General features: G+C 39.9%; 1 long non-coding RNA gene across 1 annotated transcript; it reads right to left on the bottom strand.

Moving 5' to 3' along the window:
* Positions 1–36,025: 36,025 nt before the first annotated feature.
* Positions 36,026–44,916, bottom strand: LOC107314386. Its single transcript, XR_004307482.1, has 4 exons — positions 44,801–44,916; positions 42,528–42,654; positions 38,534–38,778; positions 36,026–36,974 (listed from the first exon to the last, which is right to left on the bottom strand). It is a non-coding gene; the product is annotated as an uncharacterized LOC107314386 (long non-coding RNA).
* Between the last annotated feature and the right edge of the window lie 27,173 nt (positions 44,917–72,089).

The following is a 72,089-nucleotide window of genomic DNA, read 5'->3' as shown; positions in this document are numbered from 1 at the left end:
AGAAGATCCTTGTTTGGCATGCACATGTTCTTCTACCATTCTGCAGAATTACAGCAAGAGGCAGTCACTGCAGGAGACTGTCAGCTGTGGCTTTTTTTTTTTTTTTTTTAATTATTAGTATTTTATTTTATTTTATTTTATTTTATTTTATTTTATTTTATTTTATTTTATTTTATTTTATTTTTTGGAGCAACAAAATCTGCTAATTACATTGTTTGCACTGGACCACCAAAGCGAAAAAAAAAAAAAAAGAAAGAAAGAAAGAAAGAAAGAAAAAGAAAAAAGAAAAAGCAAAGAAAAAAAGCCAACACAAAGCTGAGCTCCTTCTCAAAAGGAGCATTAAGAGGCCGAAAAAAAAAAAGGAGTTTATTAAAGGAAAGTAATATCCTAAATAAAGCTAATGCACTCTCCCCTGTTCCAATGAGCTTCATGAATAATGGATAAACAAAGCTTCATCTGCTTTAATTAATCTGGTTTCAAAATTAATTTGACCCAACACAGAATTAGCAGTCAATTTAAAGCTTTGGTTGCTCAACAGGTTCAAGATATACAAAGAGACTGGGTTAGCAGAAAGTGCTGCAAACAGCAAAGGGCAATATTTTATTCCCTAAAGTAAAAGGCTTGGTTAATTAACACATAGCTAATGTGCAGGATGCATTTTCCTTGCCAAAGACTAACTTTACTCTGATGTTTTATCTGTAAATTTAGTCTCTTTGGAGCAGATCCTCTTGCTCATTTCAGAAAATTCCTGAATTATTATTTTAATAGAAAGTTGTCCTCTTCTTAAGACTACTGCATTGATGCAGAATTGATATTTCTGCCCTTTTTTAATTTTTTTTTTTTGCCACAGTTTTTTTTCCTGAACCACAGAGGTGGCTCAGGGGGGCTGCACAAAGAAACAAAGGTGGCACAGGATGCCCAGGGAGGTGGTGCAGTCACAGACCTTGTAGGTGTTCCAGAACTGTGTGGATGTGGCACTGAGGGATGTGGTTAGTGGGCATGGTGGGGATGGGCTGCTGGTTGGACTTAGATGACCTTAGAGATCTTTTCCAACCTTAATGTTCCTGTGATCCTATGACTCGTGTGGCTGATGCCCTCACTTGGTGTAGGTTGTCCCTGTTAATGAGACTCTTGATGACACACAGCATCTGAAGCCAGGCTTTTTTTTTAACTTTTTAAACTTTTTAAAAACTTTTAAAAATGATATGATAAAATCTTTGTGATACATTATTTCTCTGTTCCTGGGAAATGAAAATGAAGATCACTACTGTGGGTTTGATTAGCTTTGGATCTCACTTCAGTATTTATCTTGCTTAGATAAACTCTAACTACCTAATGCATATAGGGAACTATTTTAGTGCTGGAAGTTCCACACATTTGTAAAGTTTGTATCATAACTAGTTTCTCAGCCAGTATAAATTGGTGCACTTCCCCTAACTTCATTGGCCTTGGTGTTGATATGTAAGGTTACTCTTTAGTAGTTGGAAAAAAATCACTTCTGTTTGTGCCATGCTCCAGTTATCAGGTATGCAGCTTTGTATGGGTTTTACCTTGTTATTGTATTGTATATGGAGAAACTGTTGTTATCTGGGCTATTGCAATATAGTGTCCTTGAAGAAAAGAGACTGATTGCATCCTTCATGCAGTCAATCTCAATCTTTGGTGATAAAGTCTAGAGAAAAGCTGAATTTCACAGAAAGAAATTGCTTTAGATTATATTTGTCGTAGTAAATGCACAGGAATGATGTGCTTTTGAGGGTCTAGAAGAAATACTTGATGCTGGCGAACCCTTTCTTACTTTGTTGCTTTGGGGAGAGGGTTTAAACAAGTGAAATCTGTATAAGGATATTATACTAAAACTGGTGGACTGCAATACATTTTCTTCAAAATCATTTTCCTAAAAGATCATGAGATCATCTCGCAAGAACATAAATATGATATTTTTCAATTTTTCAGAGTAATTGTCACAGAGAGTTAAGGTCCTCAAAGAACTTATATATATATTTGAATTACAGTAAACACATAAACTGTTTCTGACTATTTTCTCCCAAGTAATTTCATCAAGGAATACTGTGAAAGAGGCTTGAAAGAAGTTAAAATTGCTTTGAAGCAGTCTGAATTTAAACCCCTTCTAAGTCTGTTGAACTTTAGAATGGCCATCTTAAAGCTGTTAGAGCAACTGTTCTAAACATGTCTCATAAATGGTGAAAAATGAGACCATTTGAATCTGCCTTTTAAAGCTGTATCAACTGATTCCTAATTCCAGGAGGGAGCCTATTGCTGTAGTTGCTGTTGAATCAGACCTTGGAATCCCTACTGAGCTCCAAGTTCCCATTTAAATAGGTTCCTTACAGAGGGATCCCAGGACATTACTATTCATTCCCTCTGGTATAGCTGAGAAGAACCTTGAACTGACTAAAGAACCCTTCTTAGTTATTGTGGAAGCTTTTAGGCCAGAACAAAGGGATCTCTGGGAAGACAGATCTGTTTTGCTTTAATCTTTAGGGGACTATGACTTTGCATTGTTTTTCTTGCATGCAAGCCTTCTTATCTCAAAAGGATCAGGAGACAGCAGTTCAGAACAAATCAATAGCATTGCAGTCTGAAGAGTACTTAAGCCCAGTGGTCCTCAAAACTCCCCGTGGAATGATCAGGGCTGTAAGTCTCACTATCTTTGTAGTTGGCTGAACGGGCTTGAAACTGTCTCATAGATGAGACACCTGTAACAAGACAGGTGATAACCAATGTGGAGAAAAATCAACCACCTGACAGAGTCCTTGCCCTGAAGGAAAATTTCCAAACTATATTTGAAGCAGCAGCTAAGTCCTGGGTTGGCTTATTGGCTGAAGCAGCAAAAGACTGGTGGAAAGTCATTAAATTGTGCAAAAAGACAACGTTTAGGAGTTCCATTTCCTTAGTGATTCATTGTTACCATTAAAAATAAAAATAAAAATAAAAATAAAAATAAAAATAAAAATAAAAATAAAAATAAAAATAAAAATAAAAATAAAATAAAAATAAAAATAAATGGAGTTGCTAGGGAAGGGAAGATTTACGTCATCTCCTCTGTGGATTTATGAAGTAGAAGATGATGTCCATTCTAGATGTGTTCGTCTTGGCACATACACACAGCTCGCAAGTAGAAATTATGGAGTAGGAATGGTACTTCAGTGTGTTATGCTTGCTTATTGATGGATGTGCCTACTGTCTGACCTTGCAGATCCCCACCTGAAGAGAGGGACCCTGTCTTCATAAGTATGGAACAGAATGAAAAGGAAGGAGGAAAAGGCAAGAAAGATCTCTTCTTGTCATTATGTAGCAATCAGAAGTTAATTATGATAGTGATTGACAGCGCACAGGGAAGCTGTATAACACACACCTTGTATCAAATAGTGATCAGCTGCATACTTGCTATCCTAGCTCTGTCCCACTAAAATATCCCACTTCACTGAGTTCAAACTAGCTTTGCAAGTAAAGCATCATGATCAAGTACCTAGAGGAGCTATTCTACAATGATGACCTTATGCAAATTATCCTGTAGCCTTGCCTAGGAGATTTACAACATATTCAGCATACCAGTCAGGGAGGATTGAATCCTACTTGTCAGAGTATCATCTGTGTGCCTTCCGTAGAAGGAGAAGGTAATGGTATATCCTAAAGACTCAGCTGGTGGTTGTTAATGGTCTCACTAGGCAGAGTTTAAAGCAATCTTCATGGTGTGATCAGTCTATCACTGTTTAATGATGCAAGGTCATTAGCCCGTAACACAGATGTGGGACTATTGCCTCATCCTGCCCTGGACTCACGAGGAGCTCATAAAATTCAGAAAATATTCACAGGTAGCTTTTTAAAAATCTCTGCCTTTTCTTAATATGACTGTCAAGGAGACAGGAGACTGTGATGATCTATTATTTGGGAGGTTTGGAGCCTGCTGGAAAAATCAAGCAGCTTTTTTCAAAGTCCAAAGTGTTTTCCAATCTGAGAATTGACAATGAGTTGCATAAATTCACTGTAAAGATGTCACTTGCAAACACATCATTTTGATCCATTTCAGATAATCCATCTTAATCCATGACTCACTTAAGACTTTACTGCCGTGACTCCTAATTTCTCTTTCTTCTCATCATTATTCCTATTGACTATTGACAGTTGTCAGCCTTCTCCTATTTTTAAGTGCCTGGGTGTAAGAATCGATTTCATGAACAAAGAAATGGCATCTGATGATTCCTTGCCATGTTGCATGTATTACTATGCTCCAGCAAATGGAAAGGCAAGTTGATCCACATCTAAGCTCACGAAGGCTGAGTTCTCACAGTAACTCACACTTGCTACAGGGCAGGAATATACGTGAACAGTTACCATTTCTCAGGAAATGAGCAGCCCATGCAACTTTTAAAATACTAGAAGACAGAGCATGCTGAAAACAATGTTCCTGTCAACTCAACTTCAGATGGATTCATTTCTCTTGTTTTCAGTCCTTGTACACATATAATTAACCTAAATGTTTGTTGATTGGTTACCAAATCCTAGCTTCCAACTTGGTGTCTAAATTCATTTGGATTTTGTCATTATTTCATTCTTTTAAAGTTAACCTTTCTGAACTCTCGTAAATTAGTTATAAACTATCTTTAGAATTAGTTATGAACTGACTTTAGTCTCTTTTTCCACGGTAGTCCTTGTCCTAATGCCAAGTGGAAAATCTGCAATGCTCATCAAAGTTTTTTGTTTGTTTTGAGGATGTATTGCATGTATGTGCAGCACAGAAGACACCCCCAGCTGAACAATCTGGAACCTTGTCCTTGACTGGAGTGGACAAGATTTCAAAAGTAGTTTGTTCTTGGACTCATGCCACCTGACTCAGATTCCTCCTGGGAAGCCAAAAGAAAGTGAATGACAAGGTCAGTAAGACTTTGATGTTAGAGTCTTGCAATTTCCAGCTTTTCCTGCCACTATGGTGGGTTTGCTCTCATGCACAGCTTAGAGGCCTTTTACTTTTCCCACTCTGTCCTCTGCAATTAGGTGTGGTGGACAATTAATTAGGAGGAGACATAGGTGGGACATCTGACACAATCTAGAATCTGAGTGATTCTATGATTCTATGATCTACCGAAGGGCTATTCCATAACATATAACACTGTACTCAGAAATAAAAGCCCAAGAAAAGGAGAAGGAACAGGAGAAAGTTTTGTATGGCATTTGTTCTCCCAAGCAGCCAGTAAAATGACGAGGGCCTGACTTCCATGGAGTAGCCTACGGACAGGTACACAGCAGTGAGTACACTCCTCCTTTGCTTCACTTTCATGTGCAGCTTTTTCTTCACCTATTAACTTGTCTTTGTCTTCTCACCTTCCTTCTATTTTCTCCATGTTTCAAGACCTGTTTCAAGAGCAAGCTGGAAGAATCATCCCTTGATCTACCTTTTATGTCTTAACACCTAAGTAGGATTTTGTTTCACATTTATATTTACATGTCTTCCCAAGTACATGAATGCATAGCTGATGGACACAGGAAGGAGTTCAAGCTTCCAGAATTACTTCAGAGGATCTCATTCAGTTATACTAAACCAGCTGCGTTCTGATTTTCATGAATCTGATGCTACAATTAGGTATTTCTCATGCTTTTATGAAATCAACCATGTTGAGCATTTTCAGTACCCACTATCAAGATATTTCACAGCTATTTGATGTGAATTAGTTGATGTAAAATATGACATTTCTTGGTTTGGATCTTTGGACAGTTTGAAAAATGGTTATGCTAATCCGATGTTCTTAATTTATTGTTCTAGGAGTTACTGAGCAGGGTCAACTCATCAGCAAAATTCTAATGAGATAATTTTGTTCACTCCAAATTGGCAATCCTCAACCTCAAATTCAAGCTTGGCAGTGAATAAAAATCAAAAGCTTAGGAGAGAAAGCTACCCTTTTTAATATCCAAACTAGAGTTTAGCAAGATGCTTGCATGTTTCTATAAATTCTCAGTTTTTAGTACATGCCAACTAAGGACATTTTCTTGGAGAACCCAGGAGATGAGACACTGATTAATTCTTTGTCTATGTTCACGAACATCTCTTCTGGGATCATTGTCTTGACTGGACTTTTTGGTCAGCAACAGACCTTTCAGGTCACTACAACATTTGCTACCTCGATTAATCCAAGAAAGCTTGTTTGTTGTGTATCCATGAAAATAATTGCATTGAGATAGAGGAAACAGTAATTTGCCTTGATCTAGTCATGTCCTCTGACATGGAAAACTCCTCCAAATATTGTCCTACAGTAACGAAGATCCATTCTTGTCCTTCAAGAGGCATTTCAGCCTTTTAAGGTATATAAGGATATCCCAGGTTAAGTGCTTCAAAATTCTATTCCCAATTCAGAAGGGTCATGAACATTTTTTTAATGGTTATCTTGGTGCTAATAAATGTTGAAGGGGTTTTTGTTTTTGTTTTTGTTTTTCTTACCACTCCCTCCTACATACTTGCTTGGAGCTAAATGTAAGAGAGCTTGTTGTTATTCTTCCATTCACTTCAGAACAACTTGTCGAGGGTAAGAGTAGCTCTTCTTATGGTATCTAGCACATTGTACATGCATAACTCCATGAGTGCTTCTGGCTGTCTGCCTTTGATGTATTTAGCACTTCAAACCACTGGGTGGGAAAGACTGGTATTTGTTTCAAAGTGCCTGGCACTGACTTCATAGGGCCAGGCTCCAGCTGGCTCTTGCAGTTACCTCCTCTCTGTGTTTTGGAACATGAGAGGATCCCACACACACTAATTACATCTAAGACAAATAGCCAGAGGCAATGCTTTACTTACATGATCCTTGCAGGCTAGATATAATAGGTTATTAACTGACAGTCTCTCTAGCAATGGCCTGAGAGGGATTTACTTACTCCTGCAGTGGTATTCACAGCTCTTGAGTATGGGACTATTCATCCACTTCAGATTTTCTCAGGAATTGTAATATGCCATTAGGTACAGGTGGATGAATCTACAGGAGGCTAAACAAGAGCCTTTACCCTACAGCTCCCTTTAGAAAAAGTAAGTACCAGTGAAACAGCAATACTTTGAATCTTGATTCAGTACTGTAAATGACTGGGAGAAGGCGTTCTGGATGGTTCACTTTTTTTCCAGACCACATTAAAGAATTTCTGTTAATATAGCCTACTTGGTGTTATGTGATTTCTCATAAGAGATCCAGAGAGCCACTAGGGAAAAACTTCGGATAATATCTCTAAAAGGCATAACTGTGACAGGACTCTTATGCAGGCAGGCACATGTATGCTGAGTTCTCTTCCTTGTAGGAAGCCATCCAAAGAAGATCGAAAAGCTCTTAAACTGAATTAAGCTGGATTTTATTAGTCTGTTAAATAAAATGATTAACTTGTTAACTCAATGACTAGGTAAAATAGTACAGAAATTATGCACATGCACAGCTGCATCCATGACCACTGCGGTTTTGCAGTCAGGCACTTGCACTGATGCTTAATTTCAATCACACAGTAACTTCTTGATTTGTAGCTGATTCTGCAGTCTTTCCTGGGGCCAAGCAAGTGCTTCTTTCCACCATGTCCAAGGCCTGGCCATGGGTCTTTCCCATGTTCCATGTTCCACTGCGTCATCTCACCGTCTCTCCGTGGACTCTTTCCTATAATTATATATTTTATATATATAATATATAATATAATATATTATATTTTGCCAGCTAGCTGACAGTAATTAGGAAAATTACAAATATTAACCAAGACTGTATTCCAAAGCCATATTCAAGCATCCATTCTCTACTTGAGGTTAAACGTATTAACAAGTATAAATCCATGTAGAAACTGAGAACTCATACCTGTCATGACAGTGCCAGATCCAAGCAACAGGGGTTTTGACTGCCAAGAAACAGAAAAACCTTCAGTGTTTTCTGCAAATCTTCCTTCTGCCCAAGAATGTTTTCAACTCATTTCTTGAGAGAAACACCACAGCTCTGGACCATTATATAAAACATTTTCTCAGGACAAGACTGGTGTAAGACTATTTTATACAACCCCACTTTAATTTTTAACCTTGTCCTTCAGCAGAGCATTTTTTAAATCATTATTATTTTAACTCAAAATCTTGTTATATGATCCTCCCCAGAAAAACCTTGTAGTCCGAGGCTTGTGCTCCCACTCTGGTCCCTTGGGACTGTGTTTCCTAGTAACCAATATCCCTGTACTGGGAACTCTTGCACATTTTTCACTGTATCTTGAGAAGGAAAAAAATCAGTTTTATTCAATAAATAGATTCTGACAGGAAAAGTGACCTAGGCATTAAAGAAGCAAGGTAAGAAAAAAAAAAAAAAAAGAGCATGAAAGAGTTGATTGCAAAAGATCTAATAGAAATGTCTGTAAATATTTAACACAGTAGTTTTCCAAAAGGATTGGAATACTAGGATCCCGAAGGACAGATGGAGTTCTAAGGTATTAGTAGAAATGTGGGTCTAAATTTTAATGGAAATACGAGTATTTGAAATGTCCTTTAGATTTAGGAGGAAACTTTTTACCAAATCTGAGAGTTAAGATGGATGTTCCAACTGCATTTGTCTTTTCTTCCATCTACTTACTGAACAACTCAGGAGGATCAGGCATGCAAATTTCAAAAGCAGTTTTCTAACTAAATCTGATTACTTTGTTGTTTCACCCCTCTAATATTGTTCCTTTTTCAGTAAGTAGGTAGGCCTTCTAATAAGTATAGGTCACCTCCCTGCTTTTCCTATAAGAAAAAGAAGGAGTCTGATCTAGGAGTTCCAGTTGGAAAAGATCTATGAGAGATATAGGGCTACTTAATCTAGCTTAAGAGACCAACCATCTCATTTTAAAGCGCCTCAAATCACTAATTAGGCACTCTATCAGAGAAATCCCCAAAAATATATATTTCAGAAAGAGATCGTCTCCACTGTTAGTTTCATTAGTTGATTTTGTTTTCCTTCCTTCCTTCCTTCCTTCCTTCCTTCCTTCCTTCCTTCCTTCCTTCCTTCCTTCCTTCCTTCCTTCCTTCCTCTTCCTTCCTTCCTTCCTTCCTTTTCCTTCCTTCCTTCCTTCCTTCCTTCCTTTCCTTCCTTCCTTCCTTCCTTCCTTCCTTTCCTTCCTTCCTTCCTTCCTTCCACCCTTCCTTCCTTCCACCCTTCCTTTCCTTCCTTCCTTCCTTCCACCCTTCCTTCCTTTCCACCCTTTCCTTTCCTTCCACCCTTCCTTCCTTCCACCCTTCCTTCCTTCCACCCTTCCTTCCTTCCACCCTTCCTTTTTTCCTTTCTCCATATCTGGAACAAGATTATAGGAACAACTTAAGTTTCTACATACTATTGTTACTTAAACACCCTGGTAATAGCAACATTACAGCTGACAGTAATTCTTCTGATAATCTACTTATAAACGTGGGCCAATGAGCTTTGTTAGGAAAGCTGTTTTCAAAGATACTTTTTCTCCTTGGAATGTTCCAGTTCACCTATTGCATCATTGTCTCTAACACAAAAGGTAAACTATGGTCTAAATGTTAGCATTAAATCTTATATTTTTTTCTAATTATAAAGAATAGCCACTTGTTTAACTTAATCTGCTTTTGGATAACACACTGCTTCTATGTATGATACAGATGAGTGGACGAAAAAAAAAAACAACAAAAGAAATTAAAAAAACCAAAACAGTGTTGTTAGGCTTTTAGGCAGACAAAAAAAGTATGGTATTGAGACGAGTTAGTTCTACAGTGGGGATTCTGTCCGTTTTGTATTATATTCCCGTTGTGTAGATGGTTGACAGTTTTTGTTTTATTATATCATAATAATTTCCTCCATGAATGCTGCCTGTGTCATAGGAGTTACTATACAGGGCACACATATATATTTAAATAAGCTTTATGAATGCAAAGACTGAATTCTAACTAGAAGATATGTCTTGCTAGTCTACTTACTATCTTATAAAGCAAAGTAAGACCACACCTGCCTCACAGTCCTCATCTGAACTGGCATCCCCTGGGCCTTCCATTACATATAGCAGAAGGCAAAGGGCAAGGCTACTGCATACTTGAGACATTTCTTCGCAGTTCCACCTGCTTCCTTCTAAGCTCCCAAATGTGATGCTGTAAGCACATCACACAGGTTGACTTAGCAGTTCATTTCTCGTGGTATGTTCAAGTAGAAGCAGAAATAAGCCTCATCAATAGTGAGTAATATTGCCTGCTTTTTATAAAGTTTGTTATTGTGCTTTTGGAAAGTTTTTCCATGAAGCTGAATCCAACATATTCGGAGAAGAATGAACTGTTGGAATTGAAAACAAAGATCATCATCAAATGAATCACAATGATTCAAACAGCTTGGTCCTGTAGTGCACATGTTGCAGATTTCCAAATTCCAGCAGGTGTGAAGCAGAGAGTGGATGTCTCAATTTATTACAGCATACTCATGAAATACTGCACCTACTCTTTGTAATACAAACTCTTATCTCATTAACCATTGTGTGAAAAGACCTCTGCAGACAATGGGCAGCACAAATAGGGATGCTGTGTCGCAGAACTGAACTTATCAACCCCTGCAATGTGCTTCTGGAGAGTGTACAGGGAATACTGGTTACTGTTCTTTTCTTAGAGATGGATTCAGACAAGTAGAGAAGAGTCTGACTAAATGAAATGGTCTTGGATTACTCTCAAAATGTCCTAATATGGTGATAAAGAATTGTTCCCTTACCTAACTCGATTACAATCCTTCAAAGAAACAAGGAAGAAAATGTTAAAGTTGACTCTTGAATTTCCAAGAGGTTTTGGAAGTAGGATACGTGGACAAATAGGAGACTGTGATGTACATTAAAAGCCAGCGGCAGTTCTCAATGTCTAGGGTTCTTCAAAGGATAGTGCTTTCTCTAAAATCACTAATGCAATTGCTTCTCCTGACAGCGTTTCTTTAAGATGAATAGAAGATAGTGCTACAGATGCCAGTTTTTTGGGTTTTTTTCCTGTTCACATCTTCTGGACACTATGAATTCATGAAATTGAAGGGCCATTTATGGATTCCCAGAAGGCAGAAGCCAGAGAAACTGTTCTGTTTCCCAGGCACCTTTTTAGCATACAGTAAGTAATGTTCCAAACCTTCAGGAGGATGTTCAGATATCTTAGCAAGTAACAAAAGGCTTTCTACATGAGTGGAGGAAGAATTCTATCCAGGCAGACTAAGCAGCCTGCTTCCCTCTGCAGCCAGTTTTGTGTGCATTTCATCCTTGAGTACAGTCACTACCATCTGCTGCTGGGTGCATGTGTCCCATTTGCTGGCCTGGTAATTCTTTGTCACTGATCAGAAAATTTGGCTGGAGCAGCAGCTTGGGGAAGGCCAAACTGCTACATAGGCAATAAGTACCCGTCCCTGTTTGGGACAGCCCTGTGAGACATGCTAAAAAGCTAAAGCATGAAGTAGAGGACTCCTGGTCTTTATGTAATTAATGTTTCTTTTTCTTGTGTTTTTAGAGGTTGGTGGTTATGAATCTATGATTTATTTGGGGGGTAAAAAGCAAGGGTTAGAAGGTAAATATTGTCTTAATTTCTGGCTGCAGTAGCATTATCTTTGGTACTTCAAAACTCAGTATTACTTTTCATGACTTTTTAACTCCTTCCCCAGTCTACTTGGTGAACTTTTGATCCATCCATTTAACATATATAACAGCAGATCTACTTGGTCATCTGGAATCACGGTTGCCAACACAGAGCTATGTGTCACTGCAGGGGAAGGATAACAGGCAAAAGGGTGATGTGGATTTTCCATGCTGTCCTGTTGCCATTTACTGTTACACTGCACAAGTTGGGCACAGGAACTCAGATAGCTTCCTGCATCAAAAACTGAATACCTTGAAGAGATCACACCCAGCATTCCACCTTCATGCCTCAGTTTTCCCAGATGAGAAAGGTGAGGATGACTTTTACATGGTTAAGTTCAGTAGGCAAATTTTTCAAGTGCTTGGAGAGCTACAGAAGAAAGTTCTTCAATTCTGTGATAGCTCTAAATAATATAATTAGAGAGAATGTTATATCATCTCCTATTTAACTATGAAATTTCCCCTCACAATTCCTACACCAAGCCCATAGCTACTTAATTATCTGTAGGGTACTTCTTCAAAAGGTTTTTGACTGTGGAGACTGCAGATCACCAGAGAATCCACCATATTTCTTTAATAAATGCTTTAGGGGTAAGTACTTAATTGGTTAAGTGAAAAGTGGTTAAGGGTTCATTTCATAGTGCATTAAAAATGTCTCCTATCCAGTCCAATTTTTACTTCACCTCAGAAATACAATTGTCATGTATTATTATTAAATTTTCATTAGGAAGGTGTGAGGACATCAAAAGAATATATTGCTACGTGGTTAGAAATATATCCCTCAGACAGGAATAAGAAATGATTTTAGTATGATGTTCAAACATACATTATATGCCATATGAAAATTATCCTCCTTGCTTATGCTAGATTCCATGGTATATGGTGAAATGCAAACTAGAACACTACTACCCACCTACGTAAACCTACAGCACCCTATAATCAGTGGACTTCAAACAGCCAAATGGATCATTCTAGTCCTTACCATAAGCAAATGCTTTCGCTTCAACAAGTTACCACACTGTGAGAAAACTTACCACAGTCTGACATAGCTGATATACCATGGCATATAGAATCTTTCAAAATATGTTCTGCACACTTAATAAACAATGTATGAAGTCAAGAGTAGGAACCCAACAGTGTATTTCCATAACAGCACAAAACAAGAGGCAAGGGGAAGGCTATGTAGGAGGTATAAATACAGTGATAGCGAAGGAGAATTATACAGCACCAAAGAATTGAGCTGAACCTGCTGACTCTTTGTTTCAAACTTCATCATATTTTGTTTTGTGTGCTTTTTTGTTCTTCTCAGACAAGCAGAACGTTTGCAAAGAACTTGTAACAATAATCTCAATTCTTTTCTATTCAACTGCCACTTTTTAATTTCAGTACTTTTATTTAAACTTATTTGGCCTTTACATTTCAACATCTTTTCATTTTTTCTGGTGCTTAGCATACACATCTAAATGAACAGCTGGAAACTATTTGCAATTGGAATATCCTCCTCCACTGCACTAAACCCTGAATCACTGCCTCCCTCAGGAGCAGCCGTTGAGCTGAGTTGCATCAATGGAGTAAATGTGCTATTTGTCTGCGTGACCGCTTACTAGTGACAGCAACAAATTTCAGGTACACCTGCTGTAAAGAGCAAAGAATGAGGAGCATACTCAACAGACAATTTATCTTGAGTTCTAGAAGAGCATCAAGAAATAATTTAAAAAGAAGTAACAAATAGCAAAGGGCTTTGTTTGTTTGTTTGTTTGTTTGTTTGATGTTCCAGTCAAATGACATGTTTCTTCCTAGAAGGTTGAAAAAGAGAAGTACTGGTATTTTGTTTTGAGAGAAAAATACCTGTGTAGAAACTTCTCCCTGAGTTTCACAGATACCAATTTCTTGTGACTTGGAAGCAGAGAGTCGACACAATCAGACTGAAAATTAGGTGGTAGCTGGAAAAGTCAGTATCAGCCAGGAACAGTGACCAGTGGTGGTGGTGGTTTCTTCACTTCCGACAATTTTATATAGAACTCAAACATTTTTCCTCAGTTCAAGCAGGAACTCCTTGGAGAAGTTCCACTTCTTAAGCATTATGTCAAACTTGATGATTCCTACAGGTTTCATATGGATTTGGGATCTATGAATCTTCTCCATATTCATATTGGCATGATATTGCTCCTTCATTGTGAAAAAGATTGAATCTGATATTATCTTTCAGGCTAAAATCAAGTTATGGTCACCAAGACTAAAACAGTGATTTTAATAGGGAATTAAATGTCTATCATTATTATACGTTTATTATCATTACTTTAGTAACATTCCAAAATCCATTCAGACAAATCATTGGCTTCACAATTTATTATGCTCTGTGCAATGGAGAGGTGGTCTTGGGTGACTTCTCCAATACAGAAATATGAAACATGCCTTTGGCTTGGATTCTTATTGAAAGCCAAGACCAGCAGGACTGAATGAAGAAGAGAGAAGAGCAAGTAATAGGATTTAGCTTGACGAAGCTCAGTGTCTGTCCCACGTTTCATCAGTATAGTGCACACTGTCCTCCTAGAGCCGTGTAGGAAAGCTTTGTCTACATTGTGTTTGTGAGCAGTTTGCTCTTGTTTTTGTTTTTAATAGATACCACATTGTCCACAAATCCAGTATGTACAGTGTGAAAAAAGTCATGGATTATAGCATTTACACAGATTTAGAGATCCTCCACATGAGAAAATGGATGTGATGGGTAGAGTGAGAGCAATAAGAAAGCTGGAAAAGAAGGAGCAAGAGTGGAAGGAAAGCACCTCATTACATGGAGTTTAAGTTAATAAAATCATCGAGTTGTCTGAGTGTTGGTAACATTCAATGTGAGTATTGAATTTTCCAGTGAAATACTACTATTTCCCTTCCATCTCTTCTAACTATATCCCCTTACTTTATCATGTTTTGTTACATACCATATACTGTTCAAAAACCAAAAAACCAAAAAACAAAAAACCTCTCCATTTCTGAATGTATATAAAGATGACTCAATTTCTCAGTAATGGAGATGAAAAAGCATTCAAATTTCTTTAAAAATATGCCAATTGCATTTATTTTTCTTCCCTATTTCATCCAAGCATGTAAAACCATAAATCCTAGCTATCTGTAAGAGAAGCAATATAACAAAACTTTTCTGTATGGCATGCATCAGATCTCCAGGGGGATTCTCTACTTTTGGGACCTGGCTTCAAATCTGTAAAACACACTTAAAAGACATGTTTATCAGCTCCTTAATTTTTCCTTTTTAAGTTCACAGAAATGGATGCTCCAAGTGACATGAGTTCCCACTTTGTCTGAGAAATCCATTTCTGTTTTCAGGATTAATCTATGGTGGACAATTTTATCACAAGTCAGCAGTGTTCCCTTGTGGAAAGGCCAACTTCACACTGGACTATATTAACAAGAGCATAGCCTGTAGGTAAAGAGAAATGATTTTACCTTTATTCAGCTTGTGTGAGTCAACATGCAAGTGGCAACACAGGACTATCTGATTAGATACTATGAAAAAAATTCCCTTGTGAGAATAGTCAAAAGTTGGGCCAGCAGCCTGGAGAGAGCTACGGAGTGGAACAGCAGAGACTGTGCTTTAGTGCCCTGCTGGAATTTCCCCACATGTTGCCTTGCACTTCGCCCCCTTCCCTTGCCTGTAGTTCGATGCATTGTCACCTCCCACAGTGAAAAGTCCTGATAAATTAGCAATGTCATCCCAGGAGTTAGTTCACTCAATTCAAAACTGTGGGCAAAGTGAAAGCTTGCCTGACACTTGCCTTCTAAAGATCTTTCCTTCAGGAATGACTATCTGTTTTGATGTATTGCCATTTACTTTTCCTTCTTATTTTCCTTCCAAAAATCAATACTATATTTGATGATTTTTTTGAAAAACACACATAAAATGTGCCATCAGATCAATAGCACAAAGGAAGCAGGCAGGAATAGTCATGAGGAGTCAACAGAAATCATCTTTATGTGTTTGTCCTCCCCCCTCCAAGACACTTTATTTTCTTCTTGTGTTATTTCTTTTCATCTCAAATCTACATCCTTCAGTGCAGAAGTGGTCAGGAGGTCTAACAAAGGGTGTGCCACCTACAGCTACCATAGTGGTAGTTATGGAAGGGGCCTGCTCCTGCAGCAGCAGTAGACCTGCAGCCATCACAGAATGTTTTGGGACTTGGGGTTTTTTGTCAACCCAGTCTGACTGTATAGCATCATGGGCACACGTGCATTATGCATTCAGGAATGGATACACAGTACTCAAAGTGGGCTACAGACTCCCAGTCCCATACCATTTTCCTCAAAAACTTATCATACCAGTCTTTCTTTCTAAATGGTGCACTTTTTATCATGTTCCAGGTAGAGGAAGGGAAAGAGTTTATAGCCAAAAGTATAGCAGCATCTGCTTCCCTTGAGGAAATTCAGCATTTACTGCACCCCTAAGTCCCTTCCCTGTTCACTCCAACATTTATCTCCCAGGACCAGATCCATAATTCTGCCTTTCACCTTGATGGGGCAAAAACTGGAGAGAGGCTGCTGAGACCTCTTTTTTCTTTACACTAGTTAGAATCAGTGCTTACACACCATTTGTTTAGAGATCAGCTTCCTTCTCAGTTTATTAATTTGCATGCCACTTCTTCACTGTTCCATCAGAGTGGTAGTAGTCTTTGCTTCCCTGGTGCGTAGACGCATCTGTATTCTGAGGAGCTGCTTAAAATTGACCCGGAGATGAAATAACCATTAGGATGCCATCGACTCCATTTTATGAATTCACTAAGTGATGTGAATAAAGATACAGATTTTATTGTCAGGCTGCACAAACGTGGCCCTCCCCAAGATTTTGGAATGGATGCTGGCTGAATCTGAAGTGGCTGTATAAATAAGAAAGAGTGGAAAACATCTGGTTTGTTTCAGAGATGTGAGAGGAGACCCTGGTGATAAATCATGTGTTGAAACAAACGAGAGTTAGCAAAAGCCAACAAATGGGTTCTGATTTGTCTTCCAAGGTAGGAAACAGATTCTCTATGATGCTAACTGGGCCCAAAGGGTTGCTGTCTTGATTTTCTTATCTCTACCCTTTAGCTCTCCATTGCTACTTTTCATGAGGGATGTATTTCATATAGGACAGATAGATGTAAAAGGAAAAGTAGAGAAGCAGTGCACAGAGTAAGCAAACAAAAAACAAAACAAAACAAAAAAAAACTAAAGAGGAGACTATAAGGGAACATTTTAAAAATCTCTTCACTGATAAGAATCACACACTAAAATCAACAGTTAAAAACGAAGAAAATCTTGTAGATGACTGACAACTTTTGACAGTTGGACTGGATGATTTTATAGGTCTTTTCTAACCTTGATTCTATGATAATCTATGAAATTCAGACTGCCAATGACACAGCAGCATGAGAGGAATAAAGAGCTGTAATCCCCAAATGCACTGAGGCAGGAATAATAACAAAGGATCATAGCTTGGCAGAATATCCAGTTATCCATCAATGGATTAATTAAAACCCATGGAAAAGTACGGCTAAAACACAAGGTGAAACCTGAGCCTTTCCCTGGATAAGAGAGGAGCCTAGCTTGTCTTACTTATCTCTTACTGAGGCTGAGAGAGAACTTGATGACCGCAAATCAAGACATCATGAAGAAAAACATCCTGGTGTGATTACTGCCTGCCTAATCTGCAGGATGTCAGTGCAAGACCAAATGGATTTAGAGGATGGTCCCTGATCAACAGCACTACAGGGATAAAAATAATAAATGCTTACCAAAATTGGTACTTGATCAGTCAGCAGCATAGACTGAATAATCCAAGTTCTTTTTTTGTCCAAGTTCCTCTCTCCTGGCAAAATCCAAGAGCAACAGATGAGACTTCTGCTGCTCCTCATGTAATATCAGGTAGTTCCTTCAGCTCCCTCTACAACAGAGCAAATCACATGTGCCTACAGGGTTTCTTCCAAAAGTTTCTTTCTGATATGGATTGTGCTGGCCTGGAATGCTGAAGAAAAGTCAAAGATCAAATGAGGGGGTCTAAAAAAATGCATTTAGATGCACCACTGTGCAATAGAGCTAATCAGGAGCCAGCTTCAAAAAATATTAATAATAATTTGAAAAATATTTTAAAGGGGAATATTTTAATGAGTAAAACTACTTACTGTAAAATTCTAATGCAAGATGATTTGTATTGCCATCCCACAAATTTGTTTGTAAGTATTCAGTAATCTTCCAAAGCTGAAGATACTGGGGAAAGTAAGGAATACCTGTAAGTTCAGCACAAATACTTCTCAGACAAGAAGAAAACCTTAAAGAAATGTAGCCATCTCAATTTAATATACTCATTTTTAAAACAATTTAACCATTTAGTCCAGAACCAGTGAGAGTCACACCATGCTAACAGAGATACCAAACAATTGCAAGCTCACAGACTAATTCAAAGAACTTAGGATGACACTTCTTATCTTTTATCATTCTCAATGCAATAAGCAATAGATACTTGATCAATTCTTTAGACAGGGAGGACTATATGCTACATAGTACATTTCTAACAGAATCGCTCATCTAGTTGCAATATATAGGTTTTCTTACCTCTGTATGGGGCAGTCTGACATGTTGATGAATGGATGAAAAGGTAGCCTAGATTCACTAGTTTGTCTATAATTGCCTCTGGTGAAATTCTCTGAAGTAACACTATATCACAGCACCTGGAAAATCACAGCTGAATTTCTGTGCCAATGAGAGCCAACACAGAGAAACTACTTTCTCTAGGTAGGACAGAAATGATTTTCCAATGGGCTGATTTTCAATAGAAGTTTGATTTCCATTGCTATGCTTATTGCTTGTATAACGAATAGCACCAGACCTAGAAAAGCTCTGGGGTGCTCATATTGTATAAACATGCAAGTAAAGCATGATCCTCTCCCTCAAAGAATGTGCAAAGTATGATAAGAAACAACAAGATTTGCACTTCTGTGTATACTTGCTTTTTTCTACTCATTTGGCAGAAAGAAAAAAAAAAGAAAAAAAGAAAGAAAGAAAATTATGGACTATTATAGACTATCTGAACTCCAGGAGAGTTTTGTATGCATCCTACTCATGAAAGAATAAAGACTGTATTTTCCAGTGATCACCTATAGTCTTTAGGAGCACAGTCCCACCTGTATCTTCAAAACAGCAACAATATTTTGAGCCTCTAAAGCTGTAAGTTTTCTGTCTTCACTCATTATGGTTCATCTGATGTAGATATCCTGGTAAAACACAGAAGCATAAATAAGTTAATATCCTCAAAGGAATTAAGTTGGTCTCCTTTTCTTTAGTGAATTCTCTCAGTACCCTCTCTGAGTAATCACAGTTCTCTCTGGACTTCTTGAGTTCCAACTGTTCCTTCCCATAGGAAAGACTGCAACAAGGCATCAAGATCATGTACTTCTAAAATTAGAACCATTTGAAGTGCAGATGTTGTTGTGAGAGTTCTGGGGGGAAAAAAAAATAAACAAACTAATGACAACAACAACAACAAAAACAAACACCTTTTACCAGGGAACATTTAGGGTTGATGGCAAAAGGACAAAGTGCTATGGTTCAAGTAGATGCTCACAATATTAATGTCATAGTAAGGGAGAAACAGCGCATGGGCTTTTGATGTAAGGCAGTCAAAAGGTTAGTTAAGTTAGCTTTCAACAGAGTAGGAATAAAGGATTTGTACAGTGGCTGATATTGTGTGATCTAGGTTCCTCCGCATGGGGAGGAATGATTGGAAAGCAGTGCCAAGTAGCAAAGTCTCCTGGAGAGCTGTGCATCCTGCTGCCACCAACTGCTCAGCGCCTGAGCAGGTCTGCCTCTGCCCATCATTTCTGGTCCTCCCAAATATGGCACATGTTGCCTTTCAGGAGTCTCTGTTCAGAAGGAACCAGAAATCTGTTCAATTTCAGTCAGTCATGATAGCGGTAGCACTCTTCAGACATCTTATCTCTTTTACATTTCCTAACAGTGAGCAACTGGGCTACCCAGCAGATAATAACAGCACCACCCACTGCTGGAAACAAAGCTGCCTGCACAAGAAAGAGAAGTAAGGAATTTTCATAAAGAATTTCTCATGAAGATGGCAAATCTCTTAAAAAGAAGACAAACAAAACCCATGTAGTACCAAGGTTGTGACTGCCCTGTGTATCCATATACTTGTACAAGTGAATCTTTTCTTCCTTTCTCACTAGGATTTCATTTTCATCAAACTCAGTCCCAAGATACTTTCATTATTCAGAGAGTTCCAATTTATTATGTTTGTTTTTAATGCTAAGAAACAAAAGCATCTTTCTGTGACCAAGCATGAAGGGGAAAAAAAAAAAAAAAGAAAAAAAAAAGAGCAAAGAAAAAAAATGCAGAAGGAATATTTATAAGAAGAAGCAATTAAATTAGCTTCTAAAGACCCCAGAAATGCCCTGAACTTGTAGCATCCTCCAGCAATTATGTGATCACTGACTCTTTTATGTGTCATGTTTAATCTCCATGTCTTCATGCCAGCTCAGGCTTTTCTCACCTGCAGTGTAGTGCACACAGGCAAATGTACACACAAGCAAGCTGTGCAAACCTTGTCAGCATATGCATCAGTGCTCACAGCTCTCACAGGCACAAGGTGTTCTTTGTATCCTATGCAACCTGCTTTCCAAAACCTAACTGGTTATCCTGAAAATTTGTCAGTGCTGCTTGCTCCAGGACATGCCCCCCATCTGTACTCTGTTCTCTGTTAAACATGCACTTTTGAATCTGTTGTCCACTTCTAGACTGATGATTCGCTTGAAAATGAAAATTTCACTTTAAATACTTTCCAGATTTAAAAACAGAACACAGGCACCAACCTATGTTGAATGGTGATGTTGCATGACCTGGTATTTATTGATTCGTTGCCACTAGTGTAGTACTGAATACTCATGAAATTCTTAGTCACAGTGAAATGTTTACCACTTTAGATTGAGAAATGTTTAATGTAAAAAATCAGACCTGAGAGCATTTCTTCTTATTCTCTGTCCTTGAATTCTTTTAAAAGGTGTGTTATTTTCCCTGTAGTAGGAATTCTGCTTAATGCCTATCCATTAAATGGTAATTGTTCACTATCATTTCCTGTTGGGCTCATTTTCTTTTGCTATATGACTGGATTTTTCACAGTATTTATGGAGAAATTACTAATAGGTATTATTATAGCTGTCATCAGTGGGCTATTGGATTTCAACACTTGAATGATATTATTAATTTGCAAATTTTAATTCACAATGATTGCTTTCTGTGCTGTCCTTGGTGCTTGTTTACCATCCCAGACAGCTTTGAAATATATAAGCCTGGTGGAGATCCTAAAGTTCCTTAAATTTCCATATGTACAGTCTAGGTGTTCGGCACATTTAGTATGGTTTACAGACCACAGATCCACCCAATATGATTTTTCTCTAATAAAAAAAAATGGAACACTCTAATAGGGTTTAAACAAGACCTTGACTTTATTAGGGTCTGTAAGTAATGATGCATTGACTCTGCATGTTTTGGGAAGACTGGGGATCTAAATGCCAATGATTGTCTGAATGCAGCACAGTGGGGTTAGAAAACTGTTATGCATTGAGCATTTCTGAAAGAAATGGGACAGAGAGGAAAACGGGACTTTATCCAAGAACGACAGACTTCTTTTTTCGTCTGTAGAGCAGGAGTGGGATTGGGAACTGACATTGCAAAAATTGCTTTTTTTTTTCCTTCCCCCACCCCCCCCCACCCCCCTTTTTGAGAAGCACTTAGGGAAGGAAAGAACTATTTATAATGTTAAATTAAAATGTTCTCCAAAACCTTATCCTGTCAAAAGTCCGTGTGGTGCTCAAAGATTTCATCTTCTGCTCTAGGACATGGCCTTTTTTTGCTCATCTGAGGGCTCTGAAACAGATGGTAAGTCCCACTGTGCCATGTAAAATTAGAGAGGAGAACAGTCTCTAGAAATGAACATGCAGAGAAAGGGGAAAGGCCTTTGTCAGTGCTGTTGTCCTTTTTCATTTTACTGTAAATCTGTATAAGTTTCTAGGGGAGGAGATGGAGTTCTATCACTCAGTATTTCTAAGAAGCTGGAAGACTAAAGAATAGTTTGACTTTGGGATCCAAAAATACCTGAAAGGTATTCAATATATCTTCACCCAACAACAAAATCTGTGATCTTGTACTTTCTTTTTAACCCCTGCACATAACTTATTCCCCCAACACTAACCATACTGTATGCTCCATGCCACACCACTGTTAGATCTGTTTTGTCCTCCATAGCCTGCCAAGATGCTTAGACTGGATAAAGTCATCTTTGCCAGCCAAACAGCTGTTTTGCTGCTTGGATTAGTCTTTGGATGAAGTGACTCTCTGTACAGGTGCAGATTTTTACCTGGAAGAACACTTGTTTCACAGCAGACAGGAGAGACACGTACACAATATCTGTGGTGTTTTAAAGAAATTGCAAGAGATGAAAATTAGCATCTGCCTGAACTAACTCAGGGTAATAAACAACATATAGAGCATAAATCTCCATTAAGTAAGGCTGAGGAGAAGGGGGAAGCTAAGTGGGCAACTAAGACCCAGAGTGGCAGCTAAGTCCAATAGCAGGAAAGATATCGATCTAAATGCTTTCCACAACAGGCTCATATAGACTAATTAGCTACTTCACAAGCTGGCTAAAATCCAAGAGCTGACACTTTCTTGTTGAATATAATCACAGAAATGTATTTTCCTCCCTTCTCCCATGATTTAACACAGCAAGTCTGGTTCCACCTCAGGCTGTATTCTTTTCTCAGCCTAAAATTCATCTGAGAGATAACAGCGCCAAATCTGCCACACAACAGAATCTCCACTGGATATGGAATGGTACATTCGGTGAACTAGCCAATGTTATGGGATCCCCAGGTTAAGGCTGGGAGATGCAATAAAGGTACAAAGCCATGCCAGGTATGTCTCAGAGCTTTTATTACTGTGAGCATTTTTGGCAAGCAGTACAGGAATGGAATCAGGTACCCACTATAAACTGATTGCAAAGGGTAAAATAGACCTGCTAGCATAGAGAATGCTCTCTCTTCAGCACATCTCTGCTATACAGAAAAAAGCAATTAGCAGAGGGAATTTGTCTTAATGCAGTTATATGTTTTTGTGCCCAGTTTTGCCCAGGAAGGATGTGCCTGGGGATTTCCAATACATCTGTTCTAACAGGGAGGGCAGAGGGAAATGACTTTAATTAAAGTAACAGGAGTACACTTTGAACCTCTAAAATCTGATCAAACTGGAACAGAAGGAGGGAAGCGGGGGGAGCCACAATGGAAGGGATTTATAAAATATAAATCATAAAGCAGAGAGGAGAGAACATAACAAATGGCAGGCCAGGTGCATCTTTCCTAAGTGGTGCTGAATTTAGCCCAAATCCCTCATGCTTTTTTTCCCCTTGGCCTGAACAGATGTCTGTAGCCTTCAGATAAATTATAAAATATGGAGGGAAGAATTCTGCTTGGTGCTGTTTCCTTGCAAAATAAGCCCCAGCTGCTGATTTTTCACTGCATATACTTTTACTGCTCAGGAACTAGAAGGAAAGAAGACTGTGAGCAGCTGGGATTTGTAGAGGACAGTGGATTTTCCATCAGCACATTTGCTTTCTTCTCACCCCTTCACCTCCCAGTAGGCTATTAGGTTTGCTTCCCCTCATGTTGTTTTTTCCTTTTTGGTAGCAGGGGAAAAAAATGTTCTTTTTCTTATGAGTGCCTCCACTTTCCTGACCTCCATGTTTTTCATCCTAGAGGGAAAGTTAGACCACAGCTCACTGGAACACTTGCAGACAGAATGAATTTCATGCAACAGCCTTGGTTGATGTTCTCGTTAGGTTGCCTCTAGTCAGGTTCCTGCTTAGCATTTTCTCTTGAGCTCCTTAAACTTCTCATCTGTTGGGACTACCTTTTCCAAAGACTAGGCATGGAGATTTATTTGAAAGCTGGGGTATCAAAGGATACTCACATAGCCTATCCTTAGGTATCTGAATCCTTTTTTAACACTGACCTCTAATGACTCTCTTTATGTACTCTTCATCCTTTCTTCCTAACACAATGTCTAATTTCACATTTTATGGCTGGAAGGACAAAGCCTTGAGGTCAAAGGGAATTGCATGATACAGCATCATGAAGACAAGGAACATGTGGTTCTTGGGAGGATGAATGCCTCCTAAACCTGAGGCAGGTTTTCAGGACACAGTCTTTGACTGTCAGGAAAGGATAGAGTAAAGAATGAATAGCACATTCTTCACATTTAAGTAAGCACAGTCATACTGAATCTGTAAGTGCTTCATACCCATATTCATAACACATATGGTAGCACTATATCTGATCTCTTCCAGCACTGTGATAATAGTGGTATAATCGTGTTCTTTGTGTATAAAATCTATGTCTGGAAAAGTTCCTGCTTCCTGCATTTGGAAGGATGCAAAGAATTGCCAGGTGTAAGTTGATGTTTCCCATTTTCCAACCCAGTTCACAGCTCTGCATAAAACCAAAACTTTTCTGCATCCTATCCCTTCTCACAAGCACACTAGAACTCCCTTACAAGCTTTGCAATGCTTGGTATCCTGAAACCTCATAACAGGAGAAGCAAAATCTGCACCTTCCACTAGTTATAGACTTAGAAGAGTTTTATTTTTATGATTTGAGAGCCACATGTCATGACAAGTCATGCTGCAGCCCTTACTGATTGTATTTCTGGAAAGCCTTGTTTCATTCTCTGTTAATTAAATGGCATATTTTGTATGCACTCCACGGACTACATATTTTTGAGTTCTGATTTACAATACATAATGATTTTCTCTCTCAGCTTGGTATCAGTGTTTGGCAGGCCATCTGGCAAGCAGGTTGCAATAAGAAAGAATCTTTTCTGTATTACTACTTTCCCTAATTTTTCAAATTAGTTTTCTTTCTTCTGCTCCCATATAAAGGGCTGCAAACAGATGAAAAACTAATCTAGTGCTTTTTGCAATATTCATCTCAAGTGATCTCTGGTCTATCCATTTCTGCAGCAAAGGATTTATTTAACAGATAATGTAAAGGGAAGAACATAATAATATGGCTTTAATTGCCAAAGTCTTTACTTGTTGCTCTCCTGCACTCCCAATGAAAATCAACTGAACCAGTTTCTATTAGAAATGTTAATTATTTTGTAGATAATTAGAAGCAATAAGCTCTAAAAGCACCTGACATCACTTAATAATGGCAAGTGGGGGCAATGGGAGGAAACAGGGAGAAGAAAGAAGCCTTTTAAAAATGCAGAAGCAAAATTAAATAAATAGATAAATAAATAAAACTATGAATTAGCAGATTTGCTAATGGTAGTAGTACATAACCTAAAAAGGCAGAGAGACAGTCTTCTAGAAAAATGTAGCTTTGTATCAAGCACTTCATTTAGCAGCTGAAAACAAGAGTGCATTTTGGTCTGGCTTCCTATTAGGAGAGGTTTACTTATCTATGTTTTGTGTCATTATCTTCACCTCACCTACTCCCCAGTAAATTTTGAACACGGTGATGAATTTTAGCCCAGACTGATAAAGTTGCCAGTTAGTTTCACTGAAATAGGCTGCTGAAAGGAATCTCCCTTTGAGTGTGAAGTAGACACCTTTTCTGTCCTATGAGCAAGGGCTCGATCAATCCATGCAGAGTCTTATGGGGACACCTGACAAAAGACTTCAGGCATGTTTTGTGCTTCATTAAACACTAAAGGGAGTGACTAAGGAAATATATCCTTGCAGAAACAGTGCTTTACTTGTACCAGAGCTTCCAGAACAAGTAATTCCCTTCAGTTACAGTAGTTGTCAGTGAAGAAAGAAGCATTAGTCTTGAGGTTAATGTTGTAGGACATCCTTACTCTACATCCATGCTTGACAGCTTCAGTGACAGCTGCATCAAGGATCCACCACTTTCTGAGAACTCCTTTTTCATCTCTGGGAGAGATGGCAACATCACACACAACTCTGGCTGTGGACAGGTCTTGATAGCACACAACTGAGAGGGCTTGATCCATTGGCCATCTGCAAGCCTATTACTTTCAAAACTGTGGCCTTTCCGGTTCAGTGAGGTTTCACTGTTCCTTACACTTTCTCTATGAAGCAACATCACATCTGTCCTCCTCCTTCTGCTCTGTAAAGTGCAGTGTGAATGGGAGGCATCAGTGGTCATCAGAAGTTTTGTTCCACCCTTACAGGTTCTGCAGGCTATTGGAAATAGGAGAAGGTTTATGTTGCAGCAGGTAGAAAACACATCATCTGTGCTGGTTCCCAGGCATGGCCTAGGTCCACATTTTTTTGTTCACTGCAGGAATCCCCTAAGCATACACTTTCTTTTCTCCACAATGGGATGCTGCTCTATAAGAACAGTTCTATAGCTTCACTCTTAAGTTTCCCACATTTCAAAGGAAGACAAAAGAGGCTAGAAATTTTTACAGTACCTGGTAAGAGACTATCTCCCAGCAGGAAATAAATTATCAGTGCTGTCTCTTACTGTGAGATCAACACACTATTCTGTATATATTATAGAGAATACCTTTATGTTTTTTAAATCAAGATGCCCTCAGATCTCTCTCAGCATCACCTACAGCACAAATTCTTTTTCTTCGGTTTTCCATAAGCTGCCATAATTAGATGGATTAAGGGAGTAAACAATCTACCAGTTACCTTCTCGAGTGTAGTAGATGAAGCTCCTCTATACAGCATCACATCACATTAAAATACTGCCTCACTGAACACAAGCCATTTCACAGTGACAGAGGTTTTAATAACCATGCCTAAAAGGAAGTTATTATTGGAAAGAAATATCAGGCATATAAGCCATAGCAAATGCATGGACAATGTTAGAGCTGAAAACTCACATCATTAGGTTGTGATCCAGACCAGCAGGCAGCAGAGCAAATATGCTACTGGACTGCTGTGCATAATCTAAGAGTTCAGCATGTGTACCTCATGTACAGCTCCCACCTGTGTCCTGAATTTCATTTATGCATGCAGTGCCTTTTGCCATGTAGCCTTTCTTATGCATTTGTTTTAACCACCTGTGTGCCACATTACTGGTATCTATTTGAAGTTCACAGCATTGCTTTGCAGTCCCTTTGGTTCCATGTGTGCAGTTGTTTTTGACTCCCTACCTCCCACTTTCTTTTTCTTTTCTTTTTTTTTTTTTAAATTTTGTTGTTTATTTATTTATTTATTGGACATCCTAATATCAATGTGAAGCTGAGTTCAATAGCACAGTCACATAACATTATCTAACCACTTCTCTTTCCTGTGGTTGACAGAGGAAGCATTCTGTAGAGAGGTGATTGGAGCTGATTGAATTATATCAAGAGCAGTTGCAAAGACAGCCTTAAATGTAAATTTTCTCCATTGCTATTCATGTATTCATAGTTACCTTCCTATTCAAGTACCTGATACTTTTATTAACTTATTCACCAAATTGCAGGTAAATAATAAATGTTTTCTGAACGGTGGTGTGGAAGATTGCCTGTTTGCTCCAACACCCATCCTGTAATTTGTTGTTTTTGCTCAGGTATATTGATTTTTGGAAGCTAAACTTTGAGGAGATGTATTGGTTTTGACAAAGCCTCCTCCTGAAAAGACTTCAGTTCAGGATTAATGACAAGTGGATGGGACAATCTGAACACAGAGCAGCCCAATAATCCTATTATCTGGGCATTTACCTGGGATGTATACAGCTTCAACATTCTTCTGAACTAAACTGGACAGAAACTTCAACTCCTCTAAAAGAAAAGGAATAACCTAGGGTTTGAACCCTTCTTACTTCATTTACTCATTCATTTCTTTCTCACATAGAAAACAGAGGTTTTTAAAGAGGTAAAAAATTCTGTCACTCTCTAGTAATTCCCTGTCTTAAAACTCATAGGAAGAAAGGCTTTCTCTTCTCTTTCAGCCATTTTAAAAGCATTTCGTACACACACTGAGTAGCTGCAGAGGAAGACAGGCAACCACCCATTTTTATATTCTTGTTTATCCCAATGGCAAATGGAAGAAAAAGAGCTTCAAGTTCACTATTTTTCAAATAATTTCTGTAGAAAAATAATGAGACTTTCTGTCCCAGAGAGTTCAATACATTTGCAGAAGATTTGAATTAGCTCTCATGGCCATCAAATTGCAAACATTAAACGGCCTGAGATCCATCCTTTGAACAGGTAAGATGGAGCTGGGTGATTCTGAAAGCAATTTAAATGGAGGAGTGAAGCATAACAACACCTTATGCATGTTTTCTTCTCAGTAATGTTTTCTATGGTTAGTCTGCTGCACGCAGTCCTGTGTGCTGAGTTGTTAGATATAAATACGCTGATGATTACTATCTAATATTGATTAATAGTAAGTATTACAATAGAGAAAAGACTATTTTTTGTAAAGCAACTAAAGATCGTCATTCCATTTCACCTAGTGAATCGTTTATCCGTGTGTGCTGTACAGTCTGTTCATCAGCTCCTGTGCAGCACAGCAGTGTAAGCAAGAAAATTTCTTTATCTGAGAGGTAAGAATCCTAGGGACTGAAAAGGAAAGCTGTGAGGATGTTCTCCCATGCTTCTATTTTCATTACTATTGCTGCTAATTTGTGTTTTCAAACAAGTATCTGTTGTCTCTGTGCTTTTTGTATCTTCACAGAAGTCAATGATGACTAGCATATCCTCTTGCACTTCCCAAGTCTGCCTGCTGCTTGAAAACTTTTTTTCACCCTGAATGTCACATTTCCTATTGCTTGTGATTTTAATGTGAACACTCAGCAGTGATCTTGTATTCTTTTCGCTGGACGGTTTTGCTTTGGCTCAACTTGTTTTGAAAGTTGTTTTTTACAGGGATGTTTTTAGTCAGTATTTCAAAAGCATAAAATGTTTATTTTAAATCCCAATCATCTCTAAAGTTCATCAGGCCAAAATAAACATTCAATGGCTTATGAATTGCTGACATGAGAGACAAAGAAGCAATTTTAAGACATGCTGGTCCTCTAACAGCATGAGCCCATGTCCTAGCTGAGGCAGAGATAATGCCAGTAGAAGGAAAGATAAATGAACTGGCATTAGACCAGGGACAATGAAATCTCAGTAAGAGGAGAGCTTGCAAAGCCTCCATCATATTTAGTTTTGGGCTGGAGAGCATATAAAATTTCCAGAGCTATTGCAAGTCATACAGAAAGCAGCACACAGCAGTGGAGGATGTCTGAGTGGGATGCAGCACTGCACAGCAGCAATTAGGTGCTGAGGTTTGGGAGGACCTTCTGCTGTGGCAGAAGGAACAAATAAGAGTGGAGTGTTGGACCTGTGGATGAAGGAGAGCTTATCATGCCAGGAAAGGTGAGAAACTAAAGCTAGAGATATCGAGCCGCAAGCATCTCTTCACTCTATTTCCCCTTTTGGGTTACCCTTACATTTTAGCTGCCATTAGTCATCTGCTATTACTCAACTACCAATTCTCATTCCAAAATATCAAGCATTCATTATAACTCCAGACAGAGTTTCTTAAACCCAAGGGATACGGGGTATTCTTCGGCTTACAAAACAGTCTCTCACAGTTGCTGGCATGGAGCCTGCCAGTATTGCTCAATACTTTATAATAAACAGCATCCATCTTCCTTGGGAGGGCTGAAGTACAAAAAGCTAATTTAGCTTATGGAAGTCTTTACTATTTCCCTGAGCTTACCCCAAAGCTCCTAAAACTGCAGGGTGATCATACAGTTACTGGTGCCAGCAAGCAACTCCTCTTCTGGAACTTTTCACCACAGGTTAAGATGTGGGTCAGACCAGGTTGGATATTAGGAAGAATTTCTTCTCAGAAAGAATGGTCAGGTGCTGAAACAAGCTGCCCATGAAGGTGTTTAGGAAACACTTAGATGTTGTACTAAGGGACATGGTTTAGTGGGGAAATACTGGTGGTAGGTTGAATCACAGAATCACAGAATCACAGAATTATCAAGGTTGGAAAAGACCTGACAGTTGGTCTAGATGATTTTGGAGGCCTTTTCCAGCCTTAATGATTTGTTCATTTTCCTAGGAACATACTTTGGTCTCTTGGGCTTTAGGCAAATATAGTAGAAAACACAAACTGAAGTCATTCCAGAGTACTGCCTCCAGCTCACTTATACAAAACCAGTATAGAGTATAAATACAAGAGAAGACCTTGTGACTCAAGTGGCAGATCTGGTGACACTTGAGGGTGGCCCTATAAATCACAAGGGATTTGTTTTGATGCAATTGTTGTGGGGTTTGGCTTTTGTTCTGATCTTAAAACCGAAGTCCTAAAGGAACACTGCAGGGACCTCTTTATCCCACATAGGACAGATACTTCTGAAGCATCAGTGTAGCACAGATAAAGTTTCTTCTCCATCCCTGTCCCTAAATCAGCAAAAGAACAGGTGGAAAGAAAAGACTAAAGTGCACTTGTGATGTTTCCTTCTAAGCTGCACGCTTGCTTTATGCCACCCAATGAATCTCTCTCAGGCTTTCAGTGTTTCCATTTTTTTTAATATTCTGGCTGTAAACGATATTAAAGAGTAATCTTAAAGATGCACTCAGTGTGAAACAGAACCATGAATCACCGTTCCCCCTATGGACTGTCTCTCCATCTGCAGTGCTGACAACTCCTGTCACTTCACACAGGCACAGCTCCTCTGTCCCCCTTCCCACCATCTGCACATGAAACCATCCTGTGTGTAAAGAAATCAAGGGTGATTCTTGGGTCAGCTGCAGCTTGAGCATACATCTCCTGGGTGTGCAGAGAAGATTCTATGGGAAAATCAGGTATCTAGAAATAAAGGCAGGTGTTGGCCAGGCTGTCCATTGCAGTCTGTCAGGAGCAGAGCTGTTGGCTCAGAGAGTGGATCACTCTTTCTGGTCCTTGGCACAAGTGATGGTGTCCGGAGATTCCTCTAAAGCTCTGAAAGCCCCAAGGAAGGATTACCAGAGATCATGTCTCTTGGTCATACCTGTCTAGAGTCACCTTACAAAGCAGAGATACTACTCGGATGTGAATACACCAAATTTAGTGCACTGTGGCACCTGTTATAATGTATGTAGAATCTATAATTTTACCTGAATCGATGCCAGTGTATTTGGCTTCAAATCCCAGGTTCCCACATGGCAGCTAAAACTTGGATTTTCGCCTGCCCACAACATGTAACAATTGAGAAGAGTGCACGTGTTCCAGTCCTCATAGAATTGTAGAATTGCCAAGGTTGGAAAAGACCTAAAAGATCATCTAGTCCAACCTCGATCATGCTAGGAAAATTCTGTCCCTACAGAAAGACGAGCGTAGTAGCTCCTGTTTCAGGGAGCTGCAAAGGAAAGAAAGGGGCTTACTGCTTGAGCTGCCATAGGGGCATTCCAGGTTTGGGTATGAAGCATGCTTTGTGCTTTTGGTTGAAAGATCTGAGCAGCACAGAAGGGTCTTTTTATGACTAGAAACCCAAAACTATTTTCTATGATCACTTTGTATAGCAGAGTTATGGTTTTAAAAAAGCTTTAATGCTCTTCTGTTCCTTCTAGTATAATAAACGTTAAAAAACAGGAATATCTTCCACTCCCCATTAGCCCTCAGGGTCTCTTCCTCACATATGTTTATTTCCTATTTTGGGGTGTAGACTGACAGCCAAGCTATTCTAACAATTCTCTTGAAAATACTGGGTCTTGTGCAAATGGAAGCGCTTTGCAGGATGATGCACTACCATTTGCAAACAATTTGTTGCAAACATTTATTCTGAGTACATGTATGCATGTAGGAAAGGGAAGTGGGTCAGGAGGTCTGTTCTCTGGGAGCTTGGAGCTCACAGCTTTGCAGAGTTCTCAGGTAGCTTTGATGTTTGTCTTACCTCTCCTTCTAGAGAGCAAATCAGTGGAGGGAAGCATTACTTTAAAATATGTGGCAGGATGACAATGCAAGAGAAAGGGAAACATTGTAATTCCCTTGGGACATTCCCCCCATTAACACTTCCATATTTCCTTAAAGAAAAACAACAGGCAGGAATCTGAGAGGGAGTATGATGTGAGGAGTCATCCTACCCTTTCCCATTCTGCCCTGTAAATTCTTAAATGGATCCAAGAGAATAAATTGCTTCTTCAGGTTTTATCGTCAGGAAGGCAACATAGCAGAGTTACAATTCAGTGCTCAAAGACTGCTTCCATGTTTAGCAAGAGGCTTTCTGGACAATAAATAAATAAATAAATGTGGGGAGGGGCAACTTTCTCCTTCTGATGGTACAGAATTTGCATTTCCTGCTCATCTCCTTGATGCATTTCTAAGGTGCTAGTCTAGTCTAAAGCAAATTGAGACTATTCCAGTTGGTGTAGATTCTGTAATAAGCTGGAATATGGGAGATATAGTAAGTAAAGTAAATTGAGACTATAGTGTCTCCTGTATTCCAGCTTATAATAAGATCTACACCAACTGGAACACTGCAGAGATGTTCTGGACCATGGAGCCAGCTCTTTTTAGTATAAAATATTCCACAGGACATTATCTAAAAATGATTATTTGGGCTTTGCAGGTATGCCCCAGGTAATTCAAAATAATTTTTAAGCCTATTTTGAGCTATAAAGTTTCTCACTTCAATAACATCAGACGCTGTTTCACAAGTCTTGTTTTTCAGTTAATTGCAGAAGTTAAAGATGGAGAAGATAGACTGAGGAGAAAATGTTCACATATGTGTATGTGTGAAATTTCTGAGAGGAAACAATAGAGAAAAGCAACACTGACAGAGAATGTTAGAGACAATTAGGAAAATATTCACTCCCTTGAAAAAAAAAAATGACATTTACAACAAAAGTTTTTGTCTATTTCAATCAAATTCATTATGTTTTTAATTAAATTGTCTTTCAGAACTGATGCCCTTTGCAGAAAGCTGAGAAGAGAAGGGATGGATCTTATCCGATACTGGCTTCAAAGATGAGCTTTGGGAGAACTTTTATATTCCCTTTGATATAGACTCATCCAGGGGGAACAGAATGGCAGTTGCTGGTTTCGCCTTCTCTACTGAATTACTCATCATATCTTCAAAATAGAAACCTTTTCTTCTTTGGACGTGCAGGTGTGCTGTATTACTACCATTCTTTGCTGTGTTTTTTGTGGATCCAAAACCATAATGCACTGTTAAGAGTTCAGTACTCGCCCAAGGCACAGAACAGGTCACTTTACTACTTTATGACCCTCTGGCTACGCAATGAGTGGCTAAATCCTCTTACTTCCATCCCTTGGATGTGATCAATGGACTACAGTGAGATCTAATTTGCAGTAATTCTCCTGGAAGCTAAGATGACAAAAGGTTTCCCCATCTACCCAGTTTTCATTCTCAAGGTGCTTATCCCAGCCTATACCAGGAAAAAAAAAAGACTCTGGGAGTCCTTTTGTTCCAGGAATTGGGACCATTAGCACAAGACTGTCATCTCTAATCCTGAACTTCTCGGATTAATACTCCTTTTCCCACTGAGAATGGGTAAAGTCCATTTTTCCTAGACTAGCCCTCATTATCTTGCAAATCTATCAGAAGATTTGTCATTTTAGTCACTGTCCACTTACATCAGTGCACTAATATTGCTACATAAGTGCTTAAAATAATAATTAGAACTCAATGAATAATGAATAAGATGAATTATTTATTCAAATATATTGCAAAACTTGTTGAGCAACTTATTTGATGAATATATTTAATAACTCACCCTGTCCTGTATCTTTGTGAATAATATTTTTAAACTAGACGAGTAATTTGTTTGAAAAAAAAAAAAAGTAACATTTGTCAAATACATTATCCCTTGAATATTAGTCAACCAAGTCTTATTATACATATTTACCAGCTAGTGCATTCTGAGATGATCACTGGAGGCCCAAACAAGTATGGCTAGTCTTTCTGGGAAAACTTTTTGCTTTTATCTAATAAAATACATATTGTTATAAAATATATTTCAATCTCAAGAACACATTTTTACTCTTCAGCAGAGTAAAAGTAGATGGAAGCAGTTGTACAAGGGAATAAAGATGCCAGTTCTTTACTCCTTAAACTACAGCAATATGGTCATTTTCAGGTAAGATGAGAACTCGTAATTCAGGATGACAAGCTAACTTAGGTTGCTTAATTATGCCTGTATTCCTGTTCCCTCATTTGCAGTGTAAATCAAACACAGCTCAGCTTTGTAACCCTGTGAGAAGTGAATCTGCCAGAAGGTTTCTTTACCAAGGGCTAGAAGTTTGGTAGGCTCTAAGTGTAAGATTAGTAGTGTCCATCCAAGTCAAGAGAGCTTGCTTTGATCAGGAAATGAAATGAAATGAAATGAAAAGGGAGGACACTGGGACAAAAATTTCACATAAGCAAACTTTTCACCCAAGGGTACCTGCACAGCAAGAGTACATGGGCTCAATGAAGCCAATGAAATGACAGATGTTCCTGCTATCTGATAACCACCAAGGGTTGTGGGTGAGAATTTTTCTTCTATATTGATCTTGTGCACTTTCCCACTGCCTTGTATGCTGTTGTTCAGCTCTGATAGATGTTCACACCCAAGACTGAGCTTCCCTGAGGAACCAAGTAGTGTACTTGGTAGCGATCCAGCTTTTGATATTGAAGATAATATTTATTGCTCAGGGAGAAAGAGCTCATATTTTTTTCAACTCCTACCTGGACTGACCTAGTTGAGTTTAGCCTTGAAGAAGAAGAATGTAGCAAAGTGCCCTTAAAGATTAAAATAGATTTTACTTTTTACAGCTTTGCTGTAAAGCCTTGGGCTGAAGCACAATTTGCAGTTATAATTATAGTGTATTAAACACACAGTTCTTAGTTGTAGCCTTCAGTATTCTGGCTCAGATATCTTTGGACGTATGACCTTAGTGTTCTATTCAAGTGTTCACTCCATAATAAGCTCATTAAAAGTTGTATTATGTAAAAATGAAGCTAACGTTCTTTCTTTTCTCAATTACCTCCAAAACCTCTTGTATGTATACTTTCAAGAAGCCAAAAAAACATCTTAATCTAGGACTGTTGGACAATGCCAAGGGAAAAGTTAAGATTCACAGGTTTTTCTTGCTCTTCTGAGCCTGCTCTTTAACATTCTCTAAGTTCAGTTTACTTCAGTCACTCATGACTACTAGCACAGGATTTTGCTCTTAGGAGCTGCTATTTAAAGAAAAAGGCAGGAAGACTTCAGGCTTTGAGAGCTTTGTGCAGCTAAGTATTTCTAGGCTTGGGTCAGTACTGCAGGCAATTAGGTGATGCTGGAGGGCTGGAGTGCACTCAAGCTTAAGCTTTGCCTGCATTTTTTCACCAAGTTACCATGTTCCAACATATAAATAAATCTTGTCAATTGAGGAGCCTAGATTCCAGCTAAAGCCCAAGTCTTGCGTTAGATGGAGCCCTAAAGGTCAGTTGCCTGAACTGAAGGTCATGCTTTGTTTCACACACTTTGTGTAAGCACTGGAGACCTCTTCATATACATCTGCATATAGAAGGACCATATTTGTAGCAAGTGGGGTTACACATGTGTTCAGACCAGCTGGTGCTGAATAACTGAGAGGGACTTTGAGAAAGAATGGGCTCTGTGTCAGGCACAGTTGGATATTTCATACAGAAGGGCAAAGCACAAAGATGAAAGAGGTATATGATGTGTTTGTAACAATTCCTTCACTGGATTTACCTATATTTCTTGAGGACTGAACAGGCAGTTACAGATGAAAGTATGTGGAGCAGCTGCGACTCATGATTTGGGAAGGGATGACGAACTTGGAGCCAAACCCTTCCAGCACAGACAGAAAGTCCACACACAATATTTGAGCCACAGACCCTGGAACCATTCACTTACTGCAGGGTATCAAGTCAGTCCCATTGGCTTAAATAGCCACAGTTGTTACCAGCAGAAGGAGAATGGCTTTCCCTGGTTTGCACTCCTGTATCTACAAAATGATGGGTTTAAACATGAATTCTAGGGAAAACAAAAAACTGATTTATGAGAGCCACTGCTTCAGGACAGGCAGACTCTGTCTTTGTCATCTCTAGTTTTGGTTAGCTCACTACCAGCCCAGCTCCCTTGCCTTAAGCCACTGCAAATGTTTTTGCAGATATCAGACTTATTTCCAAGTTCTTGATAAGATTTAGTTCAGCTGGAACCTTTTAAGGTACTTGGAAACACAACTGATATCAGCATTCCTCATTTGTCTGTATGCCCTACCTATCCCTGCTGTTGGGCACAAGAGGCATACAGTGATTTGATACTAGAAATCAGAAAAGCTCCCATCCTTCATCTCTTTGTATGTATGTGTCTGAGATTGTGCGTGTGCATGTGTATAGGGACATATTTCTCTATGTAAAATTTAACTTCAGTCTCAATCCAATATAAACAGGAATAGCTGATAGATTGTTTACTAGGACAACATCCACTGGAATTTTTAGTACTTAACAAGAACCCATTTCAAATTGTGCATTTGCAAAACCATGCAATGAACTGAGCAAACATCTACTATCTTGCAGCAATTTATCATGCAAGGGGCAACTTTGTGATGCACAGTAATTCCGAACTCCCTGGTACAGTGTGGTCCTTAACATTTAACTGTCCACCTGGGATGCTTTCAGCTCAGACTGGTTGGTCTAACAGGGATTCAGCCTTCAGTGCTCCTCCTGCAATATTATTTGAATGTTATTATACCACATAATTCCTCACCAGCTAATTTTTTGGTAGGTAGTCTAATTTGCCACATAACCACATAAACAGTAAATGCCCAGGACCAAATTATTGACCTCCTTGACGTTCCTCAGTGTGTCAGTCTCTATCACAGTCCTCATCAGGCAATCAGTAATTAAATCCTAATGTTGTATTTTTGCTACATGGAAATGGAATTCGATTCATAAGGTTCCTGTTACTTGTTGACAGAATTTGCTTGATTGTTAATCTGATTTGACTCAAAACTTCCTGTAGGCTATAGAATCCATCCCTCCGTTTATTTTGCCTTTCCAGTATCATTTTGCAATGTGCTATTGCATTGTCCATCTGCTTCTCTTTCTAACAAGCTTTCAACGTCCTTTATGTCTTTATAATAATTTAAATCTAAATAGACCTACCACCAATCCAATCAATCAAATTTAAGATGGGGCCCTGGCACTAAGTTGGGTTCATGTGCCCTACTGAACCATTCATACAAACACAACTCATGACTTGTAAATTATGCTAGAGAGGAATTTTCTACCCCTTCTCTGTTTTTCCTGCTCTCATGAGGCAATGAGCATTATACCTCTTCACCATTGTCTCTTCTGTAGACTGAGGAGTCCTAGTCCTAGTCTTAGTCCTTTTCAGTAATTTTCTCTGCCACATTTGGGGTATAAAATCTGGAAAGAATGAGAAAAAACACGAATGGGAAAAGAAGAATAACCATTTTTCAGCCAAAAAATTACTTCAGGGGGTAGAATGGTTATATTGAAAAGGGTTCTGAATGCTCTGAATATGGGAATTTTTCTTTGGTTTTACAGTTAGGTCCTTGTTGGTAGAGAGACCTCTGCTGTGGCACTAAAAATTCTACATTTGTGAGTTTTCAGAACCTTGCTGGAATCTTTCTTTCATCTCAACAGGAGCATCTCTTCTTTGATTTTACTGTCTGCAATGCTGTTTAGTTTCTCCTTTCATTATTGTCTGATTGTGTCAGTAATGGGGAGACTGAGATACAGCACATCATTAAGAACAAGTAAACACCATTAAAACAATACCACTTCATTGTCACTGCATTATTTTGAATGGAATATTGACTCTTGAATCACACCAGGATTAGGAAAAAGCAGGTAGAAACTAGCTTTGAATCCTTCTGAGTAAACAGCCTGCTTACATCATCAAAAGAAATAAATTTATTTGAGTTGGATAAAATTTTGGAGATATTCTCAACAGTAGCTCACACTCAGACAACCCTACTTTACAGAAAACACATCTGAACTGAAGCACAGGGTTAACTGAATAAATGCAAATTCATTCCATTGCAAAGCAGCCCAAGCCATGGTACCCACTCTACAAAGATTAGTACCTCCCCTCAGACCAAATATTACCTAAGAAAACACAAGGTTTTAGAAGGGCAAGAGCCACACTAGAGGGTAGGATGTGTTCTTCTATGTAACCACAATATACAAGGCGGTAAGGATTAACTGGACGTTACCAGAAAGCATTTGTTGACCACAATCTTTATGCCAAATGTGCATTCAGATCTGTTTGTCCAGTTGTCTCCTCTCTGTATGACTCTTCTTAGAGCCCCATTGATAAGTGTGAAAGACATCCAGCTAGAAATATTGCAATACATATATGAAGGTGCTCAAGGCTAAGTTGGATGGGGTCCTGGGCAGTCTGATCTACTGACTGACAACCCTGCCCACAGCAGGAGGTTGGAGCTTGATGATCTTTAAGGTCCCTTCCAATAATTCTGTGATTCATTCCACATATCTGTTACAGTAATGACACTGTGGGCTTCTGATTTTCTCCAAAATCATCAAGGTGTTGTCCGGAGTAGAAGAACAAAGGACATATTCATAATTTTCAGGGCAGAGTGCGGAGCTTTGCTGAGATGGAGTGGTACAAATGCAAAATTTCAGATGCAGAAGTCCAAATCTACTTAATGGGTATAGAGCCCACAGTAAGGCTAACCTTTGGCCAGTGGCTTGTGTATAATCATCAGTGGAGGGAGAAAGAAAGGAGCTGCTGGTTTTAATGAATGCTGAAGAAAGGTGCTAAATACTTCCTTCTATATTGGAGGAGTAATGACAGCCAGTAACAAGTAGTTTCAGGAGTCAGGATGATCTGAGGTCCAGATCCTAGCCCAGTGTGACCCCAGAGCTGTAACAGGCAAGAAACCGATGAGCAGCTACATTTCTTCTACTGTGAAGGAGGACACCATCACAGAACTAAATACCTTGCTGAAGGAGGCTGCTCCACAGTGTCAGGTTAGTCAGTTGGATCCTGCAGTTTTAGGAGGCAGGGGAGATAATTCCTTCAAGCTCTTTGATAAAGGAGAAGATTCCATCGAGTTCCTTTGAAATATTCTGAAGTCTGGAGTGCTGTACTCCTTCACGGAAGATAAGCTCCATCAACCACTGCTACTTGGTTGTCCCAGGAAAGGGAGTACAGAGAAGACTGTAAGGAAGGTAACCCCATTTACTGTAAAAAAAAAAAAAAAAGAAAAAGAAATTAGCAGATTTACAGGCAAACTATCCCCTTGTAAGTCTTCCAAAAACCAAAACTGGCATGAAGTCTATTTGCAAAGCTCATCTTTTCCTGGGCTCAGGATGTAACTGAGCTAGTTCTAACACCTCCTTGCACAGACAAAGTGGGACCTCAGTTTCTTAAGAGACGATGTATTTCTGCCACTTGTTTCCTGCTTAAACCTCCAAGTGTGACATCAGTCAATTCCATGACAGTTGCCGAGACTTCTCATGGAAGGGATTATCAGTGATATGGTCTGCAGTGGGGAACACGCAGTAGGAGCAGATGCATGCTGGAGAAAGAGAGAGAAGTCTGTTTTCAGGCAAACATGGCTTATAATAAAGAGGTTTTTTTGAAAGAGACAAAGTGGAAGCAGCAAATACGCAAAACACAGTAAATGTACCTGATATGCAAATTACAAAAAAAGGGGCTGTCAGTGATACTGGCAATTACAGTTCCACTAATTTACATTCTATCTTTGGAGTGAAAACGAAGAAAATATGAGAGAGAGGAGGAGGAAAGAGAATCACTAAACAGCTGGAGATAAAATTTTAGCAATAAACATAACAATGGTTCCTCAGACCAGTTGGATTTTTAAGGTACCACTGAAGCAGAAATAATAAAATAATAAATCTTCTCAAACAGATATATAAGGTTTAAATAGAACTAAAGTAGTAGTGCCTACTGGAAATTCAGTTGGTATACTGCATTTTGGTTTTTCATTAAAAAAAAAAATTTGATATTGCTTCTCCCATGAAGGTGCTTGAATAATTAATTCATATTGGCTTCAGTAGGAGTACTGCCACGGGGTCTACAAATTGGCGGAAAGAACATTAGCAAATGGTAATGATAAATGGCAGTGTTTTAATTTGGGGGAGGTAACTACTGGGGTGCCACAGGGACTGGTGTTATGTCCTATCTCATTTATCACCCTCGTTAACTGGTCTGGAAGAAAAATAAACAGCGCGTTAATGAAATTTGCATTCAATGCTGGGGGGCAGGGGGCATTTCAAACACTAATAGGGATGGAGAAATAGGAAAAAAAAACATTCAAAGTAAAATGAGGAGCAAGGTCAGAGAATTATTCTTGAAAAATAAAAAGAAATAATGCAACTACTAAATCTTGGTCGGAATATTTGGGGGAAAAGTAGTGAGAAAAAAGAAATTTTCTGGATCATAAGTCCAGAAGAGGCCATATTGTTCATTAATCGCCATTCTCTTTGCAATGCAGACCAAAGAAATTGAATCCTCCAAGAAGCCAGGTATTCTAAGATTCGTGAGAGCACATCTCTCAGAACTGCATCCAGCCTTAATTACAGACCACAACTGATGAATGCTAACTGTCAACAATTTGAAAGGAAGCCTGAAAAAAGTAAAGTAACCTTGCAGAATTGGTTAATTGATTACAGCTACCACCATAATCACACAAAGCCTTATTTTACTTATGTTATGGCAACAGTCTGCATCTGGTGGTTTCAGCACTGTGAAGATGAGTAATTCTTAAAACAATTCTTAATATTGTCTGTGCTTCTAAGATTGAAAAAGGATGTAGAAGTAACATATGGGAATGGCACAAAGCTGCATCATGAGAGGTTCAAACTTGATAGTGGAAAAAATTTCTTTACCATGATGATGGTCAAACACTGAAACAGGCTTCCTAGAGAGGTAATTGGTGCCCAATGCATGTCAGTGTTCTAGAGGAAATTGGATAATGCCCTGAATATGCTTTTACAATTGATTAGCCCTGAAATGGTCAGAAAGTTGAGCCAGATGATCTTTGAATGTTCCTTCCAACTGAACTACTCCTATTCTATTCTGCTCTATCCTAACCTATCCCATTCTATCCCATTCCATTCTACTACCATGGGTTTCATATGTTCCTTTTATCTCCTCCTCCTTCTTTATTCATGCACAGATGCTAGCAAACCAGCAGGCTCTTCTCACAACTTTTCATTTTGCCATTGTCTCATTTTTCTCTTTTGTTTCTTTTGTGCCTGTAGCTTCTGTTTGCGATCTTTTTCTAATATGACCTACAATTAGTGACAAAAAAATCACTGCTCTGACAGACCAATTATATGATAGATTGCAATGCTTACAGAAGCCAAAGACATCTGTGTTTCTCTCAGCCCTAATATAGAATTGCTTGCTAAACAGTGGTAGAAGTATACATAATACATTTTTGTATATTCTCACTGATAGTTCTTTATCATGCAAAATAACAGTACTAATAATGATGATGCTAACCTGGGCAGATACCTGGTTTCAAGGAATTTGGCTTGGTAGCTGAATGCTTTCATTTAAGCATAAATTGAAAAGTTATTTAATATTAAAACAAGTAGAAAATAAGTAAATTAGAAAAGATTTTGCATTGGCATACAGCTTTAAAGAAAAACAGAACAACTTTCTTTTTCTCTCCAGAAGAATTGCACCATTGACTGCTTGGAGCTCTGATGGTACTACCACAAAAAAGTCTGACCAAGATAGAGTAACAACAAAACCATATCCCGAATAGCTGGGTTAGCATCCTCCTCAAATTAGGTAGTACATGCTTGTTGGCAGGTATAGCAGAGTTCATGGAGGGAATCATGGCATAACACATTCAGAGAGACTTTTCACTGGTTTGGCAGCTCTCCAGAAGTGGAACTTGTTTTTCCCTTGACTCTTGAAAGAGCAGGAATGAAAGATGTTAGGACAGGTGGACAATCCAGCTTAAGATGCTCTGCAGCACAGCAGATGAATGAATCGCCTTCTCTTCACAGCTGCAAATGCAGCTGGCATTTCATGAGCTGTTCTGAACACCACATTGCTGGAAAGATAGCAAAAAGCTGGAGAGAGTTCCGAGAGGATGCACAATTACTATTAGGTAACAGGAAGGCTTGACTGATATGGAAAGATTAAAAGAGCAAGCTACACAAACCTTGGCAAAGCAACAACTAAGAGGAGATATGATAATCAGCTCCAAATAAATTCAAGGAAAATCCCAGGAGGTCAAGACTTTGTGCAGGCTTAGGTACAATGGGGCATTGCATAATGGGGTAAACTTTAGAGAAGGCAAACGTCTGAGGTTTGAGTGTTAAGAAAAACCTCTTCCCTTCTATTAAGATGTGGAGAAATACCCCTGGGGAAGCATTGCTCCAGAACTGCTTCAACTATACTAATCCCATTGCACAAAAAGTAGTCAAAGGAACCATTCTGCACTGATCAGAAGAGCAAACAGACTCCTGAGGTCAGATGGTCCCTCTCTAAAGCTAGAGACCATGGGCTGCTCTGCAGTTGCAGAATTCTCCCTAAATAGCATGCTGATGTTGTTCTGTGAGGGAGGCATCAGCCTGCATTTAAAGTTGTTGTGTGTGTCATTCAGTGCGATTATCACTGATGTTGTATACACCAGCCTGTTAATTTTTTTTGTAACAGCCCATACCCGTATTCTGAGATAAATATCATCTGCAGAATACATTCAGCAGGTTTTCTTTATTAAAAGGTTGAGGTAAATGGACATGTAACAACAAACAAAGCAGACAGAGGTGGCAATGCCCAGTGAGCTACAGTGGAATTACTGAATCACTTGCTGAATTATTTGCAAAGAGGAGCAAGTGAACGCTTTGGGTGAAATACTGCAGCAAAGAATTTTGATAAGCATCTGTTGGTGTTACAACCATTATCAGTGATGAGTTACTAATGATGCTGAGTACAGTGTGGCTTACCAAAAGTGATGATTTACCTATAGCTGCCAAGTAGAATGTCAGGTTCTTTTCTCCTTTGTGCAGAACACTGCAGATCTTACTGCATCCAGGATTGCAAGCTTGCACCCATATTTTCAGATGCTGACATCTGCAAAAGAAAAAAAAAAATTGTGGAACAGAAAATGACTTTTCAGTAGAATAATCTGAGGTACAAAAAATTAGACATTACTCACTTGGTCATATATCCATTTCCATATATTAAACAGACATAATAGAGAAGACTCCAAGCTGCTCTGCAGTGGCTTTCCTCATTAGACTTTTACCCCATTATATACATTAGGTAAATTACTTAGAGGTGTGCTGTGGTGGCATAGCCAAACTCAGCAACTCTCTGTGACTGAACTCTATCAGATGAATTCTCTTTTCTTCAGGGTAACCAGTTATCTCTTCTTCACCTTCTCAAGTGCTCATAAACCAGCTCAGTCCTGTATGTTCCCAGAGCAGCCAAACATTTTTATTCTTTTTTTTTTTTTTTCCCTCTCCTTATTCATCTGAATATTGACTCCCAATTTGTATTCCTTTGCCTTTCCTGGTCCCATAGAGTAGCTGTAGTGTTAACAATTATTTATGGGAGAGCCGCTGATGCATGTGACAAGAAATAGTGCTAATGGTGATGTCTGTTAGCCTGTAAAACAGCTCCCCCAAGTAAACTGGTGGAAGTCTCATCACTTGAATGTTTTAAAACCAACCTGGACAAACTGCTGTAAAATTTACTGCAGGGAACAATCTTGGAATGGCAGCAAGATTAAGTAATGGATTGCTCTCTCTTTCTCACTGCTCAGCCTAGTAAAAAGCAGCATGTGACTATTCAGGGTACTCCAGGGATGTGCTAGTTTGACTTGTCCTTCCAGGGTCTCTACTGGCATCATTCCTATGAAAACACTTGGTTAGATTTATCCTTCTCTGGGGAGAGATGGGAGAAGGAAAGGGGAAAGAGAGAGAGCAAGAGCATAGTATGTTGCATTTATGGTTCTGATCACATTGGGTAGTAAGAAATCTCCCACTACAAACACTTCCACTTCCTAAAACCCCACACCCATACTCAGCCAACAGTTCCGATGGTTCTGTGTTTCTCCTTTTATTGGCTTCACTTCCTTTGTTGTTGTTGGAGACACTACTGTATCAGTGGTTGCCTACAGGGAAATCAGAATTGGCTTAGGTCGGAAGGGACATTAAAGACTACCTCGTCCCAACCTCATGCCATGAGCAGGGCTGCCATCCACCAGATCAGGCTGCTCAGGGCCCCATCCAACCTGGCCTTGAGTTCCTCCAGGGTTGGGGCACCCACAGTTTCTCTGGGTATCCTGTGCCAGAACCTATAATCAACCCCAGTAAACTACAATAGCATCTTTATATGCCGCTGTCAAAAATACATACCATAAGGAAATTAACAGTTAATAGACTTAATTCGCACTATGAAGAGCTTTATTTGAACTAAGGAGCAGGAAACACATAAGTTATGGTGAGTAGTCTTTGCTAACTTGCCAGGGAATTATAGACTTGACAAGTGATGCTACTTTTCCACTCTCTGTTACACTGCACACCTTTACATCAGGTTAAGATTAGCTGAACTGAAGCAATCACCATAAAACATGTTTCATTATGCAGTGTCCAGCACTAAAGTAGCATTTTTGAGCCAAAAGGGAGGGTTTCATTTCTACAGCTAGTTCTGAATAGCTGGTACTTGAGCTTGAAATAGTTCTCCTCTCCAATTTCGCTTGAATTATTTCTTTCTAAAACATCCAGAGCAATGCAGCTTCTGCTGCTGCCTTCACATTTCCATTCTGCATGTTACAGCAATATTCTGTATAAGGACATTTATTTGGAGCTCCGTCTTGCAATCAGAGCCTTTTTCATAGCCTTCTGCATACCCACCCAAAACCCTTTTAAGACAGGTGCCATTCCAGCCACTATCCCCACCTCAGTCAGTCCAGGGAAGAGGTTACTTCCCTCTGCTGAGCAATTTTGAAGCTGCATTTGGAGTACTACATTCAGTTTTGAGACAGAAGGATACAAACTGGAGAGAGTTCAGTGAAGGACCACCTACAAAGTTGAGGGTCACATAAAGAGAGGTTGACCTATTTTTATCTTGGAGAAGTGTATTGGTGATAACTATACAGGCGTTAACAAGAATGGTAACTGTATTGGTGGTAACTATACAGGCGTTAACAAGAATGGTAACTTACAAGGGTGGTAATAGAAGTATAGAAGGTATAAGGAAAAGGGGAACTCACCAGTGATGATGCTAGGAGCTGAGGCGATCTTCACTAGCAAGCAATCTCCAAGAGATGCTGCCTCAGTGAGGGTCAGCCCTTAAATGAGGTCTCAGAGGAGGTGGAGTCGAACTCCACCCCTCCCGGGAGCACAGCTACATAACTTTCACCTGTGCTCCCGCAGCTGACCCCACACTTGCCTCAGCTGATTAATCAGTGGTTCACGCTGTGATTACCAATCTCCCATACAAGAAGATAAGGCTCAAGGGGTCTAATGGCTGTCTCCCACCACCAAAAGGCATGTATAGCAAAAGTGCTAGAAGCAGAGTTCACAATTCACAACAACAGAAATTTACATGTAATATGAGGAAAACTTTTCACTGTGAGAGTGGTTAAGCATTAGAACAGCAACCCAAAGAACTTGTGCAATCTGAGACATTCCCAAGGCCAATGTGGATAAAGCCCTGAGCAACCTGATCTAATTCTGAAGTTGAACAAGGTGACTTAGAAATATTTTTCAGATCTAAATCACTCTATTATTTATTTATTTATTTATTTTAATATTGCTGGTTATTTTGATGTTCAGAAAAAAGATCAAAAACTTCCTGAAGTGAGGGTTAGGCTTAGCAAACACACCTTCTGGGGAAATCCTGGCTTGCACTTTCTTTTGTGCCTCAGTACCTCAGTTTGTGCAGCACCCACAGAGCTCAACGCTGCTGTGCTCCCTGAATTCTTGGAAGGGATGTATTAAATACACACAAATGATTTCCATAGAAGTGAAATTCAATGGAGGACACCCACGTCCCCACCACACACAAACTTAAGGAAAGTTAAAACAGAATTTACTATTTTATTTTTTGACTCACTGACTTTCTGCCTGTCAGAAGAACCCTGATTCCGTCGCCTCTCAGAAGACAGAAAACAAAGTCGACAAACGCCTGCCAGGCGCACAGCTCCAGAGCTGTCATTTGCATTTTCTCAGTGGAAAACTGGAATTTGTTGTCAAACTTAAAATTTCTCATGGCAAAATATCAGTCATACTAATCTCTTTTCAGACAGGACAATTCTTAGCTAGGTCTTATAATGAAAATATCCTTTTTCCTGCTTTCCATCTTATCTACTTAGCTCCAGAATGTCTATAGCTCTATTGAAAACTTAGGAGACAATGTACCATAATGCATTCTTCACAGCATCTAGGTTTTCACATAATGCTATTACTTAATAATGGTTAAAAATGATCAATTAAAATAAAATGGAAGCTACTGTTTATTTCAGATGTGGCAAAAGCTTAGTATATGACTTAAGGAAAACTAGCTGAAATTATAATATGCAAAACGAGGATAAAAATATCCATTTCTGTCCAGAAGGAGCTGAGACATTTTAGCCTGGAGAAGTCTAAGTCAGGTGCAGTGTGCAACCCTCACTGTTTCTGTCTTCCTTCATCTAGCTTCATTTGCTGGAAAGGTATCACTCAGCTAGGAAAGACAATGTAGACAAGAAGATAAGGTCACGTGATGAGAAATTATTTCACTGATATCATTGCTGCTGCCCACCAGCTTGTTGCCTGACAGTCCTGCCCTTGGCTCTTTGGAACTATCTGAATCCTGCCAAAAAAATTCTTCTTTCTTAGTCCCTATGAAACCCAGCTGCTTTCTCTTTGTATCCTGAACTCTGCTGATTCATGCCTTATGTCAGTATAAATGATAACTACTTTCATGTTGGAAAATGGTTGAGGCTTTCTCAAGACACCAGGCTCCAGCAGAAGCACTGTTAATGTCAATATACTCCGTGCTCTGTGAGAACCTGAGCTGTCCAGATTTGACTCAGTTTTTAGGATTCCACCTCAGTGATGACCTGCTCTAGACCCCAAGGAAGCTGGCAATGCTTAGTCACGTTCTTTGGAGAATGTTCTAGAACCTCAAGTTTGCTTCTCACATCACGAGCATGAAGCATAGAAATGCTTATATGTTGGTGTTCCTCTTGTTGGAGGGAGGCAGCTGAGGAGGTAGGGGCTGGCATGCTCCTCTTGTAAAGCCATTCCACAGAAACTCTGTAGTGCTTGTACTTCCCTCCCTGAATCTGCTTCGTATGGGAGCAATGAACCTGCCAAAGGAAGGGAGTGGGTCTTGGCACAGCCTGCTTAGACCCAGAGCAGTGTAAAAGGCTTTGCCTGGAAGATGTGCATAGCTGGCTGAATCACAGAGGCGTCTGATATTTCAGGGACAAAACTGAGCATCTAATTGAAATTCATTTGATGGCTGGAGTTCAGACCCTATTAGGCAAGAATCCACGTTGTAAAGTGAACCAGCTTTGCACCTGTTTTGTCCCAGCTGGCATCTCCTGCCTGAGAAAGGCATACTGCTGTGGTAAAAGGTATTAGAATAATAATAATAAATCTTATTCAGAGAATGCTTAGATCAAAGAGCTTTCTCAGTTCCTTTCTTTACCTTGTTTTCTTTTCCTTCTCTTCTTTTCCTGAATCCTCTATTGTTTGATTACTTCAGATAACGGTGTCTGACAGCCTACAGGAGCTGACTGTGGTCACAAAAGCACTCATGAGGCTGATAGGTTGGACCAGATGAGTCTCAAATACCCCGGTGCTGGCTTGCAGCAAAGGCAGCATCTAAGCTGATTAAGTACAGCATAGATAGCTTCAGCCTATGTGTCCTTGGTGCTCCAGCTTAAGTCCCTTCCCACTGCTAACTTTGCTTCACCTCCTGGGGTTGAATCAAGACATTCACACTGCCCCTGGCAGTCTTCCTTCTCTGCTCCCATCATGCTGTTCCCACATTTCCAGCATGGGACCTGGAAGACCCACACTCAAGGCCTGGATCAATCATAATTTTCTTGCGTGCCACTATGGTTGTTTTTTTGGCCACCACCATTTGTGTATTGACTCACCATCTGTACAGTGGGGGTGTCATTCTTCTTGCTCCATCCTTATGCATGAACCCTTTAAGAGAAATCATTCCTTCCAGCTGTGAGATGTGCTCACCTTGCTTAGCCCAGAAATGGTTCACGCAGAGTACTTCTCAACAGGCTCCCATCTCTGTGCCCTTCTGTGAAAACTGACATTGACACAAACAACCCCAGCTCCCAGTTTTATGGCATGTACACGATAGTTTGCGTACAGCAAAGGATGGCTTTACTTTTTTTTCCTTAGTACAAAAGGGCCTCTCTCATCCTGACTCAAAACCATTCATTTCATCTTCCTTCACAAGCCTGCTCTGTGATCAAGGGAATTTTGTGTCACATTTCACTGATGCCCAGTTGAAGCACCCAGACTGGGATCACTGAAGAGAAAAACTTCCATTTGTTCAAAAGGCAACCCTCCAAATCTCGTCACAAGCAATCAGACAAGCTTGGCAGAGAGACTCTTTCCTTTTGTGCTACGGACAGAATGAAATAATATATGATCTAAGCTCCTAAATGTGCTTAAATCTGTTTATTCTGATGTTTCCTTCGGTGTGTGTCATCAACAAAATATTGGTTAGTTGAAGTATTTTTCTCTGTCATCCTCTCTGCCTGTTTTTAATTATTTCAGAATTAGGTGACTGCTGCTGTAGATTATATTCACCTGTAAAACACACACTGTGATTTCTGTATATTTATACCTCAGCATAAGCCTGTTGGTTTAGCACAACATTAAAGGCTTGAAATCCAGTACTCCAAAATTAGTGGATCCTGAAAAATGATTATGTGCCTGTAACAGCAGCCCATCTATGCCCAGGCACCCTCTGAATTTGATGGTAATGTACTAAGAAAAGTAATAATACAATATCTTATGTATAACAAATGAATCTAGAATAGAAAATAGTGTGTTTGAACTACTCTGGTTAACAATGTGTATTGAACTTCTTTGTCCAGTGCTTGAGCAATTCCATATCACAACCTGAAGACTAGATTACAGACAGTTAAGAAAGCAATGTTGTGAGTCTCTGGGCTACTTAAAGCAACAAAAAACCAATACAGTATAATATAAAAAACTAGCTCTGGGTTATCTATGAAGTTTATCATGTCTGTATCAGCCATAGGAAAGTACTGAGACTTATAATAGACAAACAGCAGAACATGATCTGTGTGGTATCATCACACATTGATATCTAAGCATCTGTAGATGCCTGGAGTTCAGAGTGGCTTTTGTTTTGTTTTGTTTGGTTTGGTTTTTTAAATAAAAGCAGAAGTTCTGGCACAGCTCATGTCCCACAGTTATTATTAGTACTGACAGAAGAACACTGAGTCAGGTTCTGCTACACATTTGTTAGAAAGGACAAGGCAGAGAAGAGTCGTGAAATGTAATTCAAGGGCTCGAAGTAAAGAAAGGACAGAAGAACCTGCTGCCTTTCAAGGAAAGACTGAAGGAGCTCAATCTGTTTTAGTTAATCAAAAATAAGACTGAAAAGCAATGTGGTTACGGGGTATAATTACATACATGGGGAGAAAATGCTATCTACGAAGGGGATATTTAATCTAGCTGAGAGAAACATAGCAAAGACTAATTACCCAAAGGTGAAGTCCAGCAAATCTAGCATAGCAATGGGGCACAGCTTCTTAGGAGTACAGACAATTAACCACTGGAAAGAAAAAAAAAAAAAAAAAGTAGCCAGAAAAATGGCCAACTCGCCATTTTTGTATACAAATACCTTTCTGTAAAAGCTGCTTTCAACATGAGATGACAGAATGCACAAGAGGTATCCCCATGAAAACCTTTGTCCTGTATTAGACAAAAGATAAGATCTTTTTAGGACTTCTCTTTCATCTCACAGTCTTCTTTTAGATTACATATTAGGAAGAAATTCTATGCTGTGAGGGTAGTGAGACACTGGAACAAGTTATCCAGCAAGATTGTGGATGTTTAGCCCCCTGGAGGCATTCAAAGCCAGGCTGGATGGGGCTTTGAGCAGCCTGGTCTAGAGGGAGGTGTCCCTGCCTACAGCTGGGGGTTGGAACTTGATGATCTTAAAGGTCCCTTCCAACACAAACCATTCTGTGATTCTGGATTTCCTTAACATCTCTTCTGTACTAAGAGTGTCACCCTCACCCCAGGAACAACCCTTTCCCACATTTACCTTGCCACTTTTTCCTGCGGCATGGTCCCTGGTAAGAAACAACTGGAGGCAGCACAGGGAACACCAGAAAAAAATCTGTCACTGTGCACTTCCCACTTGTGAGCCATCCATGCTTCTCACTTAGACTTTGTCCTGGAAAAGCAGCTAGCATGGGGCACTTAGACCCAGAGAGGGCATCTCAGGCAGAACTCTTCCTGTGTAACCACACACACACGCTATAATGATGGAAATATTTTCTCCAATGAGCCTCTGCAACCTTACAGTATTTGTCTTTAGGGGAGTGTCTGGCCTGCTTTCCCCATCCCACCCCAGCAATCCTAGTGTTAATGACTGCATCCAAACACCCACCAGTGCACGGACTAAATGACAACTCCTAAACAGAGATCAACTCTTGATCCAGGAGCACATGAACAGTATGTGAAAGTTTGCCATTTGCTGTGCTTAATCTATGCCCAGGAATACTTAACATATGGTACAGTTTGACAGTACACAACCCTATGACATGGGAGTCAGTCTTAACACCCTTCCCACTCTCTATTTACCAGAGCATTTCTTCCAGTTTTTATATCCAAAACACATTCACTTTTTCTCCGGTAATACATCCAACACCACAGCTGGAGCATTTGTAACCTGCAGAGTTCAAGCCAGGCTGGAGACAGAAGGTTTCACCGAATTGATACAGCTTTGTAATGAAATGCCCCTCCTGCTGGCATTTCAGGGCCAAACACACTTTGAGGGAGGCTCCACTGCTGAAGTCCATTTGTCAAGAATGGTGCAAAGCTCCAGAGTCCTGCCAGATTTCTCACTAAACCTGGCAACCGACTCACATATTAATTTCTTAAAATGCTTGTTTTTCATCTTCATCTTGGAAAGCAGATTTCTCTCTTCCTCCCAAGGGTGGGGCATAGCTAACACATTATATACATTTGTCAGCATTAGCCACAAATCATTAGAATAAACCATATCTGGTCCTCAGTTTAAGGATGCCACTCAATTCCAATCGGTATATAGTGTTGCATCCTGTATGGCTGAAGCTGCAGAAAATGCTCAAAGCTTCTACTGTAGTTCTTCCCTACCTCATGAATAGCCTCTGACATTAATTCAAAGTCTCATTTTTCAAAGAAGCTGAAGGATTGAATCCCTGCTCCATGAAAGACCAAATTTCAGTCTGTGACCCCTGGTGACAGCTGGGTTCATCTGAGCCGATGCCTTTGAGAACTGACAAAAAAACAGCTCTGATCAAAGGGAAGTCTCTGTGGAAATTATTCCAGAGGGGAGCAAGTGCACTTCCACTCTGGAGGCCTCTAAGAGATGTCACCAGGCTTGCATGGGAGAGAACTTCATTGCTATCTGTGGTCCCAAAAGTATCCAAATTTTAATTCTTCCCACCTCATTTCCTCGCTCTTTCTCCTTCCAAATTAAACACCATCAACCAAGAGTGCCGACTCCAAAAAAGGAAACTGCCAGACGCCCCATGAACTCTCTGAGTGATTTAATGATGAGGTTTCTGTAGTTTCTTGCGTGGGAGAATGTTGACATGAAAAAGTACTCAGAGGCTCCAGTAATGGATGCAATTGGAAACCCTACAAAGAAGCAGGAGAACCTGATCCTCAGTTTCTACATCAGCTGTCAAAGAAATAACCCTAAATTTTTGGGCTCTGGAAATGAGAATTGCACAGGTGAGGAATGCAGCTCGCAGGTGAAGTCTAGCCCATCCACCACCAACTTTATTCTAGCATGAAACAAAGCTCCAAAGCTCACTCCAAAATCAATGGCACTGCACCCACACCATTTGCATCATCCTGGGAAGAGCTATGTAAGATGTTGCAAATGAAGAGCCTAGGTGTAATCCTAGGATTCTCCCATGGCTTTCCTAACACTCAGATGTTGTTAGCTCACACTATTTTTTCCCTTCTAGTGTTGGAAGACACTGAGGGGAGCCATGAATAAGTAATAGTTCAGTACATTCAGTGCAGATGCATATGTGTACGTACTTATAGAAAGAGAAAATGAAGCAACTATAAAAAATGAGTCAATTATAAATGTTTTTTTCCTCTTCCATCTCTTCCATTTATAGTACAATCTGCCATAAATACTGGTTCCAAAACACTTCTTGTAATAATTCCCTAGAACAGAGAATGATTATTTACTATCTACATTTTCACTTCAGTGTTTTCCATATCGGAATTACAAGCTGTAAACAGAACTGGAGTTAAAGAAAGGTACTCTTATTCTGCTTACTGTGTCATTCCTAGAACATTTTACTGCCATGTGAAAGCTGTGAATTGTACTTGTAAATAGATTTATTGTTTGATCAGAAAAAAAAGGTATCTATTATTAATGGAATTTTTATAGGTATGATATTTACTTCTTTACCTAAGTTACATGGCATGGAGTAAGACCATGAAACCAAACACACTTATTATATCACCACTGAATGTTTGGTGGGGGGCAAGAGGAGGTTATGGAGATGGAAAACAGAAACACCAATAAAAAGCCATTTTGGTAACAGGTGTGACCTCACTTAAAATGTCAACAGATGCAGATTGGTGATAATCTACTGAAAGTTACTAGAAATCAAGCATCAGAAAGTAGAAAATTACATTAGGATCCTGCTTGCAGCTGCATTTGGGATGCACACTGATGTTTCTGCCATGCTAACAACACTAGTCAATTAGCAAATCTTCCAGGCCAGACTTGCAACTGAAAAAAGAGATGCTAATCCGGTCTCTGAAGTGCTACAGTGCACAAAGCGTGGGCTCACTCCATATGTTCTCTTCCTCCTTGCAGAGTAAACGTCAGCGTTGCTTCTGCATGTTTAATGACAGTTTTCTACAACCCACTGAGCCTATGAAATATTAGAAGAGCTACAAGTGACTAAATTCATCTGGAGTGATGCCAACATATCTCACCATTCTTCAAAGTTGGTGAAAAACAATCACCATCAAGAATTGGGTGAGTTCCCCAGCACCAAATAATGCTGCCACTCCATTTAAGCACACCCTAAAGAGACAGTCCAGCATGTGCTCATGTCTCAGTCCCTGACAGTCCACTGTCTGAGTCCTTAATGCTTACAGGCAGCCCCTGCACTATGCAGCCTCACCCTGAGCTCTCTACAATGATGTTAAGTAATTTATAGAGCAAATAAATAACAGGAGGCAATGAATCATGAGGCTATTATTTCTTCAAGGATTCCGTTCTAATTTAGAACCTTTTAATGATGCCATCAGCTTAAAAAAAAAAAAAAAAAGAAAAGAAAAAGAAGCTTGAGTCATCATAGCTCCTGGGATAAAATGATATGTGTGCATTTGGTTTAGATAGGATGGCTTTATTGCCTGTGAACCTTTAAAAGGGAGGAACTGGTCTGGCACATTCTTCCAATGCAAGTTGAGAGCATCCATGCTGTGATGCACACGCTCTTTTGCTTCCACTTGAGTGCTGCAAAATGGATCACAAACAGCCATTTGCACATAATGAAAATGTACTGCATTTGTGCTTAGCACAATCTTGCTCTATACCCACCTAATGCACCAGCACAGAGCCCTTCCCATCCACTCCCTCTTCCTAAGGGCTGTTATGTGAGTCAGGGACAGTGCAGTTTGCCCAGGGATCTTGATCCTCAGCTCTGCCATGTGGCTCTGGTGTTCCTAAAGGGAGAAGACACAGCAGTAGCACCAAATGTTTGGGCTGATACTGGCATTCAGGATATGTGCTAAGGGCCAACGACTACTCAGTCTTGCGGGAGAGAGGGTCAGTATGTACAGCAGCCAGAATATGGCACTGCAACATATTTGGAGCATTCTCTTCTAGTGGGAAACTTGAGTTTTCTTCCCTGCCCAGTAAAGACAAGTTCATACATATTTTTCCCAGCATTCATTTGTGCTTAACAGCTTGTCCAAAATTTAAGCCTTCCTGGTATACATGGAAAACAAGCCATGAGCAGGATAGGAACGGCTGATCAACAAGTCAAACAGCAAAATGGACTGTTGCTCTCTACTGCAGTGATTGCAGCACTTGCCTGGGAAGCGAGAATATCTGGATTTGGCATTTTACCCTCAACAGTTGCTGAAACATTAGGTAATGGCTCCCTGAGGCAGTGCTTATTAGCTTGGTCACATTAATATGACTCAAATGCCTTCAGACTGGAGATTGCATCAAAATGCACTGCTGCATTGTGGGGATACCCAGATGGCAAATGACTGGCTCAGGCACCTCTGTCTCACATAGCCAAGGCAATGGTTCTGAGGAGAAGTGTCACACAACAGCAGAGAACTGAGCATGTATCTAAACCATATCCACCTCTCCTTTGTTGAGATTGCCTAAGTGAGTGGAGGATTTGCCCACTAACCATCCTATGATTCTAAGATTCTATGAAAGTATGTGAAATGTAGCCAGGCCATTGTACACCAAGATTAACTATAGTGTATGTCAGTAATTAGAAAATAAGCATGTAACATTATTTTATAAAGACTTGCTCCTCACACAGGCTGATATTGCTGTCATTATGTTGAAGCCAGTGGAAGTGTTCAGAGCACGTAAAGTTAAGCATTCGTGTAAGCCTTCCCAAGATCAGGATTATGAAGCATGCATGGTCGGTATGAGAATTTCAAACATTGATTACAGTTAAAGAAAAATCAGTTTTCTTCAAAACGAAGCTGAACACTGGGACATAGGCAGAACTATTTCCATGGCAAATCACAGTTTTTGAATGTTGAATTTTGAATGTTAGCCATTTTGCCAATAACAGTTGATAAAAATTGTCACGAGATAAAATGGGAGAAATGCATTCTGCTTCTCATTCTCACTTGGAAATGGTCTGAATATTTTATAAGCAAACTTTTCAAAACTGTTCACTAAGCATGGCAAATTTTAGGCTGGAAGGTGGATGTTTCACAAGGTAAACTATAAGGAAAAACAGCTTTATAATAAATCTTAAATATAGAGCTACCTGTCACTTACTTTAATATCCAACAATATGATTTTACAAATATATATCGTTTTGCATCTAGTACTTTGAATATAGGCTTTCAAGTCTTCTAGGAAGAGAAAAGGAACTAAATGGGAAGGAACATGATAAAAATTCAGGGCCTTTTTCCTTTCACTTCTGAAAACTGAAGCACAGAAATCATAAAGGTATTAGAGACTGTAGGTGTTAGAAGAACTGGTAAGGCACTGGCTTACTTGGTTTTACAGTGGGATCATTCTGCTATAATCAAGAAGAATTTGAAACAATGATAAACATAAAAGAGATTTTCTTGCCTTTTCCTACCCTAAAAAAGAAGACTCATCATCACTAACCATATTCTTCAGCTTGTGCATAGGTCTCTGCATGTGTTGCAAAAGCTTTAGAAGAGAAACCCTATCAACTCTATCATTTTTTCATGTTGCTGTGTTCCAGCTAGATTGTTTACTTTCCTCATGAGATTTAACTAACATTTGCTGAGGTCAATGGAAAGAGTAACAGCCCTGCAGACCCCGAGGTCACTGCAGAAGGAGGGCATGAGGTGCTCCAGGAGTAGAGCAGATGTTTTCTGCAGCCCAGAAAAGATCCATGCAGGAGCAGGCTGTCCCCTTGCAGCCCATGGGCACTATTCAGAGCAGATCCCCTCATGCAGCCATGGAGGAGCCCACAGTGCAGCAGTGATGAGGCCTGAAGGAGGTACTGCCCATGGAGAGCCCCTGCAGAAGCAGCCTTGAGCTCCAGCCCAAGGAGAGGAGCCCCCAACCACAAGGACCTATGTAGCATTTGGTAGGAATTATTTATATTGCCTAACAGTAGATATTGACTGATTCCCTATAGCAACAGAGCTGCCCTTTAGGGTGTCTTGGCCCTTTGGAAACAAAACATGGCTGCATTCCACAATATCATTCAAACTCCAACATGTCTGATGCACTTTCTCAGCCAGCAACAAAGCATCTATGGAAACAACAGTCTTAACAACAATCTTAACAATTCTTTCTGATGGCTGATCAATAGCTGGTGACAGAGGATATCATTCTGAATCTGCTCCTGGGAAACAAAGCTTACCTTCTCCTTTTTGTATGTCAGGACAGAAATGCTATGTCCTTTCCTGAGATATGTAACTCCATCTGAAGCACCACAGATTTTCTCTGTTGATTTTTAATTCCCTGTTCCACCAGCACAAATGTCTCTTGTAATGTCAAAGAAGAATGTAATTCTTAGCCGTTTGCACAGTATATGCACTGGCCTGAGTTGTTATTTTATGCAGATACATCTGAAATACAGAAATTGGCATGGTAGTCCTGCAGTGTACCTAGTCCACTGTTCTACCCCCACGTGCCTAGATACTGAAAGATACTGCTCCTACACTTATCCTTCCCTAAGAAAATACCTTTCCAGAATAGAGGATCACAACAACAACAACAACAACAACAACAACAACAACAAAAAAAAGCCCCATTAGATAGTACTACCTTAGGCAGACCTTAGGCAGTATTGGAATGGTATCTGTAAAAGTACCATTGCCAGTGGCATTTTCTTCCTTTCTTTTATCCACAGAATCATAGAATCATGAAGGTTGGAAAAGACCACTAAGTTCATGAAGTCCAACCACCAGCCCATCCCCACCATGCTCACTGACCACGTCCTTCAGTGCCACATCCACACGGAACACCTCCAAGGACAGTGACTCCCCTGGCACAACCTGGGGCCATAACCTCTCATCCTATTGATCTTACCTGGGAGAAGAGATCATCCCCCACCCTGCCACAACCTCCTTTCAGGTCAGAGTAGAGAGTGACCTCCCCTGAGCCTCCTCTTCTCAGGCTGAACAACCCCAGTTCCCTCAGCCACTCCCCATCAGACTTGTGCTCCAGACCCCTCACAGCTCCATTGCTCATCTCCCGACACACTCCAGAGCCTCCATGTGGGTGGGCCCGGAACTGAACACAGCACTCAAGGTGCAGCCTCACCAGAGCTGAGTACAGGGGGACAGTCACCTCCCTGCTCCTGCTGACTGCACTATTTCTAATATAAGCAGTTGAGGTGCTAAAAGTGCCCTCATTGCCACTTTTAGGAATATGAGGACTTCAGGATATGGCAGACTTTGCAAGTAAGATCTTGCTCTAGGATAGAGAAACAGAAAGCCAATTCAGGCAAATATTATTGAGTCATTTTAATACATTTGTTGCTTTTAGCTCTTCCCCCCCTCCCCCCCCCCCCCCCCTTTCCTTTTTAGTTTAATTGATCCTTTAGAAATTAAAGAAAGGATTCAGCAAATTCATTTTGGCTTATATTGAATAACAGCATTCACAACAATTGCTAAGTGTTTGAATTAGGACAAAAATACAAATTTGTAGATGCACACAGAGAAAAAGGATGAGGAGAAATGGAAATTATAAAGTAACATTTATGACTGATGAAAAATTCTTGATGTTACTGCTAGTCATAATGGACTCCTGCTGCTTATAACCTTATTGTAATCAAAGGGGTATATTCGTTTCTTGCATAGTTATGTGCACATAACTCCTATTGAAGCTAATAAGTGTTATGTGCTTGCCGTGAGGGGCAAAGAAGTGTCACACAATTAAATCATTTGCTATGGTTGTATTGTAAATGACAAAAATGTCTCAGAATGTTATACTTGTAGATAACATTACCCGTTTTTAATTTTAAGAGGGATGTACAGCATTGACCCTTTGGCCTTGTGCCTAGGGGAAGGCAGGAAAGGTGGCAGGGATTGGAGGTGGATGGACAGATTTCTGATCATAGCCATGCTTTTTAAAGGCCTCCAGCATACCTTGCTATAAGCTCTATAGGAGACTGTTTAAACCTTTTTCAATAAAGCTTTGCATGAGTACGCGCAGGGCTAAGTAGAAGTTACCAACTTGACCATGCCTGAGGCTGTGGAAGGAGTGTCTCTTGGTGGGATCAGACACTATGCTGAAAAGATTATGGACACCATCTCAAAGAGACAACAGAGATGTCTACATTGACCAGCAGGAAGTTAATACCTGCAAGTAACAGGAGAGGTTCAAGTTGGACATCAGGAAAAAGTTCTTCACCGGAAGATGGCCAGGCACTGGTACAGGCTCCCCAGGGTTGTGAACAGGGCACTGAGCTGCTGGAAGTCAAGGAGCATTTGGACAAAGTACTCAGACATAGGGTCTGATTTTTTGGTGGTCTTGTGTGGAGCTATGAGTTGAACTTGATGACCCCTATGGGTCTGTTCCAACTTGGCATATTCAATTATTATATGACTCTAATCACCTTGCCTGTCTTGATTTCCGTAGTTTAGGCATGACTATCATTATCACAGTCCACACCAGTGGCAGGATGACCAGTCATTGTAGCTGTTTTGTGTGAACCCTTCTGGGACAATCTGTTCCAACTTGGACAGTGTGACCACATCTGCAGGTAAATTGGGCAAGTATCATATGGATATAAAGATTGCCATTTTGGCCACATCATTTTGCATGACAGGCTGCAACAAACTTTCAATATTAAAAATCAAAGTGATGCAGTTCAGCTATTAGATTGGAGATAAGATTGGTTTGATAAAACTTAACCAAAACATTTCCATTATTCTCACTAAAGTAATTTCACACAAGATGACGTAGATTAAATTAACACAATCACAAACACAGAACTACCCCTCCCACCACGCTGCCTTGGAAATCACCACCATCTTCTTCTCACATGATACACAGCACCTAATGAAGAGACCGTTACCAGTTATTAAATCAGCCAGTCCTTCAGTCCTTACACAGAACACACACAGCCATGGATATTGCAATCAGGAAATAAAGAAAAATAGCAAAATCTCTATTTAATTAATGAAATAAGTAGTGCTCACTCTGAGATGTGCCAGACCACCCAGGGCTTTGGTTTAATTGCTTTCAGAGGCTGTGGACAAACATCCTCCTTCAGATCCAGCTGTGCTGCTGGATGTTACCATTTCAACTGCTCATCTGTTTTGTCACCTGTCCTCCTCTTCCTACCCCTCCCTCCCTTAGTGTTTAACACCCTTTTGACTCGAAGATTACAAATGTTAATGTCAATATTTCTTTTATTTCATTTATGCCAAATAAAACAATCTGTGTTTGTTTAATTGGTTTAAATATTGAGTATTCTGTAGCTGCTTTCTTCGGGCAAAAAGGCAACAATGAATGGCCTGCAGGTAGTGGTCTGAGAGCTGAGAAGAAGGATATCTAAAATGCTTGGGTGAAGAACAAAAGTAAAGAGCTAAATCAGACATAAAGAGTCATTTTGTGGTGCTGGGAAAAAAAATTAAAATAAAAGCAGGACACTGTACTGGTAATTCCCATATGGCTGACCTGCTAATCTGATTATTTTCCTTCTTCTCCCATGACGGGAGGGGTAACAGCTTTAATACAACCAGGGGATGACTAGATCTTCACATATGGCTTAAATCCTAGTCAGAAACATGGCAACACTACCTGAACGGCACACATAACCTGGAAAGCCTGACTGATCCCAAAAGCACCAGGTACACTATCTATTTGTGGAGCAAGGCCACTCATTTGATGGTGCATCATTTCACAACATGTAACAGAATACTGGTGGGAAGGTTCAACCTTTACTGCCACACCACTAACATCTACCTCTGATGTCGTGAGCCAACATCATAAATTAGGAGGCATTACTTTTGGAGTAAACTTCATAAAATACATAATGTAGCTGATGTATATAGGCGTAGCATTTTACTTTTTAATTTTTTTACTAAAACATAAATAAGGAGAGCAACAAAGCCATTAAACTAGTTGGATATTTGAACTTGTTTTTGTGAAACTAATGCATCAGTCTGGTTTGATGGCAGTGGTTTACATTTTTAGTGAGGTCTCAAGGTGCTCTTCAGAGATTTTCAATGAAATTTAATTTTTTTTGTGCTTCATCCTTGAAAACAGGTTTTCACAAATATAAATACTGTCCAAAAGCAATAATGTGAATACAGTATAACTGTGAAGATAATTCTCTCTGTTAAGACAGGGATAGTCCAGCAGATACACATGATCAGATTTTTGAGTTGAATGTCTGACTGCAACTCTATACATTCCATTTGAAAATTTGCAGGTCATGTATTTATGCTGACTGAAAATGGTGTCACTAATATAATAATAATAATAATAATAATAATAATAATAATAATAATAATAATAATAATAATAATAATAACAATAATAATAATAGATATTTTAATTCTATCTTGAAACTTTTTCTTTTATCATAATGGAAAGCACAGCTGAATATTTTTTGCTGTTCACAGGACTGTGTTTTGTTCAGGTACCAAACTGCATAAAACTATTTGCCATAATTTGAGTTAGCACTGTACTGTCCCCCTCTTCTTGTCCTGGCTTCAGCCCAGATACGGCAAATACTACACTGATGTTTGGTCATTGCTGAGCGATGAATGCACACTGGCTGGCACCTCCATGACAGCCCAAGGGAAGGGTGGGTGCCACAGGTTGGACATGCCAGACCTAGTTCAACTGTCAGCCCATCCCCACTGTGCCCATGGACCATGTTCTGGAACACTTCCAGGTACAGTGACTGCACCACCTCCCTGGGCAGCCTGTGCCACTGCAGCACCGCTCTTTCAGGGGAGAAATCCTGATATCCAACCTTGAACCTTTGCCACATGCTTTCTTTCAGCCAGTGATTGAACAGCAAATTTTGCAGCTCTTCTCACTTAGGATAAGATGCAGGCTGTTTTTTTCTCTCTCTCCCCTCCCCAACACCAGCTGTTTGAAGATGCTGCTGCTGTGCACTGTTTGCTATGAATTACATGTCAAAATGGTGACGTGTAAGTAGTACCACCTTTGTGAGAGACAACCCAATCTTTTCATTCTTCCTGTTGGTAGGTAGGCCCAGTAGTACATGAAGCATACCAGCAACTTCCTCGTAGCTCTGTAGACCAAGCTGGAGAGCTGGGCTGCAGGCAGGAGGGCAGTCTCTGAGAAGCTGAAAGAAGAAATTATTAGCTAAGTCCCCCTACTCTCAGTGAGAACAGGTCACAGTTCTCCTCTCAAGTCCCAGTGGGATCATAAAGCTTAAAAAATGAATCTCTAAGTCTCCTTGGTGACATGCAGAAATGTGATGTCTCTTTCCCTACCTCAGCTTATCCTATGCGGTTGTTTGATTCCCAAGGAATTGCAACAGACTTAAAGATTCTGCCCCAGCACAGAGAGTGGGAGGGAGCACCCACCAAGGAGTTATTCTTACATTTTCTGTCGCCTCCTGTCCTGCCCCTGCCAATTAAGCAGTTGCATTACAGCCTTGTTAAAAAGCGAATGTGTTCTGCCCCAGAACAAGTGGCACACAAGAGAGGTGAGTGAAACCCGGGCTTCTCTCAGTTTCAGTATTTCAGTGTCCTCTGGATCATAAATTAGAGAGGAGATATTTGTGTTAACCTGGGGAAGGACTGACACAATTTTCAAACCTCAAACAGCTTCAGAGAGAGACTCTGCAGTGTGCTACCAGGCACAGTTACTCTTCTAACCTTGAGGAAGACGGCGCAGAGTTTTACAGTAACAAGTAGCACTTTCATGTCTGAAGACGTCAATTCTTATTTCCATTATCCTTGCAATAGAGTTGGGCCTTAAGGTGAAAGTAAATAATTTTCATACATTTTCCTTTGCTGTTGCATCAAGGCTAGGGCAATAAGGAGGAGAGTTGATGGGTCTGCAAGTCTGCTTACAGCATTCACCAGTGCCTTGTAAATTCTTAGCCATGAGTCAGAGACCGCAGCCCATCCTTCCCCACTTCCTTACATTGTGGTCACATTCTGATCTATTTTACACTACCCTAATTTGTAAAAAGAGCTTTCCATAAATAAGAAACAAACCCCAAAAACATTTTTGAGATAAGTCCCTCTCTTAGTTTTGTTGGCAACATATACAGAAAATGATTACTTCCAGAGTTACAGCTGTGTCACAGGGGTCATCTGGGAAACCTTCTGGAGAGAGATTAGACAGTAGAAATAACCTTTCTGTGGCTGATAGATCCTGCATGTTCCAGGGTGCCTCAAAGGCTTCTATCCTCATTATATGAACTCATGAGTGGTTCTCTTAAAAGCTCCAATAAATTACGATCTCAAATGAAGATGTGTTATTGCCTTTGCACAAGAAGAAAAAGCATTCAACAGAGCTATGAAGGACACCTGATTCATGTCTGTCCATATAACTGTCTTTTCTTCTGGACTCGCTGTTAGAAAGCTCTTTTGCTCTTCCCTTTCAAAAATAAAAAATAAAAAAAATCACACACTGAATTGCCTGATTTGCCAGGACAAATTCAACTAATTCACTCTAATTAGGAACATGGTAAACCTCTACTCATGTACAAAAGATGAAAGCTAACAGCTAGCAAGTGATTATTTCTATCAGTAGGTTTCTGTATAGTATTTCAGACAAAACGTTCTTGCTCTTAATAGCTTGAATGTCTCAAAAGAAATCCATGGTAACTTGATCAACAGTGTCTGAATCTTTTCACAGGCTGGACGGTTTTCAAGGAATAATGATATTTGAATCATCTTTCTTAATGAAGAAGATAGCATCAATACAGTGTGCCAGTTCTGTTGCTTAGCCCCTCATAGTTGGCATTGGCTTCACAATAGGGCTGTTCACTTGGTGACTACAGGGTGCTAAGGCCCCGATCCAAGAAAGTAATGAGGTAATGAAAGTAATGAATATGCCTAAATGCAAACCTGAAGGTAATTCTTCTGCCTATCTGTTCAGTGATACACTCCTTCTCCAAGTATCTTGCAGAAAGTCATAGGATGGGAAAGCCCAGAGGGAGGTGAGATCTGTGTTATTTGCAAACATTTTTGACAAACAGATCCCCACATGAAAAAGTTGACGTTATGCAGTGCTGAACAGATCCAGGACATGCAAACTATTTCTATCAGTTTCCTCCATTGCCTGGAGGATCAGGAAGCACAAAAGTGTTGAACTGAACTGCACCACATTGGTCTGCTGATACTGGCAACTGTAAGCACAATAAATTCACTGGAGCAAGGCTCTTGTTACTTATTCTGCTCTTCTTCTCGTGAGGTATTTATGTTAGTAAGCTTACTTTGGTTAAAATGACCCCAGCATCCACTAAGAAGTGTGAAGTGGCAACTACAGGCAGATGCAAGACCTAGGAATTATCCAAGCCCAAGTCCACCCTGTACTAGGGATTGGACAGTTGACCAGGCACCTATATAATATGCCCCATACATAGGCAAGATAGCCAGTGTAGCTGACCTGTGAGCAGACAGAGGATTCATGTGTCTCCAGCCTCTAAGGACCAATAACCTACAGAATGGGAAATTTTGCCCTGTCTCCAAGTCTGCTGTGAGAAATGAGAAACTTTGGCCTGAAGCAATGTGGCTTTGCTGCAGAAATCACAAGCCTAAACAGACTCAGCATGAAGGAAAAAAAAAAAAAATGTCATAATTGCTGGAAGCTTATGACTCTGCAGAGAGCCGGTGAAGCATAGATATGGCTAAGCAACAACCCTCTGCTCAGGAGGGAGGATGAAAATGGCTTCGATGTAGTGAGCTGGGCACACCTCAGTTTGTGGGGACGGTCTTGAAGCAGGAAATTGTTGCATTGCATCATAAGATAATTGTGTGCATGCTTCTCATCAGTATCCCATGGTCAGACTGGAATATTGAAAACCTCTCTTTTTTCTTTTTTTTTTCACTTCAGCTGCATTCCTGTTCTTTGTAGGGGCAAAATCACTCATGAATCTTAAACAGCTTTTACGCAGAATCAGTTCAACTAATGAAAAAACAGATGAGATTGCTATAATCTCTTGAATCTAAGGAGTAATATAGTGCACTGATTCTATCAGGATAAGGAAGAAAAAGACATGAGAAAGATGGCCAAGTGTGATATGAATGTTTGCAATATATTACTTTAAAAAATGTGGGGGAGGGAGAGGTGACACTGTTTGAACAATGCCATTATTTTACACCTTCCTTCTCCTCATTACTTATGGACAGCCTGATGCTAAGATTTAGCACAGGAAACAGTTTTAAGAATCCATATATTCTTGGCTACAGTTCATGCCCTCAGACTGTGCCAGAACTACAGCTGAATGTTAAATATCTAATACACCTATGCATTTTTAATGCATGCATTACTATCATTTCAAATGACACTGAATTCTAATAGCATTTTTTAACAAATAAAAGGTGACATCCAGAAACCATATTGAAACACTAGACGTAGTCAAAACCAACATACACTGAAAAAACATACTATTTCTTCCTAAAGCTGATGTTCCACAATACATGATATGGAATTAGATGTGAAAATACTTGTGGCTAAGATGTGCTATAATGGGAGTTCTTTTGGGGCATGTAGGCAGGTTCAAGTGCTTGTTTTTTACTCCAGGCGAGATGGGTGATGTTACTTCTACTAATGCTCTACAGACTTACTGTGGAGATGGAAGCCATATCAGCAAGTCAGCTATCATGTACTGGCCTGAGGCAGAGGAGGGACTCAACACAGGCTCAGCATCCCAACTGTGAGGATCTCCTGGAGACCAAGGTTGAGTCTCTGCATGTTACTACTCTGGGCCATTTACAAGGCACTAGCTTGGTCAGGAATCTCTAATCAAACACTGCTTTGGATGGATGTTCCCTTACAAAATACAAAGCTAGTCAAGGAAATAAAAACGAGGAGCCTCTGTTATGGCTTCTCTTGTCTAGTTAAGCTTTGATGGCTTAAAAGCTAGGAAACTTCCTTTGAGTTTGTACAGATCCAGCAACAGGGATCTTCAATTTTAGTGGCATCTGCTAAGCACCACTGCAATACATGATAATTAATAGAAGTTAATTGTGTATACCAAAGAAACCAGATGAATGACAGGCCTTGCATACCCATACTAAAAAAGATTACACTTTTATTCTTCTTTCTGCTAAGAAAAACATAAATAAGTGTAATATTTGCTTCCCCCAGAAGAAAACTTTACTGACTGTGTTTCATAAAATAACATAAAAGAGGCTTGAGATCTGGAGAGAATGTGAGTACTGGTTCAAAACTGCATTTTTCAGGATTTTAAAATGCTATCTTATATTAAAAATAAAATAAAATAAAATAAAATAAAATAAAATAAAATAAAATAAAATAAAATAAAATAAAATAATTACACCTTAGAAAAATATGGTAGGCTTTTATTACCATTCAAGTCTCTTGAAAAATCAAACAACAACAAATAAACCTCACTGCAAGCAGAAGAACTGGAGATCAGCCACTACACAACAACAACAGCAAAAAAGGCAAAAAGACATATTCTATATCCTTGGAACAAATTTCTCATTAACATTCCCCAGTTAGCACTCTTCTTCCTGCCAAGTATCCTTTCTTTTATATTGTCTTCTGCAACACACTACTTTTTTCTTGCCTGCTATTAATCTAACTCATGCTTGCTGCAGTAGCTAGGATCCAGTTCTGAGGAGAGATGCTTCTTCACTAGTAGAATTTCTTTCTGGGGATGAAATTCTGTCTAGTCAAGGCAGTTGCATCTCTGCAGTAGTTCACTACTGCCCTAAAGTGGGAACCTTATTCTACAGCCCCGTGATAAACTAAAATATTTATGTCTCTAGTGCAAACAACATTTATGGCTTTTATTCACTTGTCTGTTCTCTGAAACATCTGAAAAGTACAGGCACTCTGTTACATCCCAAGGGCAAAGCATCAGATTTATTTTCATTGGGGAAATTAAGTTCTTATTTCATGGTTTTACTCCACTCCAAAATGTCCATACCCTACTACCTTCATTTCTTATTTCAGGTTTTGAAAAGCAGGAAAGGTGATTTATGCTCTTAGTGCTCTCACTTCTTTTCACTCTGGGAACATAGTTATGCATTTTGTCCTCATTTCTTCTGGTAAACCTGGTACTGTGGAAACACTGCATCAGGAAGAAGACCTCAGCTGACTAAAAAGTAAGAAACTAGTTCTTAACACCAGCTAAGGGTTGCTGAAACAAATCCCACTCTCTGTCCCTACTTTCTGGGCAGCTCAGAGCTACCTTAAGCTTACCTTATAAGCTTACCTTATAAGCTGCTCATGCTGTGCCAGCAGCCTTGTTTCAGTCAATGTAACACCTCACACAGTGAGACATGACCCAGCTAGCAGTAGAACTGATTTCCTTATTCCTTAAATTAATGAATTCTGCCATTGATTTTCTTTAGGACCAAAACAATTCCATATCTTTAGCTTAATGATATAATATGTCCTTGCAGGTTCAAAGCCAAAGTCTTTTCACACCAACAGATAAATAACAGAGTGCTAGAAGTAGAGCTGGAACAGTGTCTATGCTGACACCATATACATTTCCAGCATCTAGAAACCACACTATTTCCTAAGCTTGAACTGTATCTCCATCACTCCAAATATCTAGCCATTGTTTGGCCTAATATCTTCAACTTTATTTAACTGTTGTTGTTTTAAGGTAATTACATTTGGGTCTTTCATAACTTCCAGTGGCAATGAGTTCCAAACTTCTGTTGTGTCTTGAATACTTACAGGGCTCCTACTGAACCTGCTGTCTAATAAATTGTTCCCTCCCTGCTGTCAGCCTTGTCACTTTCTTTACTAAGTTTCTAGTTCTATATTATCCACATACAACACAAGGGTGTTTTGATGCTGTTGTTTTTTGTTGGTTTTCTTTTTGTTTGGTTTAGCTTGTTTTTTGACAGCAAACCTGAACAGCATGCAGTATTCGAGATGTGAACACCTCATGGTAACAAAAAGAATTATTATTTTTTAACATGTTCTCTATTTATTTCCTAATAATTTACGATATTCCACCTGTCTTTTTGACCATTTCTATCTTTGAGCTGATGTTTAGGAAGAATTATACGTAATGATTCTAAAATCTGTCTTCTGAATGGTAATAGCTCATTTCAAATCCATCACTGTGCACATATAGTTAAGGTTGTTCTCCTCCATATGCATTAGGCTGCATTTATTGACATTGAATTTCATCTGCCATTTTATTACCCAATCATTCAGTATTTTGAGCTCCTTCTGCAAGCCTTCACAAACAGTTTTAGTTTTGACTGCTGTAAATAATGTTGTGTCAGCAGCTGGCTATGCCAACTCACTATTCTCCTCTTTTCTAAAAGAGAATATTTAGGCTGAGCAGAGCCTGGGGAGCCACACCAACAACCCCTAATCGCTGTGAAATTGCCTCTAACTCCTAATTTGTCAAAGCACTGGGATATCCTGACAGTGCCCTCGCTTCCCCATATCTCTGGGGTACACAGGCCACATAGATTTCTCTTTCTGCTTATGAGACCCACGCTCATTCATATCTTCTCCCTGTCTCAAAACCCCCTTTGTCCATCCCAAAAGCTATGCTTTCAGATCCTGGGGAGGATATGGGTCCTAGAGTGAGCAAGGGATGTGTGTAGAAACAAAATTTCTTTGTGTTTTGTCCAACCTCTCCATAAAGGTTCCTCTCGCCCACGCCGCTGCCGGAGCCCCTCGTGTGCCCCGGGTCCCGGTTCCTTATGCCGGCTCGGCACGGCGCGGCTCAGCCCATCCGCAGATCCGCGTCCCGGCCGTGAGCACGGCTCCCTCTAGCGACTACCAGTGAGCATTGCCATCCGGCGGGAGCCACAGCCCGATCGACACGGTCACTGCCTCCGCGTTGCTTGTTCATGGCGGGATCAAGAAACGGGCAGCCGTTAGAAGGGAGAGAAGGAAGGAGGAAGGCTGCCAAGCCAGGGACTGAGAAATGGCTGCAATATAAAGCTCTCAAATTGCAAGGGCAGGGCAGGAAGCACTTCCTGCTTGATGTTTGAAGCTTTTGGAAGGGAGTTTGTCAATGACACAGTTCCCCATTCCCATTCCTGCTAGCAGTGCCAGCCAGCTTGTGCTGCACTCACTGGTCTGTTCCCTAGTCAAACTGTGACACCATAGCAGTGCTTTTAGAATTAATGTGGGGTCCAGCAACAGCAGGAGGTGAACTCACTTATGGGAAAGAAAGCAAAAACACATAAACAGAAAAAAACCACACAAATAAAAATAAATAAATAAATAAATAGAAATAAATAGGTTTGCTCTTCCCAAAGTGAAACAGGAGAAGAGAATGAAACTTGAACTCTTGAAAAGGAACAATGAACAGGGAGTCCGGAACCCTGTCCCATTAGTTCTGTTTGTCTGGGAACTTCTCTGCTGTACAGTGCTTTTGTTAGCATGTTGCTAACTGCTGGCAGGGTAGCTATCAGTGGTGTATGGTGCAGACTGAGAAACGCCAGAAAGAAGCAGCTTTCTCATCAACCGTAAAAGGGCTGTGATCAACCTATTCTATGTCTGGATGGAGGCTGGTCACAAGTGGTGTCCCACAGGGGTCGGTCTTGGGAGTGGAGCTCTTCAACATCTTTATCAATGGCACAGATAATGGCACTGAGTGCAACCTCGACAAGTTTGCAGATGAGACCAAGCTAAGGGGTGAAGTCAATACACTGAAGGGAAGCCACACAGACAGACCTGGACAGTCTGGAGAAGTGGCCTATGTGAACCTAATGTTCAGCAAGGCCAAGTGCAAGATGCAGCACTTGGGCCAGGGAAATCCCAGGTATTTATACAGGCTGGGGAAAGAACTCCTTGAGAGCAGCCCTGTGGCTGGGGTTTGAAACTAGGTGATCTTGAGGTTCTTTTCAACCCAGGCCATTCTATGATTCTATGATATGATTCTATGATTTATTCTTTACTTGCTCTGAGGGAGGGCAAAGAGAACTGTGGGTTCACCTCCCTCACCCTGGACAGCATCATGTATCCATACAAAAGCCAATGCAGAAAAGGTAGCCCACTCACTTGGCACACTCCTTGGAGCAAGACTGAGTAGCCTGTTTAGAATACTGTGCTAACCCAGATATTTTCATGGGTCTTAGAAGTAGAATCTCAGCACAGCAAAGTTCAGCAAAATCCCACATGAATGAACCAGCGTGTTTGAAGCTAGCTTGTATATCTCTGCACTGCATGGTGCTGACATGCCCTGATGAAACTAGAAGGAAGTTCAGATACAAATAGTCGAACTACAGCCATGCATTAGCTCATCTCAGTGCAGCCCAACAGAGGAAGCATGAAGACAAAAACAAGTTCTCTACTGTTTCTATTTTCATGTGGACATCTCTCATCTTTTAGAAGTGTATCCTTGTTCTATATTTGTACAACACCTAGCACAATGTAGCTCCTAAGTGCTAAAGAAGAGATGCTCTGTAATCTCAGTCTAGCGCTTTGAGAAGTCCAGATTTATGCTACATTTAGGAGACTTAAACAAACACAGACTGCAAGTCCAGTAAATAATGTCTACAGTATGCACATTAGTAGAAAATTGCATCGCATACTTTGGAGCACATTTCCCAACCCACAGCTTCCAATCTTTATTTGCAATTGCATATTATTGGTCTGAAGACTGCATGTTTGAACCCTGTATGGAGAATATCTATTGCAAGGTTGAATGCAACCATGATATGAAGGAGAGACTGGGCAGATACTGAGCCATTTCTCTTTTCTCTGACTAAGTACATGCACTGTTTAGCATGAGTGAAACTTCAGGTGCTAAATGAGGCAATAAATCATCTTCAGACTGAAAGATTTGTAAAAGCTGCTATTGTAAGCCAAAAAGCAAAAATTTACCTGATTAATATTTCAGGCCAGTCAACACAAGAATCAGGTACATTGCACAAACTGCAAATGGTTCAGCTCCTTTTGAATGCGTATTCTCAAATGCTCCCACTATGTTAGTGTGAGCCAAACATCAGTGATTTTCTCAGCCATAAAATAAGCCTACACAAGCAGAGCCAGAAAGTGCATTAGCCCAATTTCTTCCACATGTAAAGGTCTCCAGTGCACCTGAAGTCCAGTACTTGATCTGTAAGTGCTGGACAAGTAAGTAAGGCAGCACCCCAGGAGTGGGCAGGAGTTTTGGCTGTATGTACATAAAAAATAGACAAATCATTTACAGGCTGTGTTTTGTCATGAAAAAGGTGACTAAGTATGTGCTTATTGTCGTTCTCTGTCCTTCCCTCCCTTTTTTTTTCTCTCTCTCTCAGTAAGTAAAAATACTCTTAAGCTAAATTCATCATAGCTTCCTCATCACAGACACAAGCCCTTATAGACTCCCTCACTGTCTCTCTCTTTCTCACTTTTAAAAACACTTAATGTGTATTTAATCTTTTAAAAGGTCACAGGAAAGATCTTTCAGCAATTTAATATGGAGACCAAACAGGGAGGAGATGCTGGGCATTAGCACAGAAAAACAACTGTGAACCAGGCAGGCACAAGTCAGGTTAAGCAACCAGCTTGGACATTATTTGCCCATCTTTCTCCCCACTCTATATGCAAGTAGAAGAGATGCACAAGCCGCATTCATCTTTCATTCGTCTTTATTAGAAAAATAAGTAGATCTCACAGGTCCACAAACTGAAGACTCATGCATTTCTTTGAACTCTTTGAAGTGTTCTGGATGTGAATAGGTCGGTGAAGCATGGTGAATATTTCTTAATGGAAGGATTTCTGTGAAAGTCTGAGAGCGTCTTTTCTAAGAGTGAAGCAGGAAATGAAGAGATTATGCTGCAGCTCTCCTTCATTCTCTGCATGCCCATTATTCAATGGCTGTTAACTGTGCAGAGTCACCTGTGGATGCTCCATGTGAACAGCTATGCTATTTGTACACCCAGACAGGCCATCTGCATGCTGCTGCACAGTCCCATGTGGCACATTGGCACTGCTGGTTAGTCTTGTCTGCACTGACATGGTCTCTTCTGTTACACCCTTTCTGTACGCTCTCTGCCCAATTTCAAACACATTCAGTGCCAGCTGTCTTATCATTTTTTGTGAATTGTGTAATGCCATCTGTATCGCTATTACTTTGTATTACCAAGAGAAAACGATTCTTGGCAATGTATGACCCTATGTTTTTGTGTGTCCATGCAATCTTCTTACTGCTGCATAGCCTTGATGTATTAAGGTGGAGCTGGGTGAATATTTTGCCATCTAATTTGTTGTGTCTGTGGTGGATTTTTGTTTTTATGTGATATCTCTATTAAAAGCAAGATGCATTTGCTGTGCCACTATTGTTAGATGAGAGCTTATGTGTGTTATCAGCCAGCGCTGACTGAAAAGTAGCAGGTTTGGAGATGTAAAGTAATACAAGTTCTCCTTGTTCATCACAGTTCCTCAAGGCAATAAATGAAATTTATTAATAAAAATGGGAAAAGTAATTATGAACTGAATGTCATCCTCATCTCCACCACTGATGTACTAGCAGGTAAACCAAATTTAGAAAAGTACTTGTAAAAAGAAAAGGAAAGCTGACAGTGATTGTCGTGTATATTCATCCAGTCATGTCTACAACATAGGGAAGACAATCAGTATTAGGTGTCTGCAGGCAAGTTCCTGTGGATAAAGCACATCCAAGGCTGTACCTACCTTTGCAGAGGCAAAAGGAACAAATCTATGTGATGTCCAGGATAGATTAATGCATAGGCATGTGCCTAGGGCTCCAGCTCTGCTTTGATGACAACATCTTTCTTTTCATTACTCAGAAATGCTTTTAGCCCTCCTGGCCATGAGGGAAAGCTGGAAATGGCAACCTGTGTGTCATGGATATAGCAGCATCTGCTTGAGTCTGCTGTCAGCATCCAACAGAAGAAAGGGATGTACCTAAAGCTAAAAGGATATTACAGGGACTTTTATTTTTCCTAAATAAATATACAATATGGAAAAAGAGTTTATTTGTTGTTGTTGTTTGTTTGTTTTGTTTTTGGGGTCTTTTTTGTTAGTTTGTTTCATTGTTTTTTAATGCTGTTTTCATAAATGTTGTTACCCATCCTCAGCCATATTTCCCTATGGGTAGTCAAGGGGGTTTCGCATTGCCTTACTCTATCCACACATAGTTTATCTGCTCTGCACTCCATTGAATGGGATTGGAAAATTTACCTTAAGGGTGGGCCAGAAAATAGCGCTACGTTTACAGCCCTTTTTCAATGCCTTCCCTGCACTGACTGACATCCCATCACCAAAGGAAACTGAATAAGCCATGAACAAATCAAACCACAGGCAGCTGTGATCTACCTAGAAGTTCTCAAACAGGAGTGTTGGGCTCAAAACCCCTCTGTTGCCTTCTGGGCTGAAAGAATGCCCTTTCATCCCTCTCAGAGACTGTTGGAAGCAGGGAAATAAAAACCATCTGCCTCTTCTTCCTTTTCCTCTTCCCCTTGTCTGCTGCAGAGTGCTGTGGTGTGTGCCACAGGCAC

This window comes from Coturnix japonica, chromosome 1 (assembly GCF_001577835.2).
Source record: "Coturnix japonica isolate 7356 chromosome 1, Coturnix japonica 2.1, whole genome shotgun sequence".
Lineage (NCBI taxonomy): Eukaryota > Metazoa > Chordata > Aves > Galliformes > Phasianidae > Coturnix > Coturnix japonica.
This window is presented reverse-complemented; position numbering and strand designations above follow the sequence as displayed.